Source organism: Oryctolagus cuniculus, chromosome 4, assembly GCF_964237555.1.
Source record: "Oryctolagus cuniculus chromosome 4, mOryCun1.1, whole genome shotgun sequence".
Lineage (NCBI taxonomy): Eukaryota > Metazoa > Chordata > Mammalia > Lagomorpha > Leporidae > Oryctolagus > Oryctolagus cuniculus.
This window is the reverse complement of record NC_091435.1, coordinates 103,172,220-103,244,308: the sequence shown is the minus strand read 5'-3', so window position 1 is coordinate 103,244,308 and position 72,089 is coordinate 103,172,220. Positions and strand designations below refer to the sequence as shown.

General features: G+C 39.5%; 1 long non-coding RNA gene across 1 annotated transcript; it reads right to left on the bottom strand.

The window, feature by feature from the left end:
* Positions 1-21,330: 21,330 nt before the first annotated feature.
* Positions 21,331-66,438, bottom strand: LOC138849335 (uncharacterized). Its single transcript, XR_011388050.1, has 3 exons — positions 66,238-66,438; positions 43,686-43,859; positions 21,331-24,780 (listed from the first exon to the last, which is right to left on the bottom strand). It is a non-coding gene; the product is annotated as an uncharacterized lncRNA (long non-coding RNA).
* Positions 66,439-72,089: the final 5,651 nt, after the last annotated feature.

Here is a 72,089-nt window from a genome sequence, read left to right as displayed (position 1 = left end):
TGACCCTAGGAAGTATATCACTTACCTTGGGAAGTATCTCACTTCTCTGAGATTCCCCACCTGCCTCCCTTACTCTTCTCTGTTAAAATAAAATTGTCTTAGAACGGCATTGTGGCACAGCAGGTTAAGCCATCACCTGAGATGCCAGCATCCCACATGGGTACCCATTTGAGTCCCAGATGCTCTGTTTCCAATCCAACTCCAAGTTACCATGCCTGGGAGAGCAGCAGACGATGGCTCAAGTAGTTGGGCCCCTGTCAATCACGTGGGAGAGTTCGAAAGAGTTCTAGGCTCCTGGCCTTGGCATGCCCCAGCCTGGGCCATTCTAGTCATATGAGGAGTGACCCAAAATGGAAGCTCTTTTTCTCCTCTGTCTCACTCTCTCTGTAACTCTGACTTTCAAATAAATAAATAAATCTCTAAAGAAAAAAAAAATTGTCTCAATTCTTATATAAAAATGCTGAAATTACTCATTTCTACAACCCTCCAAAAGAGTAATCCAGAAATTTAGGAACATATCTCTTTTTTACCTATTTATCTATCTAATCTACCTACCTATCTACCTACCCATCTACATCTTAAATTATACATACTCTCTCACCCAAAAATGCATTTGAAAGGCCAGTTGTAAATTTCCATTATGAACTGAAATATTTAGCAGCAACAAATGGTTCTCATAGCATAGTTTACAAATGCATTAACTAAAAATTTATATACCTTATCACCATCTTCAATGCTCAAATAAAGAACAACTTCAATAAATCTTGTTGCATACTAAAATTGAATAAAGTAGTATCGTTCAAGGTTAAGTTTAGGAAACAGATAACTCTTTATGCATCTGAATTAGACAGCAATGTAATATAGGAATTAGGTGCCCACAAAATTCTTAGGAGGAGGAGAGAAATCAAGGGGCCACGGTGCACCACTAACACCAAAATCATACTGACCCGACTACAAACCAGTAACAAAAACTTCTGTTCTTAGTGCTGCTGCTGCTGCTGCTATGGCTGCTACTTTTAAATCCACAAGGCTGGTAACTACCACAAGAGCATGGAGTTACATATAGTAAACAGACCAACTGACTTACTGCAATTCATCAGAGCAACGAGGAGATGGCCCCTGCCTCCTTCTGTCACCTATATTTCATGAGTATTTTCCTAGTAGACTCTGACGCATACCCAGAGCCCTACAGGCAATGAAGCCTAGTATACGTAGCATTTCACTCATAAGTACCCACAATGCAGGGAAGAACACGGAAGAGTGTTCACAGAAAACTTCCAAATTTGAAGTTCATCAAACTTATTTCTCAATAAATAAGTTTAAGAGATCCCTTACTGACAATTTTTAAATCCAGGTTATGCTGAATTACTAAAATCATATTTCCAAACATAATATATCATCCATCTGTGGCTCCATTTTTTAAAGGAAACTACCAAATCTGCTGTTTGTGACATTCTTAGTATGTAGCAATCACATGCTTTCTTCAATTCAAATTAAAAGAATAATCACAGTAGAAAGGATGAAGAAGAAAGTGCACTCACTTCGTATTCACCATTGCTTTTGATAGTTCCTTTATTAAAAAAAAAAAAAAAAGGAAGGAGTCGACCCTAATGTTCTATCAACTTAGGAACAAGCCAACACACTGTAACTTGGCTCATTAATTTATTTGTTCATTCAACAAATACTTATTGGTAGCACGCCATATGCAAGAGTTTTCAAATGCTTGAAAACTGTGCTTCAGCTAAATTGACTTCCGTTCTTACCCGAAAGACTGCAAGGAGGTAATCCATCAGTTACAGGATAACAGAATAACAGGATAACAGAAACAGGATAACAGTTGGTTGAAATATACATTAATTTGCATATTTTACTCAAAGACTTAGTAGAGACTGTTGCAGATTATTCAAAATGAAATACAAGGAAATTCCATAAATGGTATAATAAACAAACTCAAGAGGGAAGGAAACGTTGGAAGTCAGAAACACTAGGAAAACTAAGATATGGCAAGAAATTATTTTAACATGATCAAACTTTTGCAAAGTTGTGATAATGTGCATTTTATCCTGACTTTTAGAAGTTCAATGGAAAGATTGCATTGTATCCTGGAGCCTTTACAGTCTTGGTGGAGGAAAAGGCCTCAATTATAGGTGGGAGTGGGAAATGAAGGAAAAGATTGGGGAAGGCAGCTTTCCAATAGACAGACTGACTGATCCTACAGCTAGTTTTCTTGGAATATTTCACTTCATACTGCTAGTTCCTTTTATTTTATAAAGTTTCCTAGTTTGGAAGAGAAATTACAGCAACATCCTAATTGGTGACATGAGTAAAGAACTAGGACATAAATAACATTAAATTAATGGCATAGTCAGTGGAACATGCAGGAAGTGAAAACTTTATGGAAGAGGAATCTCAAATTGGGTCAGTTCCCAGAAGGAAGCGTTGTATGCCTACCAAGTGGAATGAAGAACAACAAGTAGTCGAATTGACCAGCACCTTGATCCAGGACTGTGAACAGTGCATATCTATTGGATAAGTCACCTAATTTATAGCATTTTATTATAACACCCCTAGCAGATGAAGGCAGATCATATTTGATGGAACCAAATATGAACCCAAACTGATGCATGTAAATCTGTACTTTAAGTAACTATACAATAGCATCATAGAGGGGAAAAGGTATAATAAAGATTTACCTCGCCCATTTCATGGTCTACAGCTGACATTCTTGAAGTAAAAAAAAAAAAATTAACAAGAAAAAAAGCATAACAGTTATTTAATCAAAATTTTATGTGATACAAGAACCTTCAGAAGTGACCCAGGAAAAACTGTATTTTTATGCTTAAGTTTAGTGAAGAACGCACAGCTGTGCAAAAAATGTAATTGGACAGAGGATGTGCTTCAGTGGTAACACATTGAGGGGAATCAGCAAGGCCTGTCTACTCAGATTCTTCTGTCTTTCTGTGTCACATTCCTTCCTCTAGATACAGGACAGAAGGCCTGCCACACATGGCCTTCTTCACAGCATCTTTCATTATCGGAAATGGGAGATGGGAGAATATTACAGAATGATATTTCTGGGTTTTATGGCTTGCTTTGGGGAAGAGGAATTCTAATTTCCATGACTTCCTTCAGAGAATAATGGTACAGAGAAAAAGGAGGGAGCACAAAAGTCAGAGAGAACCTTTTGTTTCTGTGGTCCTTCTAATCTCTTTCACTTCTTCTTCAGGTCCTTTGTGTCTTAAACTTATTCCTTTGGACAAGTTCTTCTCTGGGTGTCCTGTCTACTTCACCACATATTCATATCCCCTTCATGGCACTTTTCTCAAAGTATAATGCTTTTTTCATTGTTATTTGATGACAATTTGCTTACCTAATAAGTAACAAGTGCTTCTAGGTAATGGGTATACACTAATGGTCAACATAGACATTGTCTCTATTCACAAGGAGATTACAGTCTAGATTAACCTCCTTTTCTGCAATTTAATTTTAATACCAGAATCAAAAGCACCAGTGGAAAATAAATACAAGATGAAGGGTTGCGACCAGATGAAATTGAGGTAAGCCAAGAAAAAATTATAAAAATTAGTAGAAGACTGAGATCTAGAAATGTTGATGCAGCTCATGGAAAGGATGAGGTAGGTCATGGAAAGGATGAGCAGACAAAATAGGAAAGACTGATAATCCATAGTACCTGACAAGAACAGCCCGTCCTCCCTTACAAAGGGGACTCTTATCCTTCAAGTTCTATTCATTTCATGCAGGTTCTGAGGCACACACAATACAGAACAGCACAATCTGATTTTAAAAAAAATCACAGTGAACCATGATGAACCATGATGGAAACTGGGATCTTGCCTCTATCTTTCAAAGACATTACAGCCAGCAGTATTCTACAATATATTGGGCCACAAGTTACTCCCCAGTTTAAGCATTCCAAACAGATGACATTTATCTAACTCTCTGATGTTTTCTAAGGGAGTCAGTTATCAAATTCTACCCAGTTCTGTATGAGGGTCTGCCATTTCTAAAAAGGCAAGAACTCAATTATATTCATTATACAATCTCAGATTTGGGTTCCTGACTATCATATATAAATCACTAGGAATATACAAAAGAGGAAGCAGTATTTATCAGAATCTTGTAAGGTTCAACTTGTGCAAGTACCCAGCCTTGGGTACTTCAAACTCTGGTGAACACCATCTATGTTGCAAGCATTAAAGATGCAGAAATAAGTAGACTAGAATATGTTTCTGCTGTTAGATATATTATGTTATAGAGTTATTAAGTAAACAAATAAATTATTAATTAAAAATTATTTCTGATAATGAAAGGGGTGTGTTGGGGCTGGCACTGTGGCATAGTGGGTAAAGCCACTGCCTAAAGTGCCAGCATCCCATGTGGGTGCTGGTTCGAGTCCCAGCTGCTCCACTTCTGATCCAGCTCTCTGCTATGGCCTGGGAAAGCAGTAGAAGATGGCCCAAGTCTTCGGGACCCTGCACAATGTGAGAGACCCAGAAGAAGCTCCTGGCTTTGGATAGGCTCAGCTCCGGCCCGTTGCGACCTACTGGGGAGTGAACCATCGGATGGAAAACCTCTCTCTCTCTGCCTCTCCTTCTCTCTCTGTGTAACTCTGACTTTCAAATAAATAAATAAATCTTTAAAAAAAATAAAAGAAGCTGTGAAGAATCAAAAACAGGGTCATGCGGTAGACTGTCATCTGAGTGCCGCAGGGACTGCCAGCAGAACGAAAGAATTCATCTCTCCCTTATGTAGATGCAGAATTGCATCGGATACATGGTGTCCAGCCAATTATATTCCCCAGCCTCTCTTTCAAGAAGTATAGCCATATGACTATGTTGTACCAAGGAAATAGCAAAGAAAATGTTGTGTGCCACTTTTGTTTCTGTGAAAACATATTGAGTATGCCTCTCTACGTTCTTTCCCTTCCTCATTGGCTAGGACTGTATGCAATGACAAACAGCATTAACTATTCAGATAACAGTACTCTAGGTTATGAGAGGACAACAAAATTAGGGAGCCGTGAATCCATGAATGATCTCATGGAGCAGTGTTTTCCCATGATCTGAACTAGGTACATTAATACAGTCATCTGAAAAATAAGTAAACATCATCACAGATGCTTTTTTAAGTAGTAGCTAGGCAATGAGGGCTTAGGTCAGAAATATTGAGTAGGGTGGTAACAGGACATGAGGCCTGAACAATGGGAAGTAGTTAACTGTGTGAACATGTGCATGCGGAGAGCAAGGAGGCGCACCTGCACAACTGCACGCTGCATAGAACCTGGCCAAGTCCTATTCAGGACCTTGATCAGACTCCACTAGTAGATGAACAGCAGAACCACGGGAACCAGAAAACCTCCGGCACAGGCTTGGCAAAGATGAAAGTGAACAACTTAAAGGAAGCCTGAGGACAAGCCTGATTTAAGACAATGACTGCAATGGCAATGTGGTGGCCATAGTGTCTTCAATGAGGAGTGTCAAATTGCCACAAGTAGAAAGCCCAAAAGAAAGTCGGAAAGCAGATGTTTGGACAAACAGAAGTAGTAGGAGACATAGCAAGTAACCAGTCAGACAATGAGTGCTCAGACAAAAACTTTTAATAATTTATTCATTTAGAAACAAGTTGTTTTGGTTTTTATTTTCATAGGTTTTTAAAAAGTTAAGATACTGTATTTCTGTATATGTGATGAGGGGTTCCAGAATAAAATGAATTGCAGTATTTTTGTCTTTTTTTTTTTTTTTTGGATAGGCAGAGTTAGACAGTGAGAGAGAGAGAGAGAGAGAGAGAGAGAGAGGAAGGTCTTCCTTCTATTAGTTCACCCCACAAATGGCTGCTACAGCCGGTGCACTGGGCTGATCTGAAGCCAGGAGCCAGGTGCTTCCTCCTGGTCTCCCATGCGGGTGCAGGGCCCAAGCACTTGGGCCATCCTCCACTGCACTCCCGGGCCACAGCAGAGAGCTGGACTGGAAGAGGAGCAACCATAACAGAACTGGTGCCCCAACCAGGACTAGAACCCAGCCCTGAACTAGAACCTGGGGTGCCGGCGCCACAGGTGGAGGATTAGCCTAGTGAGCCGCAGTGCCTGCCTAGTATTTTTGCCTTAACAAGCATTGAGAATTGTTTCAAGTAATTCAAGTAATATCAGTTGGCCTACAAATAGTGGTCTGTATGCGCCCAAGATTTTAAACAAATTCACAAAAACATGCACAGAAATATAGAAGAGAAAGAGCATTTCACTGCCAAGAAAAATGCCTGGGTGTGCATGTGGTGCAGCAGCTAACACATCACTTGTGACCTCAGTATCCCATATCAGCAGGGCCTGGATTTGAGTCCCAGCTCTGCTCTCAACCCCAGCTTCCTCCTGCTGTGCAACCTGGGAGGCAAACCGGTGATGGCTCAAGAAATTGGATCCCTGCCACTTACATGGGAGATCCAGAATGAGTCCCTGGATCCTGGCTTTGGCCTGGCCCAGCTTTAGCTGTTGTGTGCATTTGGGGAGTGAACCAACAAACTGGAGCTAACAATTCTCTCTCCTCCCTCTCCTCCTTTTCTGCCTCATCTTCCTCCTTCCCCCCCCCCTCCACCTTTCAAATAAAAATTTTAAAATCTTCTAAGTGCTGTTTCTCAATATGTCAGATATTGTGGCTTGTAGATCATATCTCATTTCTTTTTTCAGACTTATTTCACACTAGTATTTAAAAGGTAAATCTTTGGCCTCTGAAAAACTAAAGTTTGAATTCTTTATTTATGTATTCTTAGTTAAATAATTCACTGGACACAAGTTTAAACAGAAAATATTCAGGCAAAAACTTTTAACTGTGTTAGGCAGTTTCTAGGAAGATCATAAGAACTTTACAAAAATACCTTAGAATAATTCTGTTGAAGAATAAAGAAATAAGAATTTTCAAGAACATTTGATTCATAAACCATTAACTTCTTTTAATTTAATACCAGTGAATTGGTTGATACAAAGCTCTAAAATTAAATACTCAGGTACCAAAAGTTATGAGTCTAACATACTTCATATTAGATAAATTGCATATTTAAAGAAATTTTCTGTCATAACCTTGAAAAAACCCATGGAAGGAGCCTCAAGCTAAGTTCAGATAGACGAGAGACCATCACAATAATTCCCATCTTACACACTTCCCCAGGAAATAGCTGGCTTATTCAGGTTCTGTCACATAGAGTAGAAAGTACTTCATTTTTAAAAGGAAGAAACAGGTATAAAATGAGAGAACTACTTATAAGTCTCACCAGTCTTAAAAGAAAAGTACTATTTTAGAATAATGTTTTTTTTTTTATGCAGGAGGCTGGGTGCCCTCATTTTTTGCTTTCATTTATTCAATAAGTACTCAGGAAGTACCTTCTCTGCTCATAGCACTGAGTATTCCAGACCACAGGCATGTCCCTGTCCTCAAGATGTTCAGAGAGTCACGCACGTGTTTGGAGAAAGTTACAGTAAGTGGTAAGTATTGGGAAGGAGAATGGCTTTTCTAGTGTCCATGTATGCATGTTTCGGCCTTGAAGAATATACAGCTGTGTATCTGGCCAATATTAATTAAAATATACTTACTCTCCCTCCTGAGTGAGATCTGAATACCTTGCCAGCAAGAAAATTGTCTTAGATGCTTTTATACCATGCATAGCATTATTTTTCTAAATTTACCATGACTCACAGTAATAAATGCATTTTACATTGTAATTCAATACACATACATACACCTAAAACAAAAGTTTCTCAAAAATTATACATCACCATTGCATTAATGCATGCTCATATTGTAAAATTATATTTTGTAATATTCTACTATAGTCCATTTTATTAAAAAAAAATTCTGGTCATTACCCACTAATGAGCCAGAACCCATGGTTTGAAAAAAAAATCTACTTCAAAAGACCTATAAAGTACTAGCAAAATATTAGCAATAGTAACTGGTGAATGAGCATATGGCTAAAAGTAATATAGCATAGGGATTCAAATTTGGGTTATATAGTAGGATAGACCTGAATTTAAATTCATGCTCTACCAATTATTGGCTAAGAAACCCTGAATAAGTTATTCAATCTCCTTAAGCTTCAATGTCCTCATACTAAAAATGGTGAAAAATAATAGTACCTATCTACTGAGAAAGAAGAGATCATGTAACAGTAGTTACTACAAGTCAGAACATATAACAAACACTTATTAAATGACAACTTTTTAAAAATCATCCAAAAAATGAAAATAAAACTAAGCTAAAGAAGTAAATAGCATCTCATTTGTTTAATGTATTTTAGATATGGTCTTTACAAAAGAAGGCAAAGGAAAATGGAATACACAAAATTTTTGAGGTTTCCCCAAGTCATTTGGTCTTTTAATAAACTTTGATGAATAAAAAATGGCTACTTAGGACCAAATGCCTTCAAATACTGCACCCCGGAAGCTGAACCAAGTTCTGACTCATGTAGACTTGTTTTAAAGCTAATCTGAATGTTACAGGTACCACAGTCACACTGGCCTGCATTATGCCCACTGACTACTCTGCCATCTGTGATACCCTGGCTGCAGAGACTCAACCAAAACATAGCCTCGAGCAGTCTCTCCACCTTGACCCCTCCGTGTGGAGTCTGTGACCCTGCGGATAACAAAGGCCCCTTAGCAAACAAGCTGAAAAGTTTCTCTCAACCCTTCCCAGAGCATTGTTCTTATTTCCTCATCCCCTTCACCCAAAATAACTCTACTAGCTCCCGTGTCAGCCAGGGCTGAGAGAGCGTCTGCAAGCTGTCCAAAGGCCTGAGAACTTTGACTTCTACAGGATATCTTTGCCACAGTCCCCAGGAAGCTACAGTGAATCAACTGAACCTTGCATTCTCCAAGCTGAGACAGAGTAGTCGCTGGCATTCCCCGAATCCTAAGGCAGTGAAACAGTGACAAGAAAAAGCTCAGTGTGAAAGCCTGTTGCAAGTTGGCACCACAGCCAGTTACAGAGAAAAGCACTGCTGAGGATGATTGCAATGAGGTGTGACCCATTTACCCACAAGACTCTGATATGCAGGCATTTGCCTAACAGACCTGCCACCAATAGTGAAGAATAAATACATGAATTGAAAGAGTGTAGTTCCTCTGTATCCACTGAATTAAGTAGACAAATGGCAAGGATTCAGCACGGAGCTAGATGACGCATAAGTAATCAGAGACAGCGACTCTATGTCCACTCGGCTGGAAACAGATTCTGGCTGTTATTTAAAATATCAGCGGGAGTGTCAATCTACCATGTCACCAGCAGTTTTTTCAAAGTGCTCAGGAAGCCAGACAGATCACTCTGTGGCTTCCCCCACTACGTGTGGATTGACAGTATTTGTAAACAGCTGTGTTAAGATGCTCAGCGTCCAAGAGAATGTTCTTGATGCATGGCAGAGCTTCGCAAGTTCATACGTGGAGCAAGGGATGAGTGGGGTTTTTGTTGATGTTGCTGTTGTTGTTGTTGTTGTTCAGATGGCTCTGTTTCTAGCATCTGGGTTAAGGAAATAGCCAACAACTAATTCTGTGTAGCCAGTGGTAGCAAGTGGCAGTAATTCTAACCCTGTGACAAGACAAAGGCTCTCCAGATACTAGCTTCTCCAATTGGGGTCTTTGTAATGGTAGAACAAAAACATATAAGTTATCCTGTCTCAAAGGCCCAGTCTTGAGCCCTGACTCCCTTTCCACCAACTAATGTCCTCACCCAGCCATCCTCTCCACATTTCCATTGAAACAGCCAATATACCCTAGATGGACTATGCTCTTCAACTGCCCTTGAACCTGTGCATACACGAGTAAGTTCTTTGCTGCAATGCCATACATTCTTCTCCCATCCACCTGGAGGGCATCTACTGATTTTTGTTCCCTAATTTTAACATAACCCAGTCTCAAAAGTCTTAGGCTTCACTGCAAGCAGAATTCAAAGCCTGTTTAATACGCATTCTAGACTGTAAGTCCTCAGTGGACAGGGGCACACATCCCTGAGATGTGCGTCTAATTTGTATCTGGCACAGTGTCTGGCATGTGGTAGACTCACAGTAAACAATTGTCAGGTAAAATTTCAAGTGAATGCTATTATCTCTTTTTACCAAAACAGGATGGAGGGATTGGGGTGTTTGTAAGAAGGAAAGAGAAAGTCAAGAAATATGACTGAACCAATGGGAATGTCAGGGAAGGTGAGAATTTTTTTCTTTTTGTTGCAGTTGGGTTATGCTTGAAAGTGGCTACCATAAGGCAACATAACATTTTTCCTAACGTAACAGTCCCTAGTTAGGACCCAAGAATGGGTTTTTTTCTCTCCCTATCCTGGCTTTGCATGCAAATGCACAATTTTCATTGTATTTTCAGAAATGTTCAGAGCCCAGAAAAGACTACAGGCCACTATCCAAATTCTGTTTTTATTCATTTGGACTTGCCAGAAAAGCATGGTGCATTCCATCATGTTAAGACATTAAAGATAACCAAAATGACAGGTGGAAAATGTACAGATCATCTTGACTTCAAGATGAAGACTCAACGTAAAGTTACATTCCTTTTGCATGTGTATGTTCTTTTCACCATAACAGCAAAAATAAATAAATAAATGTCCACTAAATGCTCAGTGTGTTCCAAGGATATAATAGCTGTTTGTACCCTGAGAAGTCAATGCATTTAAGAAGCAGAAAATGAGAATTCACAATACTTGCCACATTTGGTGATTCAGATAATGAATGAAGTAGGAGCCAAACATAGAGCTTTGTGCCTGTTGAGAGTAGGAGATTTCTTGGGAAACACTGGGAAGGATTCCTCCTGCAAAAGTGGTTTCCATGGGACAGTAGTGCTTCCTCTAGAAAGCAATGTGATCAATGGGTATTAAATCAGAAAGCCTAATTTTTAGGGTCAATGTTGCTTCTTACTAACTGTGTAACCTTGAACCATTTGTTTTCTGAGTCTCAGTTTCCCTCACTGGTCCCTGAAGGTAATGTTATCTGCCCAGCCTCTGTCTCTGACACATCAGAGAGACACAAATAAGATGGAGTAGGTGCAAGCATTTTCCAAACTATAAACCACTGTGCTATTGGATGGGAAAACACAACTGGAGATGATCAAGTTGGGTACACTTAATATGGTCTGTGGCAAAAACAAACAAACAAAGAAGTTACTTCCCTCAGTCTGGTTTGTTTTGTTGATTTGGCTCTCAGCAATCCAATTCAAGCTCCTTTATGTTCGTTTAATAACATTTCTTGTTAAATGTCTCATACTTCAAGTTTCATAGAGAACCAGCACAAGAACTGCAGGCTGGTTGCTAGGATTATTTCCAGAAAGGGACAAGTGAAAGAACAGTAAGTTTGTTCCAGCCAAAAGCAAGCAGGCTTTCTCGTTACAGAAGCTCCCAGAGGTAGAACATTTCAGCATTCACATCACTTTTCCCTTTCAAAGCCTCCTCCCTGAGCCCTCTGCAGCTTGTCCACGGTACACAATTCAGAATCACTCGACCACTTAGGACACGGCGATCTGGAGGCAGTAGCAAATGTATTTCACATTCAAGAGGAGAAACATTAGCAAGCACAACATTTAATACGCTGTGTGCTGCAAGGATCAGGGGCTTAGACTTTCCATTTCGGCTTCATTGGTTAGACTGTAATCTGAACAAGAGTGTGCAGTGATGCAGCGTGCTTGGCCCTCATCTGTGCCAAGCAGCAGTTTTATCATCAGTAAGGAAGCATTAAGTGAACCCCAGGGATAGCATATGTATTGTATTTAGAGGAAGGGTGAAAATCCATCAGTACCATGTAATTTAAAAGGTTTTCATGCTGTTCACAGGAAGCTATAAGCTTGGACTCCTTTGTCCCAGTTAAAGAGAAAATGGTTCTTGTAAAGAAAGATGGATTTAAAATAGTGGTTACCCATGAAGTGAACTTAAATGATAAAGGAAGACAGATAGGATAATGGACGTCGCCCAGCACGTTAAAGCAGCCATGCGTTATTTTGTATTTGCAGAAGGGCACACTTTGGGAATTCTGAGCCAGACACCCATTCAAATGAATCTTTTTATTGCCTTTGATTACACAATCTTTTAGTCCCTCTTTGTCAGTTCCCAGTTGTCTCCTATTAGAGGAGAATTACAATCAGTCTTTATGCCAGGAACGCATAAACTTGAGGGGAGAGAAAGGACAAAGAGACTGAGGCAGACGATAAGCAGAAGGAGACAGATGAGTCAAGACTTCATCATGCAAGTTAGATTTGCACTCCTGTGCCAGGAATAAATGAGCGTAAATAAAGATCACATACTTTCCCCATATACAAACAATGATAGTTTCATTCAATGGTACAGTCTAGTGGGCTGATCTGCCCTGTGTTTCCTAAATGTGTTCATCAATTCGCTGCCATCAGGCCTTTGTTTCAGCTGTTCCTACTCTCTATACTGTCCTCTTGCCACCGTTGCACCTGCTCAAATCTTAGCCTTCCTTCATGGCCCCACCAAGGGCTGTCTTCTCAAATAGGCTTCTTGGGATTTGCTGCTTGGGATTAATCTCTCCAGTACACTTCTTTTGACTATAGTTTAGCACTTACAACAATGTATGTGATTTAGGATTGTTATTCGTGGAAGTGTTAAATTACCGACCACCTCCAAATTATGAGCTGTAAGGTCAAGTGCATGCCTAGTCATCATCTTGAGTCACAACAGTGCTTGGCACACTGTGCATGGATTATGCAGGGCTACAAACACACAGTGCATGACTTGGAGCCCTGCAATTTCAACCAACCCATACAGGAGACTATCTCAGAAGTTTCCACTCCTCTCTATCTACCCAAGATGGCATCCCTTTTAATAACCTCCTCTAACTCTGACATATTTGAGCTCAATCCTGTGAGCTTTTTCAATAATTTCTTTTAGAGGACTACCTAACCAAAAATTGGTTCAACCATTACAAATATAAATGACACTTATTCTGACTTTTAATTTGTTGTGGATCTACAGTCTTTAAAATTGGGCACGGGGCTCATGTTTTGGGGCAGTGGATTAAGTCACCACTTGCAATATCAGAGTGCTGGTTCAAGTCCTAGCCGTGCCACTTCCAATACAGCTTCCTGTTAACTCACCTACAAAAGCAGCAGGTTATGGTTCTAGTGCTTGGGCCTCTGACACCTACAATTGAGACTAGAATGGAGTTCCTGGCTCCTGATTTCCTCCTGGCACAGCCCTGGCTGTTGTGGGAATCTGGGGAGTAAACAGGTTGATGCAAGATTTCTTTGTGTCTCCCCCTCTCTCTGTCACTCTGCCTTTCAAATAAATAAGTAAATCTTTGTAGATGTTTAGGAAAAATGCTTACTTAAATACTTATAAAATGAATGTTTTATTCTAAGAAATTTGTGTACACTAACTTATTTTACCCTCAGAACAATCCTATGTGGTAGCATTGCTCTTTCCACTTTAAAGGCAATGCAAAGTAAGGCACACAGAGTTTAAGTAACTTGCTAAATTCTCACTACTCCCAAATGGGGAAGACAGGTCTTGAGCCTTGGAAATCTGACTTCAGAATCTGTGCTTTTTCTTTCCTATTATAATCCTTTTTTTCCAATGATTTTTTATTTATATAGGGTGAACAAACTTCATGTGCTTCAAATATATGGATTTAGGAGCAAGCTCTCACAAAACATTAAATAAAATAAATATTCCTAAAATATTCCTGGCTATTTGCTAGATGAGGGGATATCATGAAAAACAAACACACGTATGGCCCCTGCCTTCCTGATTATCAACCAGCAGCAGAAATAAATAACCAGATGATCACATTATATTCCATGGATGTCAAAATAAAGCAGGGATGCCCAGGAGCAAAGGGCTGGACTAGAAAGGAGAATTTGCGGTGATTATTAAATCCCTGCATGTGTGAGAATGAGAACACTGCTGGGGAGCTAAACTTGGTGAAAGTTGAGCCTCTTTCTGAGAGAGAAGGAGAGACAGACAGACAGACAGACAAGGGTGAATTCTCCTTTCTTGTGTTGGATTAACATATTCCAAGTTTTTGCCTTCCTGTTGAGTGCTTTTCATTGGTGGTTTCCAGGGAGTACTCCCTGCAGCTGCTGGCCTTGTCAGCAATGGCAATGGTCAGGACAGGTCTGGATGAGAATTTTTTGCATACTTCACAGGTGGGATCTCAGCTGTGTCTTCAGTGAAATAGTTGTAGTTTCAATTTGCCATTGTCTTCAGAGGACCCCTTATGTACCACCATCCTGGGCCCTCTGGGGCTGCAAGCATGCTCCAGGCTTTCTTTCTTTAAAAACAAAAGCAATGATAATGAAAAAAAAAATCATCACCATTGCCCTCATGTACACTCTGTCTCACATTTTAATACAATATATGCTAATTGACTAGAGAAATACAGAACAATGTAAAAAGTTTCTCAACTAGGGGCAAAAAGAACACAACACTATTATATGGAAAAAGAGTGAATAGTCATGATTATGGGCTTAGGTTTTAAAGTTAGACAAAAGTTTTGGTCTTTACCATAAGAGAACTGGGGAACACAATCAAAGAAATCAAATTTATGCTTCAAGATGTATTATCTGCTGCAGTACAGACAGAGAACGAATGGATGGGTGAGGATGTAGCACACTTGGATGTGGAAAGATTAATTAGAGTCCAAATTCCAGCTCCAAGTGCAGGATACAACTTAACAAGTAATGAACCTAGAAGACAGTAAATAATAAGTCTAAATCTTGAGTTCCCCCAAACCAATGAATGACAATAGTATCTACCTCAAAATGTGTGCGGATAGTATACATAAATCTCTTAGCTAACGCTCTACACATATAAAATATTTAATAAATGACAAGTTCTTATTAGTTTTAGTGTCGTTACCCACATTTTGATAATTAATTGAGAGCAACATACACATAGTTTTACAGTTTTCTCTTTCTAATACTGCCATAATCATTTTTATATGACATTAACAGTTCCTTTAAAGCACGGTTTATGATGGCTGCATAATATTCCATAATACAGATATAACATATATTATTTAAACATATCCTTTACTGTTGGGTGTTTAAATCATTCTCAGTTTCATATAGTAACAATGTGGTAGTGAATAGCATCATATACAAACATTTCCTGTATCTCTGATTAAAATTAGATGTTTTTTAGAGGCATAGGGACAAATAAATGAAGATTTCTGTACTTCCAGATATATATTGCCAAATTGTTGTACACAGAGATTATGAGATGTGACATTTTCACCAGAAATGTTTTAATTTATATCAATATGGTAATATTTTGTTGCTTTACTCTTTCAATAAGTAGCTCCTTGAAGAAATTTGCTATCCCAAATATCTCAAGGAAAATGGGATTTGGCTGAGCACCTATTAAATGTCTGGCTTGGAACATCTATTACATTCCTGTGATAATCCTGTGAGACAAGGTGGCACTTGGCCCTTATGATGCACTTTAATGTAGTGCTGAGCACCACACCCCTGCCTGCCGTCTGCCCTCCTCGTTCTACGCCTGATTACATTCGGATGCATCCTCATGCATCTTAATGCTGACCTTCCAGGGTTCAGTGTAGGAAATAAGATGACTACAAGCACAGATCCTCTTGGAATCTCACCCTGAAATAGGAAAAACTGCACAAACAAATGTACACATAGTTACAAGTTTATAACTATGCTTATAAAGGAAATTATGATTTCTGAGATGGTGCAACAACTGATGCTAATTCTGATTAAGGGACTGGAAAAACTTTGTGAGAAAGCTATTTTTTTCCTGAAAAATATGTATCTAAGAAGATTAAAGCCTCCAAAATTGAGGAATTGAAAGAAAGCCAGTGTATGAATGAGTGAATGAGTCAGTGAGAATGGATATAAGTGGGCTTCAAAGCAAGAAAAGACCATATCTGGAGTAGGTTCCTGTCCTAGTGCTTAAGACACCCCTCACTCCACACTGCAGGGCTTGAGTTTGACTCCTGGCTCTGGTTCCCAATTTCAGCTTTCTGCTAATGCAGACCCTGGGCTGCAGTTGGATCCCTGCCATCCACCTAAGTGGCTAGAATTGAGTTTCTAGCTTCTGATTTTGGCCCAGCTGGGTCCTGGCCATTGCAGCTATCTGAAGAGTTATCAAATAGATGATAGATATCTCTCTCTCTCTCTCTCTTTCTCTCTCTTTCTCTCTCTTTCTCTCTCTCTCTCTCTCTCTCTCCTCTCAACTAAACGAATAAACACTTTTTTCAAGGAAAAAGGTCACACCGGGCCTCATAGATCATATTCTAGAGATTGAACATACTTGTCAAAGACTGTTATCAACTCCAATAGACCCACAGTCTCTAACAATTTATCTAGAGACAGATTCATATTTGTGTCTGAGTGTGGAGTGGGAAGCATAAGAAATTCTGCAACAAAATACTGCCTAAGAAAAACAAAATTTCCCCTCACCTTTACCCAACATAATGGCGCCTGACCTTTGGTGAAACAAAAAACAGGAAGACCTCATGATTTTGCTCAGGTCATCCTACACCAGCTTCTTCCCAGCAATGATTTAAAACAAGTTCATATAAGTTTCTCTAAATGAAAATTTGTTTTGCTCACTGTTCGAGATAATTTTCCAAAGCATAGTTTCTTGGAATTTTTATTAATATCTGCAATAATTTTTAGATGGCACATCCCTTGCTAACAAAACTCTTCTCTAAATTCTGACCCAGAAACAAAGTACATCATTAGTCAGGCAACACTTTCAGAATGCCCACTGTATACAGGGCATGGAATTGGTCTCTTCAACGTAGGTAAATAAGCTGTTTGGTTCACAAATTGCAAAAACTCCGGGCCATATGTGCAGTGAGAGTAACAGTAGGAATTGCCCGCCTTTGACCACACTTGTCTTGAGGGAAAATAAGACTGATTTGCCATTGAGAGTACACTTCATTCTGAGGAGGGCCCTGTGGGTCACAGAAAATGGCTCATCACAAATCCAAGAAATCATTCGGTGGTTCTGATTGCAACAGTGCTGTCTGATATGCGGCAGAACTCCCAGGAGCTTTTCATTTGCAAGGAGCCTTCACAGCAGCCACCGCTCTCATACTGACTCAAGGACAGTCTCAGCGTTGTTCCTTACGGCCACAAACACTTGACATAACCTTTCTACTTCAACTCCGCTCCAACATGTTGACAGATTCATTAGCTGGACATGCCAAATTATCATAAGTTGAGTAGCATGAAATATATGCCTAAATGATGGGAAAGCACACCAAAAATAGCCTCTAATCAGCTTTTAGAGGGGGTACGGGTCAAAGGATCAGAAAACCTGCTAATGATTCACATTTCAACGTTTTGCCAATAAGACACTTTAATTGATTGATTTCCAGCAGCTCTACCCAGCAAACACTGCAAGTAACTCTAAAGAGCAGACCTGAATCTATGCCATGATTCTGCACACTCCCACACAGGATTAGGAGACAGTTCTGTATGCTCCTCTCTCTGGTACCAAACACAAACAATGTAGGCCCCCTACAGAATCATGTATGGAAGGAAGAATTGAAAATAAAAACAAGTTCACAGTCTGACAAGTGGGCAGCAAAACATTGATTTTAGCTTCTTAAAGCAAGTAGAATAGGTGGACTGGGGGAAGAGTGGTGTGTAGGAGGGAATCATGTTGTAAAATGAAAGAAGAGAGAGGAAAAACAAAGTGGGACACCAGCGGCTTCCACACTTCAAGCTCTGAGGCTGTTAGGGGTGGTAATTCAGTTTTCTGAGCGGGGAGTCTCTGGGGAACACTGGCCAGGAATCTTGTTACGCTGAGAGGCCACTGTGCCCATGTACACAGAAAACATAAATGTGTTACCCAGCAGAGCTCCCTGGTGCCTGGAATCACCTGGTGCTCCACGTTCTGCTGGGCTTGGTATTCCCTGTGTCTGAGATCTTATAAAATTCACATATAACTTGTCTGTCTCGTTAGAAATTATCTCAGGAACCCGCGAGAGGCAAACCAGCTCTGATAGAAACTCTCTGCTTTCTTTAAAAGTCTTGGCAGCTGTAGATGGGAGGTGCCTTGGACTTTGTGATGCAGACCTCAGGAGGAGACAAACCGATCACTGAGCCTCTTTGAGTCTCAGAGACCTCACTTTAACCTAGAGGCAACACTGGCTCCTCTCACACCTAATTTGGGCTGCTGTGAAGAACAGAAGGTATAAAAATGCTTCATAGGGGCCGGCGCTGTGGCATAGCAGGTAAAGCCGCTGCCTAAAGTGCTGGCATTCTACATGGGCACCAGTTCCAGTCCCGGCTGCTCCACTTCCAATCTGGCTCTCTGCTATGGCCTGGGAAAGCAGTAAAAGATGGCCTGGCTGGCGCCATGGCTCAATAGGCTAATTCTCCGCCTGCGGCGCTGGCACAGCGGGTTCTAGTCCCGGTCGGGGCCCCAGATTCTGTCCGGGAAGCTCCTCTTCCTGTCCAGCTCTCTGCTGTGGCCCGGGAGTGCAGTGGAGGATGGCCCTGGCTTCGGATCAGTGTGGTGTGCCAGTTGCAGCGCACCGGCCGCAACGGCTATTGAGAGGTGAACTAATGGAAAAGGAAGACCTTTCTCTCTGTCTCTCTCTCACACTGTCCACTCTGCCTGTCAAAAAAAAAAAAAAAAAAAAAAAAAAAAAAAAAAAAAAGATGGCCCAAGTCCTTGGGCCTGTGCACCTGTGCAGGAGAGGGGAAGAAGTTCCTGGCTCCTGGCTTCAGATCGGCACAGTTCTGGCTGTTGCAGCCAGCTGGGGAGTGAACCAGCAGATGGAAGACCTCTCTCTCTCTCTCTCTATGCCTCTCCTTCTCTCTGTGTGTAACTCTGACTTTCAAGTAAATAAATAAATCTTAAAAAAAAATGCTTCATAAATGTGATGTGCCATAAAGGAAAGATGTGATTAATGCAAACCTAACATTGCATGCTTGGTGTTGCCTTAAGAACGGTTGAACCAAGCAATAACAGACCAGTGTGCACACTTCCCTGAGTTGGTTGGTAAATGTTAAATCTAAGAGCTTTTGACATGAACTCTGGCTGCATGGACAACAAAGTATAGAGGGACATACTGCTACTTATGTGCACCCAAAACTTTACCTACAGTCCAAATATCCTATAAAATAGAGGTCACTCCAGGATCCATGAGTCTAAACTTTAAGTGAGGTTTTCTGTTTGTTTATTTGGTTGATGTTTATTGGTTTTCGCCTAAAACAAGGTATCTATAGATGTTCCATGGGGCAGCTTCTCAAGTTGAGTCACCCTGGAACCTTGTTAAAATTTAAAATCTGATTGTACTTCTGGGCAGGGCCTGACACGACATTGCTGAATGGCTGATACACATTCTGCTGGTCCACTAGGACTTGAAGCAGCAGAGACCTAGAAGGATTTAAGATATCTGGCAGATTAGAAGAGAATGGATGAAAATTTAAAGCCCTAAATCTGCATACTAGAACAATAATACCTGGGTTTAGCTGACTGCCCATCACCTCCACAACACAGGTCTTTCTTGTGCCCATGAAATCAGCCTGTACCAGTCTGTCTGTCATGCCCTTGGGTTTTTTTTTTTTTTTTCTTGTTTCTCTTCTGCTCCTTTTGGAAATTAGGGAGGAAGGCAAATACATGACTGTGGTATATATCCAAGCCATGATTCAGAGAATATCATTCCTAAGGGAGATAAGAGAAGAAAAGAGGCTGAGTTTCCAGGGTAGAAAACAGAGTCAACCACTTCCCAGTGAGTATTTAACATCCACAAGGACATTCTTGGTAAAGTGATGAGTTCTTGGTTTCTAGGGGTGACCACTGGTGCCTGGGTGTGCACCAAACATGTATAAGACCATCACAGTTTGCATGATACCTAGGAGGTACGTGTTTATTGCAGCCCCAGATATGTAACTTGCTCTTTATCATTAGGATCCTCAGTAGAAAAAATAATCTCTAAATTCAAGGAGAGGGAATGTTTTTCAAATAAAAAAATTGGAACGAGGGCTCCAGCACTGTGATGTAATGGGTTAAGCCACAGCAGGCATCGCTGGCATCCCATATGGGTGCCCTTTCAAGTCCTGGCTGCTCCACTTCTGATCCAGCTCCCTGCTCATGGCCTGGGAAAGCAGTGAAGGGTGGCAGAAGTGCTTGGGCCTCTGCACCCAGAGAAAGCTCCTGGCTCCTGGCTTCGGCCTGGCCCTGTCCAGCAGTTGCAGCCATTTAGGGAGTGAAATAGCAGATGGAAGATCAATCGCTTTCTCTCTGTAGCTCTGCTTTCCAAATAGATAAATCTTTAGGGGAAAAAAAAATTGAAACTGAAGATAGTCCACAACAGAATTTCTATTCTTGGGCTTTCTTTCAAAAGTAAAAGAGAAGAAGGTCAATGTGTGTTGAATGAACTTCCGGTCTGCTTCCAATCGCACACATCCTTGAAAGCTGCATTCAAACAGCTGTGCAGAAGCTTCGTTTCTTTGGCTGCCAGTTCTCCAAGCACAGCATTAAAGTGGGCGTTGTTTCTTTGCCTCAACTTTCTGTCTCACAGTTACACCTAAGGATAAGAACTAACCAGAGAAGAGGCCTGAAGAGGTAAAAAGAACTGCCCTTGACAAAACTGTGGAAATTCAGAAAATACACTTAAATATATTCAAAAGTTGCCCTCTCAGAGAATTACTGCATTTTTCACCTACAAATTTGATCACAAGCAAAGTGTTTGAAGTAAAGTCTGGCTCTCAGTCAAACTTAACACGTAAGGAATATGTGATCCCTGGAGCATCCATGACGCCAGCAAGTGTTCAGCAGCAGTGGGTACGCTCCCCACGCTCCCCACTGTGAGGTTCGCACTTCAGTCAGCACTGTCCATGCCTTTCCCAGTTTCAGCACTAACGCGTCACAAGAATATTTACGTACCACAGCCATGCTGCTGGAACTTCATGGGACTCTCCTTGGATTATTTGGGCTTCGTTATGAACATGTACTTTTAAATGCCCTTGTTAAAAATCAAAGCCCTAGAGAAATTAAGATTAAAATATTCTAGCTCTCTGCAGGCTCAGTTACTTTTCACTGGGGATTTCTGATCCAGGGTAATTAATGTAACAGATTTTAAGGGTTCAGAAAGCTTTTGCTGAGATTTTTTGTTTCTTTGTTTTCAGATATGAAGTTTGCAAACTTCAGTCCTTGTTTATTTAAATGCTTTTTAAATACTGCTCTATTTTTTCTTTTCTTTTTCATTTTGTATTTTTAATTATAATTTTAATTTGTTTTAACAGATTTGATGTGATTTGTAGATACAATTCTAAGAATATAATAATATTCCCTTCTTTCCTACCTCCCTCCCTCCCTCCACTTTCTCCCCACATTCCCTCTTTCTTTTTCCCTTTTTTTAGTTTTTGAGATAACAGATTTTAAATTTATATGACAGTTAAATGGCTTAATACCTTACCAATTAAGAAGTTTAACAAGCAAAAAGCAAAAAGACCATAGAGGGAACACAGACAATGGCTATAAACAATAATTCAATGGCAAAATGACCATTTCACCCATATATAATAAGTTTTAAGGTAATCTCAGATAATTAAACTATAGTATTTTCTTAACATTCTTGACTATTGGCTTGACAATGGTATAAAACAAAGTTTTACAAAACTATATTTGTAGCAATACTGGTACACAAAGACTTTTTCTTTTTTCTTTCCTTTTTTTTTTTTAACTTTTAGCTCCCACATATAAGGCAGAACATGAGGCATTTGTCTTTCCAGGTCTGGCTTTTTGCACTCAACATTATGTCCTCAAGTTACATCCATTGTGCTGCAGAGGGCAGAATTTCATTCTTTGTATAGCTGAATAATATTCCATATTTCATCCATTCATCTGAAGATGGACACCTTGGTTGATTCCAAATTTTGGCTATTGTGAACAGTGCTGCTATAGACATGATGGTCCAGATATCTCTTGGAAACAAAAACTAAGTTGGAGGCATCACAATACCTGACCTCAAAGCATAACACAAAGCTATAGTAATTGGAGCAGCATGGCACTGACATAACAGATACATGGATCAATGCAACAGAATTAAGAGCCCAGAAATTAATCCACATATATACAGCCAACTGATTTTTGTAAGTGCTCAGACCATACAGTGGAGTAAGGATAATTTCTTCAACAAATGATGCTAAAAAAAACTGGATGTATATATTTAGAATCATGAAATTAGATCCATATCTCTCACTGTATACAAAAATAGACCCAGTATGAACAAAATACCTAGATTTAAGACCTGAGACAGAAAAGGAAATGATCAATAGAGTGAGGAAACATCCAACAGAATGGGAAAAAAATATTTGTAAACCACCTATCTGACAAAAGATTAATATCCTGAACATATCAACAACTTTAAAAACTCAACAAAAAATCAGCCAATCCAGTTTAGAAATGGGCAAAGGACTGTAAGAGACAGTTCTCAAAAGATGAAATACAAATGACCAAACAAATATATGAAAAAGTACTCAGAATCGCTAGCCATCAAGGAAATGCAAATCAAAACCACAATGAGATATCACCTTGCCCTTGTCAGGATGGCTAAAATCCAAAGCACAGAGAGGAACAAATGCTGGCAAGGATGTGGAGAAAGGGTAACACTTATACACTGTTGTTTGGAATATAGATTGCTGTAGTCACTGTGGAAAATAGTATGAAGATTTCTTAAAAATAAAAAAAAGAACTAGAAATAAACTGGCCACGTGATCCAGCAATCACACTACTGGATATATACACAAAAGACTTTTGCTGAGATTTTAATAATTTCTTTCAGCTTGCTGTAGTGCCTGCCACTGACTAAATAACCCCTTATAGGAACATATATGATAATTAAGACCTATAGTATTAATGTCATCATAAGGATATACCTCCCACAAAGCTGAATTTACTACTTATTAGGTCTTATAGTAAATTAAATGGTGCACTGACCATTTAACTCTACTTGGGATATTACAGAAAGATATTAAGTCACTTAGGTAGAGTGAACGCAAAAGAAATGTGCTTTCATATTTGCAAAACAGATATACGATCTTTAAGTCTTTGTTTCTTTATGGAATCGTAGGCACCCTGCGAGACTGAAGAGATGGGTGACAAGGAGTGAGAGGTGTGGGAAGAGCCCCGAGGTAAAAATGACTCAGACTGTGAAGCCAAATGAACCTTCCTGGCAGCAGTCACTAACATAGAGCCCATCAACCAAAATTGTTGGTGCCACTTCCCCCATACATCCAAGTGATCTGGACATGCTCCTTTCTCTCCACCTCTCTTCTCTCTAGTCATCTCCCTCTCTAGGCAGAACTGAACAAACATATCTAAATCCCCCAACAATCTGGAGAGGTGAGACAGGGCTTTCCCGTTGGTAGTTACAACAAGCAAAAAGGTGAAGTAATCTTAGGATATTTCCTGTATGTACAGGGCTGTAATAAATAGAATCAAGAATGACAGGAATTTTCCAAAACTGCTAGCAGCCATGTTCCAAAAACAAGAACAGGGTAAAACTTCTTTCTGAATTGGGAAACTAGGACAAGCAAAGTACTAAAGTGGTAAGAAGTCTTCTAAGACTGAGTGACTGCCACAAAAAAAGAAACCTAACTAGCCAAGTATGGTCCTGAATAAGCAAACAGAAAAGTCACCACATCTGTGAAAATTTAGAACAGGTTAATAGATAAAGATGCACCGTAGTCAAGATCCCAACAGTTGAAGAAAGAAAGATAAAATGTTTTAAAGATATCAGTTCTTCTCAAATGGAGCTAGTTTGGATTTCAGTCAAAGTACCAACAGGGTTCCTAATGGACTACTATAGAATATTCTAAGGTGTAAACAGAAATACAGCAATTTAAGAACAGCTGTGAGTCCCCTAAAGAAGGAAGTGGCCTATCTGACAGCTGGCCAATCTCTTCAATCATGTGAGTAATCACCTTGACAGCAGGGCCTCCATCACCAATCTTGGCTTCAGATGACTAAAGCAATTATGTCAGCAAAGTTCTAATAAAGTTGCTGACACTTTGCAGGCACTGAAAATTAGAAACTCCACTAATGTTCTCATTGTACAATATTGGAGACTCAGCATCAGAGAGACATATTCTATGCCCAGGATAGTGTCTATTTTATTTTTGAGTTCTGATAGCCCAGTATGGATTCAATAAAATATGTGTTTATTGAGAGCCAAGCAGGTGCCAAGCACTGTTGTAAGTACTAAATAAATAAATGCCTAAAAACTTCTTCAGCTATTCCATCACAGCTATGCAAAGTATGGTGAATAAAATCCTTGAACAGAAAACAGGGAAAAATCAGGAACTTAGATAAATGCCCTCTTGATAATAGAATCTGCTCATCCACTCTGACAGAGCCCTTTGTCTTTGTAATTTCACCATTCAAATACTCAGAGGAGAGAAACATCATGAGAAGAGGATTAGAATAGCACAAACCGGGGCTAGAGCTATGGCATAGGCATAGTGGGTAAAAAGCTGCTGCCTGCAGCACTGGCATCCCATATGAGCACCAGTTCAAGTCCCAGCTGCTGCACTTCCAATCTGGCTCTCTGCTATGGCCTGGAAAGCAGTAGAAGATGGCCCAAGTCCTTGGTCCCCTGCACCACGTGGGAGGACCCGGAGGAAGATCCTGGCTCCTGGCTCCTGGCTCCTGGCTCCTGGCTCCTGGCTCCTGGCTCCCAGCTTCAGATCGGTGCAGCTCCAGCTGTTGGGGAGTGAACCAACAGATAAGACTTCTCTCTCTCTCGTTGCCTCTCCTTCTCTCTCTGTAATAAATAAGTCTTTAAAAAAAAGAATAGCACAAATTTAAATGATAAGAATTCAATATAGTCCTTGTACAAGAGATCTTCAAAAAGTTCATGGAGAACGAATATTATGAAAAAAGTATACATGGAATTCATTTCTTTGCACTGAAATAAGCTTATCTTTTAATTGCATTTTTCCAAAAGTTCTTTTACATACCCTTATGTATTCCATCCAACTTTTAAACATTTTATCACTACATGTCAATTTAAGTTACATTGAATTTTTAAAAAAAAAGACAGTTTATGGATCTTTATCATATATATATGTGTATGTGTGTGTATATACCTCTATCATATATATATATATATATATATGGACATGCAGCCTAGTTCTTAACATACAGTAGCGGTAGTGCAAATGATTGAGTTCCTGTCATTCATACATGAGACCTGAATGGAACTGAATTCCTGGCTTTCAGTTTCAGCCTTTCCTCAGCCATGGCTATTGCAGCCATTTGCGACAGTGAACCAGTAGGTGGGAATTCTGGCTCTGCGTATCTATTTCTCTCTCTCTCTCTCTCTCTCTCTCTCTCTCTCTCGTCCCCCTAATAAATAAAAACAAAATTTTAGGAAATATACATATAATATATCAACACACACATAAAACCCATGTCTATCTTTGGTGTTCTTAATTTAAGCAGTCCATCTGGAAGCAAAAGAAAGAAAATTGTTTCAATAAACAACTTAGAGATAATTTTGGACATTATTTTGAGAATAGAACTGGGCTTTGAAATTATGATAATATTTTTTAGCCTGACATGGAGATAAACTTTTTCTAGTTATAGGTAATCCTTATGGTTTCAACACACACAAGATTTATTTTCCATGGTTTAGTTAAATAGTAGCAAACTTCCAATAACATGGTTCAAAATTCAAACAAAATTCACTGTGAGAACAATAAATACATAAAGTACAAACTTCACAGTTAACTTTCATTCCACACATCACTACATAAAAACCAGTATACATCATGGCCAATGACTTCCCACATCACTTCTTTACCATTTGTCAGTCATTCATCAAGCTCCATTTGCTTTTCAGTTCATACACAGACAGGAAACTGGGTAGTTGTGTTACCTTCTTGTCTGCAAGCAATGAATCCCCATGACGTTTTACTAAAATGAATACCAAAAGAAGAAATTGAATGACAGAGGTGAAAGTGCTGCAAAGAAGCAAATGATGAAGTAAGATTGTGATTGGAAGACTTGAACGTGTTGGCAAAGGTCAGACAAGACCTAGGCTGCAAGAAGGCTTGGATAGTGAATACAAAACCAAGGTTAAGAATTTTCAACGTGTGATTGCTTAAATTGCACAGGGAACAGAAAGCTACTGATGGCTACAATAAAGCATTTGCTTCTGTTGTAAATTGAAGACTATAATCTAAAACAAATGCCAATCAGTTTGGCTAACATTCAGGCCAAAGCAATGAAGTTAGTTGTCACATTGAAAGAAAACTGCAATTACAAGAATACTGAAGAAGGACCTTTTACTTCCAGTAAAGGCTGTCTCCCTTGTTGTATAAGTCAACATGAATTGATTAGTGTTAAGCTATCTGGTCAAGCCATAGTTCTGAAAAAGATGCTGCTGGCCTCAGAATCAGCCCTTAAGGCATTCAGATCTGGCTGAAGAGCCCATGAGAGTATTTTAGGCATGGAAAGCCAAGACACCCTGGGAAAAAAAAAAAAAAAAAAAGACCTAAATGGAAGATCTCCATGAGTGAGATCCCGGTGGAAAGAACGGGGCCATCAAAGAAGGAGGTACCTTTCTCTGAAGGGAGGAAAGAACTTCCACTTTGACTATGACCCTGTCGGAATAAGATCAAAGTCGGCGAACTCAAAAGGCTTCCATAGCCTTGGCAACTCATGACTAGAGCCTAGGGAGATTACTGACGCCATAAACAAGAGTGTCAAATTGTTAAGTCAACAACAGGAGTCACTGTGTACTTACTCCTCATGTGGGATCTGTCCTTAATGTGTTGTCCAATGTGAAGTAATGCTATAACTAGTACTGAAACAGTATTTTACACTTTGTGTTTCTGTGTGGGTGCAAACTGATGAAATCTTAACTTAATATATACTGATTTGATCTTCTGTATATAAAGATAATTGAAAATGAATCTTGATGTGAATGGAATGGGAGAGGGAGCGGGAGATGGGAGGGGTATGAGTGGGAAGGAAATTATGGGGGGGGGAGCCATTGTAATCCATTAACTGTACTTTAAAAATTTATATTTACTAAATTAAAAATAAATTAAAAAAAAAGAAATTTGCAGTTCATACACAGATTCCAAAGAGATATAAAAGAAATAGCTGTCCATGGGAATGTTGACTCTGCTACCATTCAAGAGACTTCAAGATGCAGCCAGAGAAACTAATTTATCAACATAAATGATAAATTTAAATGAAAATTATAAATTTAGATGAAAAGAATGGGCATTTCCCAAAGGAAGTGATGCCAGAACAAACCTCACATTGAAAGTACTAACAGATATTTTACAGCATTGAAAATGTAAAGGAAAAAACATTGGAAACTAATCCAAACCTTGAAAGGATTATGACAATTTTCCAAGGCATAGAAAAGATGCTTATTTTGTCATAATTTATATGATAATCAGAGGGCAAGTGCTATTAAAATTGTGCTTGATAGGTTTTTTACAAAGAAACAAAACCCTTTAATTCCCAGTGCTTCTAATGTTCTGAATTAAATGTACAAAATGAACATTGGCTTGATTTTTTCTTTTCTCAATACGTTTATAACCAGCCATGAGACTTTAATGGTGTGATGAAATGTTTTCAAAAAGTGATGAAACTTTTCCCATTGATGTTTAAGATCATTTTCCATGGTTTTATTTTGCACAATCATTCTGACTGTCCTGAGAAACAAAGTGAGTATGGCCTGCATTTAGTAAAGCAGTCACAGTGAAGGAGAAAAGAATAAAAGGATGAGACACAGCTGATGTGTTGTACTTCAGTGGTTCACATATCATTCAAAAGACATTTTAATCATGTTGGCTAGCTAGTTTTTTAAATCCAGAATTTCAAGATAAAGCAGAAAAAGACTACTTTTACATTTTCCCAAGTGTGAGAGCAAATTTGCTTTTTGATTTGTAGACCCAAGAGGAAAAAAAAAAAAGCACTAGACCAAGATTTAAGGAGTCCAGGTTCAAAACTGGGCTCCACCACAAACTCCCTATGTGACTTAGAGCAAATCCTTTTATTCATTCTGCAAACATTTATTGCAAAGACACCCTGCTATGTGTTGAGGATACAAAATTGAATATGATATGGAATGGCCTCAAAGAACTCACAGCCTATTAGGGGAGAAAAACCAGAAGCAGTTACAGTACAGTTCTCATCTATAAATCAGAACTAATAATGCCTACCTCCCAGGGTTACTGGGAAGATAAAATGAAACTATATGGGAAAGCATTTTTTGCTATCAAGTATTATATGAGTAGAGCTAGCACTGCTATAATTGCAGCTCCTGACAAAATCTAGACTGACTCGCTCTTTTCCTATGGTTCTCACAGTGTGCTATCCAAACCAGTAACACCACATCACTTAAAATATATTCAGAATGCACATTGTCAGGCCCTAGACCTACTGAATCAGACACTACGGAGACTGGTGCCAGAAACCTGTGTCTAAATGAGATGAGCTTTCCAGATGATGCTGGTGCAACCCTGCTACAGTTTACGTACAGTAGAAGACTAAACACAAGCAACATGAATCCTTGGATGTACGAGGCACTCATTTCCCAAGTATCAATGATGACATTAAAGCAGAATAGTGCTGGTTGTTTTAATTGGATTTGATAATGCACGAAAGCCCTAACTGAGTCATTGTATTAGCTCACAGTTTCCCTGCTCCTCAAGTCTTTCTAAAAGGCCAAAAAGCAGAAATGAGTCCCTGTCCATAATAACTGCACTGAGGGTATGTCTATGCTTTGAGTCTGAGTTTTAACTAAACAACACAAATTATAGAAATTCAAATTTTTTTGAAAATAGCAAGACACACTATTTCATCAAGGGGACTATGACTAATGCAACTGAGAATTTATCATGGAGAATTCCTTAGGACCCAAGGCACATTCAGATCAAACTCCTCAGTGTTAATAAAACTGAGTTCTTTGAAGACAAAAAGTATTTCCTACCCTTAACACAGTCATTTGGAATATCCAAATTTTGATATTTGCCAGGCTTTAGATTTCACCAATTTCTGCGGCTTAAAAACCCATATCTTCCAGTAATAACGATGAAAATTTTCAGAGTCATCTTCATTTTCACACATGTCCATTGACTATCACATAAGGAATACACTATATATATATAAAATACACTATATATAATACACTATATATATATATAACACACTATATATATATATACACACAATATAATGCTATCACAAGGGGAGTACATGTGACTATAACAGTGACACTCAGAACCTACACAAGGCCTAAAATATAATAAGCAGCACTCAAAAATCTTTATGAATGAACAAATGCCATGGCAGTATTTCCATAATGCAGATGAGGAAGCTGAGGCTTAAATAAGTTTGAATAAGAATCAGTATTCTTCACTTGAACAGAGATACTTCTGAGACGAAAGTCTTTACATGAGGATACTCTGAAGGAGAGGCTGTTGTCATCTTCTTTATCCCTGAAAGACAGTACATTATATACACACACGTAACTTCTCTAACAATCTAAATAGGGAAATCCAAGCTGGCCTTAGAGAATGCCTACTATTGGTTTAAATGACTGCATGGGAATCTGGCAGCTTCCTTTGCTTCTGAGTTATTTATCTTTGTAATTTCCATTGAGGTATTCATGGCTCTGTTAACAGGATTTTCCCTTGTTATTGATTAGTTTATTTAGAATAGCAGGATTCCTGGAACACATGAAGGCAACACTGAAAATTACCTGGCCCAGGACTTCATCTTGCTTTCTTTATTTTTAACAGAACTACAGGTGCTAATTAGGTGCTCTTTCAAGCTGCCAAAGTAAGATTCTGTGGTCCCCAACAACTGCCAGCCTCATCATCATTAGCCCTGAAGTGCTCCAATATGAGGAACATTCCACACTTGACACGTCCCTGCTCTTTGCAAATTATTTTAAATGACTTTTTAATTAGAAGTACTGTGTTGTCCATTGCTAATGAAGCAGGCAGGGGCTGCAGAGTGGTCAGGAAATGGTGATGGTTCTGATTCCCCTTATTTCTCTCTGAGGACCTGGGTTTCTAACTAACGTCATTGTGTCTGCTCTTCAGCCAGGGCTGTATCCCTTCACAATAAAAGGTGAATCCTTTACCTCTGGGTTACAGATTTCTGCAGGCATCACAAAGCCTAGATCTAGTTAACCTTATATTCATGTTTTTCTTCCTCCAACAATTACTTCACAAAGACCTAAAGAGATGATCACTTCTTTCTGGGAAAACTGGAGTCTGTGTCTCTAACTCAAGTGGTGAGTCTAGCAGTTTTGCAAAGGTATTGAGTCTCTACCGAAAGCAGCGCTCTCTCATTGGGAAGGGCACTGCCCAGTGACAGAGGACCAGCAAAGCCAAAGAAATGCTTCTCCCACCGTACCGGTCAGGAAAATATATTAAATATGCAATAACTATCAGAAAGGGTTAAGAGTTTTGCTTTTTCATACTCACAAAGCATTTTAAATTTTGATGAACAATTTCTTAAACAAATGAAGAGAGAGGGATCATTCTTCAAATTTTTATGCCTTTTAAAATTTTATTTCAAAGGTTGACAGGCAGAGAGAGATCTTTCCTCAGTGTTTCACTCCCTAAATGCCCACAGCAGCCAGAGCTGAGCCAATCCAAAGCTAGAAGCCAGGAACTCAATACAGATCTCCCGCATAGGCAGCAGAGATCCACGTACTGGAGCCCCCATCTGCTGGAAGGGTGCACCTTAGCAGGAAGTTGATGCTGGGGGCAGAGGCTGGACTCACACCCAGGCATTTCATATGGAATGGCCACTTCATAAGCAGTGTCTTAACCACTGATCCAATTTCAATTTATTTTAAAAAACATTTTGTGGATTATGCAACCATTTGACAGGAAAGTATAAACAGATTATGTTACCATACCTTGGCAAGTTGTAGGTGAACTACTGAAAGCTCCCCAGAGGCCCTCCTTACAACCCTGGACCAGGTGTTCAGACCGGAGAGGATTCATCAGTTTGGAATTAAGGCTGGACTCACAGAATCAGGCCATGCTGAATGTTAACTGCTCTTCCCACCGCTTCCACATGTCGTGGTTAACATCTGTCCACCACAACCAGCCTGAAGACCCCTTGTAATTCAAAATAAAACCTTATTCATTTTGAGATTTACTTCTTCTGTTCATGTAACCAAGTCTCACCACATCAGAGTGCTTTGTTCATGGCAGACAAATATGTCATAGGTATTTGAAGAATGAATTAAAAATGTAAGGGTAAATTGTACTAAAAAATAGATCATGGGGATGGCGCTGTGGCACAGCGTGTTAAAGCTCTGGCCTGCAGCGCCAGCATCCCAGCGCTGGTTCGAGTCCCAGCTGCTCCACTTCCGATCCAGCTCTCTGCTATGGCCTGGGAAAGCAGTAGAAGTTGGCCCAAGTGTTTGGGCCCCTGCACCCATGTGGGAGACCCAAAAGAATCTCCTGGCAAAGATTGGCATAGCTCCGGCCATTGTGACTGGGGAGTAAGCCAGCTGATGGAGGACCTCTCTTTCTCTCTTCCTCTCTCTCTCTCCAACTCTGCCTTCAAATAAATAAATAAATCTTAAAAAAATCACTAAGTCAAATGTGTCTTACCTGTTGCCTTCAATAAAAGTAACTTATATTCAGTATTGCTATATTCTAAGCAATCTACTTTGTATGCATGATCTTACATATTTATCATCATGAAACTATAAAAACTGTATTGGGGATGGCACTGTGGCACAGCAGGTAAAGCTGCATCCAATATGAGTTCAAGTCACAGCTGCTCCTCTTCCAATCCAGTTCCCTGCTCATGCACCTGGGAAAGCAGCAGAAGACAGCCCAAGAACTGCATCCATCAAAAAGCTCCTGGCTCTTGGCTTCAGACCAATCCAGCTCCAGCCATTGTGGCCATTTGGGGAGTGAACTAGCACATGGAAGATTCTCTCTTTCTCTCTCTAAGTCTGCCTTTCATATAAAACAAACAAATCTTTAAAAAAAAAAAACTGTATTAAACCACGTCCATTTTAGAATTAAAAAAGAGAAGCATCCATGAGAAGACAGCTTGCTCACATCACCTGTAAGCAGTATCAGAGCCAGAGAGAATCAGACCCCTCACCTTTCTCCAGAGATGATACAACACGGCTCCTTGAGAGGTACCCTCTGCCTGGCTCTAAACTTCATCCAAAAGCGCACTCACCAGAAATAAAACCAATCATTGGCTAAGCTCAGAATTGATGGAGCTTCAACAAACTTGTGGGGAAACATTGGCACTTATCAATGAATAGCTTATGGTTGCTGATCCTGTGCCGCCCACAGTGGGCAGTGATTCCCAAAGTCTGGTCCAGGATTATCTATGTCAGACCCATCTGGGCACTGACCGAATAGGCAGATTGCTAACCATCACGCCAGACTTCATGGATCAGTATTTCTGCAGTGAGTAGCAGGAGTAGGTAATATTAATAAGTTGCCCAGGAAAGAAATCATTGTACACACCAAGATTTTGGAACTATTGTTTCAGGGCCTCAGTGCTGCGGTTTCTCTTAGACACAAAGTCACCTTGTCTCTTTCTTTCAAGTACAGATGGGAAGACATGCATCACATCTCCAGGGCCGCTGGCCCCACCCACACCCTGTAGAAAACAATTTGGTTTGTTACGTTTAGGTTCAAGCCCCTTACTTTGTAGATGAGGAAACAAAAGTTGAGACAAATTGTTTCCCCAAAACAAGAGTTGAAGGCAAGCATTTTGATCTTCGATCTTAACTCTTCTCAAGCTGAATTAACATCATTAGAAGTAAATAGCACACCATCGTTAGGTCGCTCTTTGCAAAGTATCTGGGAAAATGTGTAATAGACTAGCTTATCAGATAGGACAGGTCCTGAGAAACAAAAGGGAAACCAAATCTAAAGTGATGTTGCACTCATGCTATGAGATTTCCACTTTGTACCCACAAATTTATTAAAACAATCGAAAGTAGAATTATGCCATCTTTTATTGAAAAGCCTTATATTTATGGTTTTGTGGTGCTGTATGGAGACAACACAAGTTATTTTAGGGCTTCTCATGTTATTTATTTATTTATTTATTTATTTATTGACAGGCAGAGTGGACAGTGAGAGAGACAGAGAGACAGAGAGAAAGGTCTTCCTTTGCTGTTGGTTCACCATCCAATGGCCGCCGCGGCCAGCGCGCTGCTCTGATCCGATGGCAGGAGCCAGGTGCTTCTCCTGGTCTCCCATGGGGTGCAGGGCCCAAGCACTTGGGCCATCCTCCACTGCACTCCCTGGCCACAGCAGAGAGCTGGCCTGGAAGAGGGGCAACCGGGACAGAATCCGGCGCCCCGACCGGGACTAGAACCCGGTGTGCTGGCGCCGCAAGGCGGAGGATTAGCCTAGTGAGCAGCGGCGCCGGCCGGCTTCTCATGTTTTAACAACAACATATAAAAATTTTTGCTGCTATTTTGTTTTTGTTTTTATTTTTATGAAAGAATGCACTACAAATAACCCTACTTCTGCTACTCATTGGGTCATGCTTCTGACTTCACCATTGGTGATCAAATACTAGATTTTACATTTCTAAATTCTTTAAAATATTTTCATTTACAATACAGAAAATACTCTTAAAACATCTGGCCACAAAAAAAATTCTGACCATAATTTATTCCTCCTCATGTTTCATAAAATATCAGCAAATTACATTCACTGGGGGCTGGCACTGTGTATAGCAGGTTAAGACACGGCCTGCAATGCCAGCATCCTATATATGGAGCCTAGCTACTCCACTTCCAATCCAGCTCTCTGCTAATGAACCTGGGAAAGCAGTGCAGAAAAGCCCAAGTGCTTCGGCCCCTGTACCCATGTGGGAGACCCAGAAGAAGCTCCTGGCTCCTGGCTTCAGCCTGGCCCAGCCCCAACTATTGCAGCAATTTGGGGAGTGAAACAGAAGATGGAAGACCTCTCTCTCTCTCTCTCTCTCTCTCTCACTCTATCTATCTTTGTGTGTGTGTGTGTGTGTGTGTGTGTGTATAACTTTGCCTTTCAAATACATAAAAAGAAATCAAAAAGTTATATTCACTGAAGTAAGAGCTGTCCGTACTAAGGAAAATTTAGAACATCAACAAACTGAAAGTTTAGAAAAAGAAATGCTTAAAAATACCCAGATATAGTCACTTATATACACAAAAAATAATGTAACTCTAAAATATTCCTCTCATTCCTAGTCTACAACATGAATTCCTCCTTATCGGGTAGGTAGTTTGAAGGAAATGGAAAACATTTTTGACCACCTGAGATCTTTCTTCTATGCATCCACATTCCCACCATGGCAATATTGCTAGAAGTGGCCATTCCAAAAAACCCTACAATCGCCCGGAAAACCTCCTTTTTGGCCACAGTCAGGTACTTAAGCTGCTCCTCCAGTGGAAAAACAAAGTGCAACACAGACAGCCTTCTCAAAGGTGGATACAGAAAGTCCCCAGCGAATCCAGGGTTAGCATCGGAGTACCAGGAACCCTGACTAGGGAAACAGGGAAGTGAGGAATTCAATTCTGACTATGAAGAAACTAAGGATCCTCCCTGAAGACTGAATTCCAGCCAGCTGACATTAGAGAAAAAGACCTATTACATTTTGTACTTAGGAAGTTATTGACATATAGAAATGAAAAAGTAGTCATCTTCTAATTCTTGTTTGAAAGGTAGTTCACATGACCAAAACAGTGGATCAAGAGTATACGTGGTAAGATTTGATAAGAATTGTGTTGTGGGGCCCGGCGCTGTGGCACAGTGGGTTAAAGTCCCAGCCTATAGCACATGCATCCCATATGGCCTCTCTCTCTCTCTCTCTCTCTCTCTCTCTCAACCTCTCTCTGTAACTCTATCTTTAAAATGAACAAAATAAATCTTAAAAAAAAAAGAACTGTGTTGTAGTAAATATCATGCATTTTCTGTTACCTTCAGAATCTAATATATTAATAAATTCCTTTACAATTTTTATAAAAGAGACATCAACAGAAAAGGGGCAAATAATAAGATCCTAGAACTGTATACTTAAAAAAAAAGAATATATTTGGGTACTAATTTTTAAACAAACAAAAATGCCTGCAAGTAACAATACTGCTGCAAATGTAGTTTTGTCAAACTTTGACTTATATTTTTGTCAAACAAATTGTTAATGATATGCTGGAGCTGGCTCTGTGGTGTAGCGCATAAAGCCATTGCCTGCAGTGCCAGCATTCCATATGGGTGCCAGTTCGAGTCCCAGCTGCTCCTCTTCTGATCCAGCTCTCTGCTATGGCCTGGGAGAGCAGTAGAAGATGGCCCAAGTCCTTGGGTCCCTGCACCCAAATGGGAGACCTGGAGGAAGCTCCTGGCTCCTGGCTTCAGATTGACCCAGCTCCAGCCATTGCAGCCAACTGGGGAATGAATGAGCAAATAGAAAACCCCTCTCTCTCTCTCCTCTCTCTCTCTCTCCTCTCTCTCTCCTCTCTCTCTCTCTCTTTCCCTCCCTCTGCCTCTCTGTAACTCTGCCTTTCAAATAAATAAGTAAATATTTAAAAAAAAGAATGATATAGGCCAGCGCCGCGGCTCACTAGGCTAATCCTCAGCCTAGCGGCGCCGGCACACCGGGTTCTAGTCCCAGTCGGGGCGCCGGATTCTGTCCTGGTTGCCCCTCTTCCAGGCCAGCCCTCTGCTGTGGCCAGGGAGTGCAGTGGAGGATGGCCCAGGTGCTCGGGCCCTGCACCCCATGGGAGACTAGGAAAAGCACCTGGCTCCTGGCTCCTGCCATCGGATCAGCGCAGTGCGCCGGCCGCAGCGCGCTGGCCGCGGCGGCCATTGGAGGGTGAACCAACGGCAAAGGAAGACCTTTCTCTCTGTCTCTCTCACTGTCCACTCTGCCTGTCAAAAAAATAAATAAATAAATAAATAAAAGAATGATATACTACTGCAGTTTTAACGATCTGTAATTATTCTAAAATTGACTGTATATGAGTAAAAATGATATCTTTTCATTTAATTATTATTTAATTAATTATATAATTAATTATTTAATTATAGCCTTTGCTTATAGACCATCTGAACTATAGTCTTTCTACTTTTTACTTGTTGAACTCTTAATCTACTGGAGCATTAAGCCCTTGACTATAATGTAAATCAAAATATGTTGTCTCAAAAAAGTTTTTTTAAAAAAAGAAGAAACAAAAAAGAATAAAAGTCTAGTCATTTGATTTAAGGCTACAAACAAAAATTAAATAGTTCGTACTTCTCAAAGTTTTTAGCATGGTAGCAAATTACTCTTAGAATCTTAAGATATCATACCAAAAAAGACCAAGAAGATCCAAAGCAAAGCCAAGTTCATGTTAAGTGTTCAGCAGCAAACATTCTGGAGTAGTTTCAGTAATAGTATTAGCAAAGTAATCCTCATGGTGTTTGAAATAGAATTTGCCTAGCTCCATAAATCTGGCTAAGTTTGATTTCTTGAAAGGTAAAAATAAATGGACCCAAAGGAAAAGAACAAACTCCCTTTTCCTCTTCACTATATTTCAATGGAAAAATCTTGTATTGAACAAAATAACTGCACAAATTATAGCATTCCAGTGCAAAAGGGTGGTCAACTAAGTATCCAAATATGTATTATAAATATCTATGACTATGCTGATGTATGCTATACCCACGTCTAATCCATATCTCCTGATAATGGACAGGCTTTCTAATAGACTACAGGATGACAACGTAGAATTCCTAAACCAAACAGAAATGGAATAAATGATAAAGAGTGCAGAGACAAGGTACTACAGTAAGAAACAGCAGGACAACAGAGGCTCTGGGCATGGTAAAAGATGCTAACAGAAATGAAGGGCAGAAAAATGAAACTTAGCATGGATACCTCAGTCTACCAGAATTAGAATTCTCTTCTATAAAATGGACTTCACATAGAAAACAAAAAGTAAAGCAATGTAAAGCATTCAGCAAACAATAATTCGGAAAAAAAATTCAGCTACTAGACTAAATGTTGTTTCAACTTTCATAGAAAATGTCCATGTAAGGAACATTCAATTTTACAAACACCCTGTCCTCAAAATGCCAACACTAGATTCATAGTCAAATATGACTTGCTTTTGCTGCTTTTACTATGATTAACATGTAGTTATAACTTATGACTGATTTCCTTGTCTGTATAAATGGGAATCACTGCCCCTTGCTCTTACCACACTGTATTGTTTTGCAGATGAAATTATATCTTCCCATGGACAAGCACTTTATAAAGCACAGAACACAAGATCCATAGAAAGCATTGTTCTTGACATTGATGAACATTTCACAAAAACTAAGGAGGTGCTTCAGTGAATGGAAACATATGATGGAGAAGAGCTCATAGTGATTGTTCGAAGAGTTAGTCCTCTGTCCCACTTTGGTTTCGGTTTTTGCTTACTATTCCTGCACAATCTATTTTCTAAACTACCACTCCCTTCAGGGGCAGCCTAGCGCTAAACTAATGATGTGTCACAATAAATTCTGTTTTTTTCTTAATTAGTGTGCTCACAAAGCATGGGTCTTTCAAAAATCAGAAGTAAATTGTGACTTGGCCCATGGACTGAGAACACAAACTTTCAACACCCGAAAATGATTTCAATTTTCTATTGCCTTCCAAAAATTGCATGGCAGTAAGAGGCTATAGACTACTAGGCTATGCACAATATTTTTAATTAAAATTAAATTCCAATGATCTGTCAGGCAATCCAAGTGAAATGTACAGTATAATAAATTCCAGAACACATTCTCTCTGTGTGTGTTAGAAAATTGCACTAAATTCCCCCATACCACATTTCCATAGCAGAAATGTTTTTGCAAATCTCTTTTCCAAACCATCATCCTGAGATATACAAACATATTTAAATATGTATGTATTTTCAAATTGACTCACAGACCGAGAGTACAAAGCATCTTTGCAGTTCTCTGGGAATTGTGTATATGCTAATGAGCATAATTGAGAATCACCTGTGTAATTCAGGGAATATTGCTTTTTTCACTAATAGTGGTGAGCCTATACAGTTGATACGATACAAGAGATAAAGCATAGACCTGGGGATCAGGAGAACTGACCTCTAGAATGTACTGTGCCACCAACATGTGTGTAACATTTGTTAATTTATATCATCTCTCTGGACCTTGAAATCTTCACTAAAATGAGGCAAATAGCAGATTCCATTATGTAAAGTCCCTGTATTTATTTCTAATAACTATACCCATACTATACCCATACTTTTCTTTTCCATAATGATAAGCTTGCCTGGTTTTACCTAGTTTCATGGCTATTCAGAATGAAAGCTTAATTTCCCACATTCCTTGGCAACTGGACATGAACCATATGGGTAAGTTCAAGTCAATGGCTTATGAGTAAAAGTGATTGTGCCTTTACAGGGAAGTGACATGACCTCCATGCCTCCATTTCTCTGCCTGCTTTCCATGCACTGGAAGGAGACACGGTGATGAGCCCTCTTGATCCCTACATACCCCAGTGAAAGCAGAGCCACATGACAGAAACTGAGTCCCCAGTACAATGCAGCTGCCATACAGATACTGACATTTCAATCTGGTCTATGACAAGAAAAGCAAATCCACTTTAACTCACTACTGTTTGGGGTGTTTGGGAACTTTATTATGTTCTCTCTCCATTAAGAGGGTGGTATGATATAGTGAAACATGAGACTGAAAAAAGATAGCCCTGAGTTTAATCCTCACTCTACTGCATGACTTTGGGAAAATTCCTAAGAGTTTTCAAACCTCTGTTTTCTCATTTCTAGATAATGTAAAGAAAGTGAGCCTATTAAATTGCTCAGTAGTTGGTAAGTATGCTGTCAATGATAGTGGTTTATTATGAGTGTCTTTTAAATGGTATAACATAGTCATTGTTCTGGGAACCTAATGTGCTCAGTTTTGACATTGTGTTGGGATGATTTATAGCCCTGAAGACACTAAATTATTTCCACATAGTGGACTGGATATTTAATCAGCCTAAACACTGAGACCTCTGAGTATGTTTTAAATAAAACCGTTTGCCTATATTCCAGACTCTAATCTCACATCAGAGGGAAGTATTGTAGCCAGGGAAGATTGGGAGATCAGAGTTTTTGAGTCTTGATCCCCTTTCTGCTCATAACTTGTGAGTAGACATTAGGTTTGCACATTGCCTGGATTTCTGGAATGAGGCTAGATATTTTGGCCAAATTGGATACTTAAAACAGAATAATATAATTTGAAGAACAACATCATGGTTGCTGAATAAATATGTCCTATGTGAAGAATTCTTTTTGAATATACAGTCCTGGAATCACATTGAACCTAACAATGAACAGCTGAAGCCAGATTGCTCTGCCACATGCCATTCTCTATTGTCACAAACTCAGCCAAGTCAGGAAGCGAGAAAGGTAATCTAAAGCTTCCCTCTAGAGAAACCACCTTTCATTCCCCATGGGCAAATTTTAAAACTAATTTACTGAACATCATGGAGATATTTTTCACCTTTCCCCTGAAATTCTAGACATTGGCTTAGAATAGAATTAAATTACAGCACTGGTTGCTTTTACCTGGGAAAGAATTTCTACATCTGCTGTGAGAGGCTTTCCTTCCCTAGCAGGAACAGGGCTTTGTCATCATTACAAGCCTGCATCAAGAGCAGTCATGGCACACAAATGTTTCCCCAGAAAGTCTCCAGCTATAGATCTCTTCTATATTATGACTAGAAGGGATGGAAATTTGCAATCTTTTTTTCATTTTAAAATAAATACCTGCCTTAACCTTCAGCAGATTGATAGAGGGTTTTGAATTATACTTCAAATAAAAAATATTAATGGATAAATATTGTAATCATTAAGCAGTTTTTACCAAGAGATAAATAGAAAATGACTCATCCCAGGCCATTGTTATATAATATATTATTTTTGGTAATTTTTTCTTCGACTAGCAGGCTTAATTCTTTCCTGTCTACCTGCTTGTCATCTTTCTGTCAAAAGATTTCACCCATCATATTCTTTTTACTTCTCAAAACACTTCACTTTAAAATTTTATCACAGGATTTTCTAAGGTTTTTTTTAAGGTTGTGTCACATAGCACAAAATTTAAAAAGCTCCGATTTTAAAAAGTCAACCTTAATAATAAGAAAAAAGGTCTAACAGACTATCCAGAGTACCTTTTCTGAATTGAATGTATAACCATTCTCCTTAAAATTTCTCATATAGTTCTAAAGCTTGATAGACATTTGGCCTCATTAAAGTTAATGCGACATAACTATAAAAACAGAGAGGATAAAATGGCATATAAGGTCTTCTTTTTCTGTCTTAAATCCTTCGCCTGAGGCACTCTTGCTTTGTACCAAGAGACTTTCTGCTGGAAGAATCAGTTTATACCAGAGTTAAAAGTTCATTCACTTAGACATACTTGTTCCACTGTAGAAAAGAATCACATTCTCACAGTAAGTCCTATCTTTCTCTTTAAAGCTCTTTACTGTTTTTAGTTGGTTTTTTTTTTTTGTTAGGTTGGTTGGTTTTTTACAATCTAAATGGTGAAATACAACCATGAATCCTGCATAGAATTTTTCTGTCTTCATTCAAGTCCCTCAGCAGTCTCTCCTTCAGGTCTAACAGCACTGCTGTTCAGAAATAAAAATCAGCAGATCAGGTTATCTGCATGGAACTTCAGAGACTGCTAAGGGAGTAAAGGGTTTCAATCTAGAGATGGCTTCCCACAACCCAGGCCAACATTTTAGGGGAAGGAAGGAATTAGGAGAAAAAAGCATCTGATTATTTTACTTCCATGACCTGCAATAACTAGAAATTAGATCTGCATCACACCCTACAAATTGGATAAGGAAGGAATCCTTTCTCTTCCTTTTGTAAGAACTGCTTCTCACATTTTTCACTATAGGCATACTTTCCCCTTTGAATCACTGATTTTACCCTATCCCTGAACACTTGCTCAATGTTCAGTGGAAATGGAATGGATAACAGTGTTATATTTAAAAAGAATTATCCAGCTCTGAAATTAGAATTGTTTTTCAGAGTATAAGTAACTAGAGTGTGAGTATGTTTTAACAAATTCCTCAGAGAAAGTTGAGATTTACTCCCCATGTCACGCCTCTGCTTTACAGTTTCATCAGGCCCAAGGTAGAGCGTATTATATATCCAGCTCAGCTGGGATCATCAAGCACTTGAAAACTTACATTTTTAAAAATGTCATCAACCTCTTAAGCCTAAAGAGTCAAAAACAGTGATGTGGATGGCTTGGATAGGAGCTTGCTAATGAGTTAGTCGCTCTGTGTTTCATGTTCACCAATTAACTTTAATTCAACCCTAGAACCCTAGTAGTCAGAGAATATAACTGTAATTAAGATATATAGATAGTCCAGCTCAGTGCAGAATTATTCACCCCCTGACAGATCTGTACTAATTCGGGGCCCTGGGCTTTCCTTCCTTCTTTCATAACCAATGATGGTTTTATTTGACTGTCTTCAGTTTATATGAGCTAAGCATGAGAAAACCAAAAAAGCTTGGTAATAAGGGGAGAAGCTTAATGTGGTTTGAATTCAGAATTTGAATTAATGTGTAGAGATGCTTGCTATCTGTGTAGAAATGCCTTTGTATCCATGAGGCATTGGCTCCAGAAACCCTCACAGATACCAAAATACAGATTCTTACTGCCCCTATATAAAATGGATTGTTATTTACATATAATCTAAACACAAACTTCTGTATACCTCAGCTCGTCTCTAGACTATTTATATTACTTAATACAATATAAAGGGTGTACAGGTAGTTGTTATATTGTATTGTTTAGGGAAAAATAACCAGAAATCTTACACCTGTTAAGTATAGATGTAATTTTTTTCTGAATATGTTTGACTTGTCCTTAGTTAAATCTGCATACGCAGAACCCATGGGTGTAGAGAGCCAACTGTACTTCGCTTGTGTTAATCCATCATACCTGTGTTAATACAATTTCACAGAAAAGGCAACTGAGGGTCAGCTAGGCTCCATAACCAGCCATAATTGAATAATTAGTAAATGTCAGAGTGAAGATTGGAATGCATGTCTTTCTAAGTCTAAAATCCATGCTCCTTTCATTATACGAGGTTTCTTCTCAGAAGGCTATATTTGACTACTGTCTAGTTTAAGACATAAATCCGACATTTAACTGGCTCTGAACACAACTGAAGGCCATTTCAATGTCCTTCACCAAAATGTTGAAATAAAATTTATTTTTTTCATAAGAACCACAGATTCTTCTTTACGGCTCTGAAAAATTGGTTAAGGAATAGGGCACAGTTTCACTATAAAATGACTTATTAGTGAGGAAAAAAAAAAAAAACAAACAAACTGAAAACATGCAAACCAACTCGAGGATAAATTGGCAACTAGATAAGAATCCGAAACTTGCAAAGACCTATGACCTACCTCTTCCCATGAATATTTAAAACAATAACTATATGGAAAATGTTGTTACTGCTAGATCAGAATACTTCAAAAAAACATGACAACATTTTTTAGTTCAGAATCTATTATTAGACAAATTTTCTAATCTGTACATCTTAACACCTGATTAAAAAGTCACTTCTTTCTCCCTACCTCTGAAACTCTTGAAATGTCTTTATTTTACAATGTTAATTCAATGTTTGTCAAATAGAAATGAAAAATAATTTGCCTTAAGGGACAGATCTTTCTTGATTATTCCCCCAGGACCCGTAGTATCTATGTTTTTGTGGCACTTTAGAATGGACGTATCACTCATCAAGTGGACAATGTGAGAGTTCAAAGAAGGCTGTGACCAGGTGCATCCTCACATTGCAAGGAATTATACACACCTGGCCCTGTGGTCCCTCAACTTTCCAAGTAATACCCTATCTATTAAGACTTCAGCTTCTGTAAAAAACAGATAAATTGTCCTTAAAATACAGCTTTCATAAATTTGTACCATCTCAACACTAGGAAACCAGCAGACAAACTTTAAACCACTTGATTCTGCTTCTTTAACTGGAAGATCTGTGCTCTTTTAAAATGTAAACAAATAGGAATAACCTGTTTGGGTTTACCTCAACGATAACTTGAGCTATTTCATCATCAGACAATAGTGATTTCGATAACAAGAAAGTGGAGGCTGTAAACATTTTTTGTAATTCATAGTTGACAGCATCATGAAAGGGGGGAGGTGGACAACTAAGATCAATGGATTGTTATTTCTTATGGTCAGCTACTGATCAACAGTGACATTTTCATTTCATCACCAATTTGTTTTCTCTGGCCTCATTATTTCTTCCATATCTACTCTTCTTCAAAGTTTGATGCAGTAATATAACATCACTAATGCTAGCCTAACAAATGTGGAAATAAATGGGCTACAACCACAAAACAACTGCATATTTCAAAGACAAATGTAAACAAATTTGGGGTCATTTATACTTGGACAGTATAGTAAGAATTTATTTATCTATGTTATCTTTAATTCAGCACATATGCCTTCTTTATACAAGATATATTGGGGAAGAAAAAGGATGACCTTTTCATAATCCCTGCTGGAAGAAAACTCACAATCTAATGGTGAAAACAGAGGAGGTATCAATTATTTATTTCCATAAAAAATATATGTGTATGTCACATAACCATAAAAACTCAATGATGTAAGGCAGTAAGTGTAAATGACTTACTGTGGACCTCTGATGTAATCTGGACCTCTTACAAATCAGTTCTTCTCTACTTGGCTGGGCTTGCTCACATGTCTGGTGCCAGTTGGATGTTGGTTGATCTAATCTGACTTTAGACAGTATAATTTGGGCGAATTAGCTGTGCTCCTCATATCTCTCATTCTCCAAGAGGTTAACCTAGGAACATAGTGAAAGCAATGGAAGAAACACAAGAACAAAACCAGAAATACTCAAGCACTTTTTCCAGACTCAGTATCAGGACAGCTAACATCCAATTGGCCAAACATGTCACACAGCCATATTCAAGATCAAAGAAAAAGGAAATAAATTATCCTCTTTGGTGGGAGGATCCCTTAAAGTAAAAGACACAGATATAGATCATGTAAACAACTGAACCCATAATTATACACTAAATAATGGGAGAAAAAAATCACAAATCGATAATACCATGAAGGTGAACTAGGGATGTACAAAGACATGTACAAACAAGTCCAAATCCACAACCTGTTATTTGTCCATATCAAGTTTCAAAACTTTCAAAGCTTACCTACTAATATCCTTAAGTAGGTTTTTGGACTTAATAAATTCAAACTTCATTAAGAACCAAGAGGCTTTGTTTTTAATAATTTTACATCTTCCTCGCAACTTAGTAGCAAGAAAGAGATTATATCCAGGTAGAATCATCTCTAATTTGATGATGATGGCTTTTGTGATTTGGGTTTATTTTACAACCTCTGATAGAATAAAATTTTAGAAGAGAATAAAATAGGAAGCATATTTTAGTCTAAGGTACTGTCCTTCCTAAACCATTTCAAAGACCAGTTAAGGAAAAAAACTAAACTCCCCATCAGTAATTACAGGAAGGTACTGAAAATTCAATACTAGCTAGCTTGGGGGGAGAGGCATTACAAAGGCCACAGCAGGACTTCCCTAATATATGATAATCTCTTTGGCTGAACTGGACAGATACATCAACATTTTACCATAAATTTAGAGCTTAAGGCCATGGGCTAGGAGAAACTGGAGAGTATTAAATTCAGATCTTTTTCCTTCTGAAAATTCCATGGGGCTACTACAACTGATGCAATACTGTAGGCTTCAGTCTTTATTGTCTCATTGGTAGGCCACTGAATTCGATGAAAATGAGCTAAACAATTTTAAAAATTTCCAGTTTGAGGGCTGGTATTGTAATGTGGCAGATGAGGCAGTCATCAGCATTCAATATCAAAGTGCTGGTCAAGTCTGTCTGCTCCCCTTCCAATCCAGTAGATGGGAAGGTAGTGGATGTTTGTCCAAATACATGGATCCCTGCAAGCCATGTAGGAGACCCAGTTGGAAATCCAGGCTACTGGCTTCAGCCTGGCCCAGCCCCATCCATTTTGACCATTGGGGAGTGTACCAGCAGATGGAAGATATCTCTGTGTACATGTATGTTTGTGTGTGTGTGTGTGCGCACACACACATACACGTGCATGTGTCTCTGTCACTCTACCTTTCAAATAGATAGATAAATAAATTTTTTTTTTTTTTTTTTTTTTTTTTTTTGACAGGCAGAGTGGACAGTGAGAGAGAGACAGAGAGAGAAAGGTCTTCCTTTGCCGCTGGTTCACCCTCCAATGGCCGCCGCTGCAGCGGGCGCACCGCGCTGATCCTGGCAGGAGCCAGGAGCCAGGTGCTTTTCCTGGTCTCCCATGGGGTGCAGGGCCCAAGCACCTGGGCCATCCTCCACTGCACTCCCTGGCCATAGCAGAGAGCTGGCCTGGAAGAGGGGCAACCGGGACAGAATCCGGCGCCCCAACCGGGACTAGAACCCGGTGTGCCGGCGCCGCAAGGTGGAGGATTAGCCTATTGAGCCACGGCGCCGGCTTGATAAATAAATATTTTTTAAAAAGTTTCAAGTTTGGGCTGGCACCGCGGCTCACTAGGCTAATCCTCCGCCTGCAGCACCGGCACCCTGGGTTCTAGTCCTGGTTGGGACGCCAGATTCTGTCCCAGTTGCTCCTCTTCCTGTCCAGCTCTCTGCTGTGGCCCAGGAGTGCAGTGGAGGATGGGCCCTGCACCTGTATGGGAGACCAGGAAGAAGCACCTGGCTCCTGGCTTCGGATTGGTGCAGTGCTCCGGCCACAACCTGCCGGCACAGCAGCCACTTGGGGGGTGAACCAACGGAAAAGGAAGACCTTTCTCTCTGTCTCTCTCTCTCTCACTGTCTAACCCTGCCTGTAAAAAAAAATAAATAAAAATAAATAAAAAAATTTTTTAAAGTTTCAAGTTTGGGCTCAAAATGCATGACTGGTTAAATAATAGCATTTCTAAGTTTGTCTGCTCTGCTAACCCAAACTCAGAGTGAGTTGCCCAAAAGTCTAGACTTAAAAGTGATACTATTAGCAAATCGATTTGTACATGTTCTCCAATAAGCTTTATCAGTAATAAAGCTACTGTTTTGATTAAAATACTTGTATCTTATTTTAAATTGGTTCCAAGGATAAACAAATAAAGGGGTGTTATTTTTGTTCTTCTAACTGCAAAAGCCGATAATCTGACTTATCCACCTCAGCATTCCCCACAGTGCAACAATGGTGTTAGACACATAATGAATGCTCAAAAAATGAATAAAAAAGAATAGGAATTATTAAGATCAAAATCTAGCCTGTTCTTTCATATTAGATCTATTGGGTTTCTTTAGAAAAATGTAGAATTCCTCTTTAGGTCAGTAGTCAACATTTCTCTTCTCTAAACATTTGTTCAGTTTCTACAGTGCTAATGGTCCATGCAACTCTTTAATCTCCCTATTGGATGCTCTGCAGCATGGCAACCTCAAATATAGTTAAGTTCTTTGTCATCCTTTGTACTGACAAGGTCTGTATGGATTTAAAGTACCACCATCTGTGCTCAGTTAGGGGATTTCACAGAAATAACTAAGGTCCATTTCAATGAAATACTAAACCTTTACCACTCTAACTGGTAGTCTCTAGTGGCTCAATGGAAGCTTCCTAAATACTATGCTTTTGTCCAAAAGAAAATGATTTTGTAGGCCTGTGATATCTCCAACTCTCCCTAGAATTTCAGGTTGTTCTCAGTTACGGAAATGATAACTTCAAAGTAATCAAGTAGTTCTCGGGTCTTTGCCAGAATTTTCCTACTGAATCTTCAGGAGAAAATGTATTGTGTTGGAAAGAAGTCTCTTCAGTAAACATTGAACCTGTTTTCATTTAAAATGAAAAGCTGAGATTAGACAGATAAGACTATATCAAACTAAGAAGCATCTGCAAAGCAAAAGAAGCAATCAATAGGGGCCCCCGGCACTGTGGCACAGCAGGTAAAGTTGCTGCCTGCAGTGCTGGAATCCCATGTGGGCACCAGTTTGAGATCCACCTGCTCCATTTCCAATCCAGCTTTCTCCTATGGCCTGGAAAGGCAGTAGAAGATGGCCCAATTCTTGGGCCCCCGCACTGGCGTTGGAAACCCAGAAGAAGACTCTTGCCTCCTGGCTTCGGATTGGCACAGCTCTGGCCACTGCAGCCATTTGGGGAGCTGAGAAATGGGCAAAGGATCTGAACAGATATTTCTCAAAAGAAGACATATAAATGGCTAACCAATATATGCAAAAATGTTCAATATCATTAGCCATTAGCAAAATGCAAATAAAAGGTATCAATCTCTCTCCAGTTAGAATGGTTATTATCCAAAAGACAAAAACTACCATATGGTGATAAACATGTTGAGAAAAGGAAATCTAATATACTATTGGTAGGTATAAAAATTAGTATGATCATAATGGAGGACAGTTCCTCAAAAAAATGAAAATAGATCTATCATATGACTCAGATAGTGCATTTCCAGGTAAATATCTGAAGGAAATGAAATCAGCATGTGAAAGAGATTCCTGCTCCCCCATGTTCACTGTAACATGATTCAAAATACCCAAGATGTGAAATCAACCTACATGTCCACTGATGGATGAACAGATAAAAAAAGTGACATATGTGTGTGTGTGTGTGTGTGTATATATATATATATATTCAATGAAATATTTATTCACCACAAAAAATGAAATCTTGATCTTTGGAGCTAGAAGAATGGAACTAAAGAGCATTATCTTAAGTGAAATAGGTAGATACAGAAATGCAAATACTACATATAATATATATATATATATAAATATAGATTACAGAGATAATAGATGGTAGATAGGTAGATAGATCTGAAGTTAAAAATTTTAAGTAGTACTTAATAGAGGTTTTGAACAGTGGAAGAAGAGTGGAGGAAGAAGTTGGATAATGGGTACCAACATACAATAGGGCGAATGTAATGGGTTCTTCTGTTTTGCAATGCTATAGCTCATGAAAAAGTATTGTATTTTGTATAAAGAACTGGAACATAGGACTAAGGGTGCTGCAAGCACAAACAAAAGATATTCTAATAGAAGGACCAATTGCCTGATATGGTTAGTTTATGCTGTGTGTGTGTGTGTGTGTGTGTGTGTGGAGAGAGAGAGAGACAGAGAGAGAGAGAGAGAGAGAAATATCCCTTTAGAATGTTAAATGTTAATCTAAAATTTAAAAATAAAATTTAAAAAATCCAAGTGATACTTAGCTTTGATTCAGGACTAAAGAGGAAAATATTGAAGGATTTAGAGTCAATAGAAGATAAGTAGAAGGGAATATAGACATATAAGCAAGAGATCTTACCCACTAGGGTATAAATTCAAGTTGGCTCTTGCTAAGAAATTCCAAATGAAAGGCATATATATGTTCTGTGTGGCCATTCACCATTGCTAATCTATTGAAGTAATTGGAAAGTTGATCCAAGACATGTACATTAGAGTTAACAGAAGTATAAACATTTAAAGAATGCAAAAAATAAATAAACCTGTGTTCTTTATCAATCCAAGTAAATTCACAGCTCCAATAACACTTCAGGTACAGTAATCCTTTCCTAAAATGTCATAAGCATTTCAGATTTTGGAGTTTTTTAAATTTTGGAATATTTTCATATATGTGAGATAGCTTAGGGATGGGACCCAGGTCTAAACATGAAATTCATTTATGTTTCATATATCCTTTAAACAAATTACCTGAAGGGATTAACAGTAAACTGTAACAGAATTGTCAGCATCATTGCTATTGAGTTAGAAAGAATTACTAAATAAAATAAAGTTTACTGGAACACAGCACTGTCAGTGTCATAGCACTCAATCTAGTAACCAAGATGACCACCACATGACCAGTAGATGAGTAGAACATACAGCATGGATACACCAGACAAAGGGAAGATTCATAACCTGGGTGGAATGGACCAGAATGGTGAGAGATCTCATCACGCTACTTAAAACAGCCTGCCACCTGCAATTTAAAACTTTTGGATTGTTTATTTCTGAATTTTCCATGTAATATTTGGGGCCACAATTGACTACAGGTTACTAAAACTGCAGAATGGGAAACTACCATGTAAGGAGGTATGACTATAAATCTAGTTCTCCCTGGTGTCTGAAAAAGGAAATCTCAACATTTAAATCAAAACATAAAAGGCTACTTTACCTACCCATGGGAGTAAGAAACTAGATTTCTTTTTGAATGTCTCATTTGATCTTCGTAAAAGGTTCTTTCCTTCAGGCTGTTGAAACAAGTGGTGCCTGCAGGACTGGAGCACTCGAAGGCTAGGAGCAGACCGATGAAGTGGAGTGTCTTTGTAAACACTGCACTTCGATTTATTTTGCAAAGGCTATAAAAGGAGGCTTTTATCACCGTGCTTCTGTGAGAAAACTAGGCAAAAACACAGGTGTGGTCTGCGGTGGTGAGTCAAATGGATAGCGCCTGGACCTGGCTGGGCCCAGACACTGTACCTGCAATGCAGCTTCTCTGCCTGAGCCACCACATCAGACATCTGCTGATGTGCTATTGTTCCTGCAGGAGGTTACTGCAGCCAGTCTGCCAATGGACCATGCGACCCCTGAATTCTTCTAAGAGACAGAACAGTAGTCTTCTCAACTACAAGGACCTAAGAAGCAAAAACTTAAATTCAAATCTGAAATCTTTTTCTTATCAAGTGCCTTATGGCCAAATACATAACTTTATCCTCAAATTCCATATCTGTGAAAAAGAAATAATGGCACCTTTATCAATATATTGTTTTAAGAATTAGGGGCAGGCACTATGGCATAGCAGGTAATGCTACCACCTGCAGTGCCAGCATCCCATATGGGCACTGGTTCAAGTTCCAGTTGCTCCACTTCAGATGCAGCTCTCTGCTATGAGCTGGGAAAGCAGTAGAGGATGGCCCAAGTGCTTGGGCCCCTGCACTTGCCTGGGAGACCCAGAAGAAGCTCCTGCCTCCTAGCTTCAGATCAGTCCAGCTCTGGCCATTGCAACTATTTGAGGAGTGAACCAGAGAATAGAAAACTTCTCTTTCTCTCTGCCTCTGCCTCTCTGTAACTCTGTCTTTCAAATAAATAAATAAAGCTTTTTTAAAAAACGAATTATATGCAGTGTATATAAACTACCTTAGCACACAGAAATAAACATGGACAGGAAGCTTGGGCATAGGAAAGCTTTTGCTTTTTTTCTTTTCCATTCACTCTAGTAAATAGCAAAATGGAATTTCAGAACAATCACTTGTTACAACTGGAATTCACAAAGGGCAGCCTTTCACACTCATTATAATATATAATATTAATATTGTATGAGCTCCTTTGGATGACTTCATAAAGTAGGCAGGACAGCTGTGGCAACATCCCTATTTTGTGACCTAAAGTCACAAAAGAATAAGTGACACAACCAGGATTTGATTTGGTATTCTCTTTCCTGGATTACAGTTCATATCTTTGAACTGTGCCAACGTGACATGTGTTCAGATGGAACTCAAATCAGTATTACATTTTACTGTAAGCAAATATGAATCAATAATTAGCCAGTTTAGTCTGAATATTCAAAGAAATAGTGTTTCCTCTTCAGGATGTCTCAATGTCACAGTCCTTATTAACAAAGCAAGTAACTATATAGTTGTCTCTTTTGTAAATAGTTTTGAGCCTTTAGGACTAAATGTCTTAGAGGAAAATTTTCCTTATTACTAAAGGGAAAGACAGACTTTCTCATGAACCCACTAATTTTATTGTTTATTGATAATGTTAAATAACACACTTGATTTTGTAGTCTTAGGCTACCTCATCAATAGTAAGAAACTTTAAGATGACCTAGAGAGACTTTTGAATTAGGAGCCAAATGTCAGGGTTCCTGCACTGGTTTTGTCTCTAATCAACTATCTGGCCTTGGCCAAATTGCTTCACCCTACCAGTCCAGGACCACGTTCTTCATCTAATGTGAGAAAGTGGTAAATGATTTTTCTCTATGACTGTGTTCTCAGATTCCCAACTATCCTCTTTGGATCATATGAAATATCCTCTGAAGGATAATGACCAAATATGCCTAAATTCTGATAAAGCACCAAATACCAAGACTATTGTCTCCCCACGTTGACCAGCAATGTGCTTTACTTTAATTTGCAGGCCTATGTGGTAGAAAAAGAGTGGATTTAAAATCAGACTTCCTAATTTCCAGGCATTGATAGGCAGTTTTTACCTGTGTGATCCTGGAGAAGTCACTTGACTTTTCTGAGTTTCTCTTTTTTCGAACTTAAAATAGGGATACTATCTGATCCCTTGAAAGTTTGTGAGACACTATTGTGATTATCAAATATGTAAATGTTCTTAGTAAATTGATTTGTGCCAGAGATTCCAAGATGCCTGAATAGGGAAAAGATGTACTACTTTAAACAAGGAGAAAACAACAGAGAAAAAAGCAGAGAAAGATCATTCACAGGGGAGAGTTGGGGAGAAATTTGAAGGGGAAACTTTACAGAAGGATTAGGGTCATGGTGGATCAATGCAGCAATGTACGTGGACACCACACACATATCCCTCACAACCAACAGCTGTGAGGATATGCCAGCTTTGGAGAGCAGGGCAACAGGAGACTGGCAGTTTATGCCACTGGTGATATTGCCATGGGGAGAGCTTTATGGATCACACTGTCTTGGAGTCCATCCTGGAGCACTAATGTGGCACAAGGCACCCACCTAATCCAGTGAAAGAAAAGCATGCTTCTTTCTCTCCATTCCTCCCTGAGGGCACCTGGCAACAGGCTGTGGTGGCTCTTGAGCACATGTTATCAGGGGGTTTTACCAAAGGGAAAAATCAGCATCCCACACTGACTTTGGGTCTGGTTGGGAGGGTTAACAGGGGGCTGGGCATACACGTAGGATGTGCCCCATCCTCTCAACATATCACAGGATCTGGGGCTCAGACTTCAAGGTGGAACATCCATAGGTAGTTGGCATGGGACCATCTCATCTCTCTATGTGGATGGGACAGGCTAGGGGTGCAAAACAGATCTGCAACCTGTGACTACAAGAACCTTGTATGCTGCGACTGTGGGAACTCTATGACTGCATGTTAAGTCAGAGTGTAGCTGGGTCATCGTGTAATCATTATGTCCAACAACAGAGATCCAAAGCTCTCTGATTGCCTGTGGTGGGTCACTCCAAAGATACCCATGCTTACACTGAGAGCTGCAAAGATATTTTATGCAGTTCATACACAGCATGGGTGTACACAGTGTTGCACCCACTGTGAACTAACAGCCGGGTAATAATCACCTTGGAAGATATAAGGTGAAGCTGTGATTACACACAGAGAAGTGATCATACCCTCCCCCTTGCTGACAATAGAAGAGATCTACCACATCCAAAGTGACTGTCACACAGGATACTCGTCCAACCTGAAGCACTGGTCAGAGCTCCCTGGCCACACCCAGAACACACCTCTAGGTATTCACTGAAAAAGCAGACACTCCTCTAAGCCACAGAGTAATAGTACAAAGATGAGATACATCAGAGAAGAAAAACAACAAATATTTCCACAAATGCTTAAAAATACAGAAATTCAAGAAATAAATACTAAATACTAAATAATAATAAATACATAAATTCGCATCCCATGCAGGCATGGTGGGAAGAATCGCTAAATTCCTAAAGCTGTACTTATGAAATCTTTGAGGGGAAAAAACATATAGGATGGATGAATGAATTAAAAAACAATATCTATCTATTTGCTGCCTACAAGAAACACATATCACCAACAAAGATAAATGCAGACTGAAGATGAAAGAATGGACAAAAGATATTCATGCCAATGGAAAGCAAAAATGAGCTGCTGTACTCATCCTAATATCAGACAGAATAGACTTTAACACAAAAACTTTAAAAGAGACAAAGAAGGGCACTATGTAACAATCAATTCAACAGGACCCAATACCAGGACAACAAGGTATTTTAAAAAAATGTTCATGGATCTAAAAGGAGACATAGACTCCATTACAGTACTACTGGGGGGTTTCATAAATGATCAACTTGACAGAAAATCAACAAACAGAACCAATCTACAACTATTGACCAATGGACCTAACTGATATCAACAGTACCTTTTATCCCGCAGTTAGTATTCCAAATACTAACTTCTTGAGATAAGTGTCCAAAATGGACAGAAAGATTCCTATACTGCCTTCTCAACCCGCAGCTCAGACTTAACAGATTTTACAGAGTCGTTGTCACTCTTTAGGTTGTACAGAGATTAAACTTCATATGGTTGAGATGCAGAAAAATGCATACCTGGTTAACTGCATTGACTCTTGGATGGATACCCAAGTATTCAGGCTGCTGATCCATCTTTCTTGTCTGTTCCGCTACAGCTCCAACCCCTGAGATGGGGGTCACTCCATGGCATATTTGAAGTAAGAAATAGCTCTTCTCTACAAAAGGTAAGGATGATTTCCAGAGGAGAATGTGGGATGGAAGATGGGCAAGGGCACATAGTAACAGTTTGGGACATTTCAATGACTTCAAGAGAAAAATGGCACACAGGTCATAGAGGAAGAAGTTCACAGAACGTTTTGAAGACCAAAACTACCACCAGCCTAAAGTCCCTGGATTCAAGACTACCAGTGTAGCATGAACTCTCCCACATGGTAAAGACTAGATTATACCAAGTGGATCCCTCTCCTCACTTATAGGCCAATTTGCTCCATTACCTCCATATTATGACCAAGGCAATTGAAAATTATCTCAGAAAATCTGAAAATTAATACAACCCATGTGTATTCAGACTGCATTGTAAACAACCACAGGCAGTTGCTAAGTACAGATTACAAACAGGATCCATAACATGTTTATTGGTAGCATCCAAAGTCAAAAATGACCAAAGTGTCAGAAGACACTAAATTTGGATTCTCTTTAAATATTTTCTGAAAACTGGAATATTTATAAGTGAGAAAAAGCAATCAGTCAGTAGCTATGTGTGACTTATTTACTATTTAAAAGTCATGGTGGCTGGCGCCGCAGCTCACTAGGCTAATCCTCCGCTTGGGTCGCCAGCACACCAGATTCTAGTCCCAGTCGGGGCGCCGGATTCTGTCCCAGTTTCTCCTCTTCCATTCCAGCTCTCTGCTGTGGCCCAGGAGTGCAGTGGAGGATGGCCCAAGTCCTTGGGCCCTGCACCCACATGGGAGACCAGAAGCACCTGGTTCCTGGCTTCAGATCAGCACAGTGTACCGGCTGCAGCGGCCGCTGAGGGGTGAACCAACAGAAAAGGAAGACCTTTCTCTCTGTCTCTCTCTCTCTCACTGTCCACTCTGCCTTTAAAAAAAATAAAATAAATAAATAAATAAAAGTCATGGTGGTAACTTTGGAAATTTGGGGGGGTTTATAAACTTCACTCACCTACTTACAAAACTTCAAGGTCACCTCATTGTGTGAGAAACAGTCAAGTTGTTCAAGTCCCTTCATGATTTGGTACAAACCACCTTTCTAAATTTATCACTCACCACTCCTGACACACTACAAGTAAGTGGCACTGTTTATTTCCCATTTCTGTCACTCTGGTATTCAGACACATCTTAAGTTGACAAACTTCACTCCCCAAATGAGCCGCTTCACATTACCCATGGATAAGCAGTGTTCAACTTTTCCAAGGTCAGAAACATGTTGAAAAAACAAAGGCTGGGTTAGATTCAGGAAGATTATAACCGAGTCATTTGGGTTGGGACTAGGAACTGGCATTTATAAGTGTACCAAGTGTCCAGGTCCAAGGATGCCCAAGAAACACATCTTGAGAAACATTGGTTTGGACAAGTGTCCATGATCTTTCCTCTCTCTGAAATGCCAATCCTTCTCTTGCCGCCCACAAAATTCCCTTTTACCCCCCTAGGCAGATCAAATATAATCTCCTCCCTCTTCTAGTCAGAATAAATTGCTGCTTTCTCTGCACTTCCATTGCCCTTACTACATACTACTCTTACCAAATTTATCACATTTCATGGGTTTTGTTAGATAAATGTCTATCTTCTCAAATAAATTACAAATTTGTTGTGGACTGTAACTATGTACTCTAAGTGGCCAATAAATGTTTGCTTACCAAATGAACAAATGATCTTTGATAATAAGGTTTGCCCTGCCCTGAATTGCCTCCACTTTGATTTCTAACTACCTAAGCTCTAAAGATTCTCAAGTTTCAGGTCTCCTTTTTCATAAATCCTTCCCCGATAAGCACAAGAATAAATATCCTCTCTTCAGGGTGACAGCAGGTCTTGTTTAGTCCTTCTCTCAAAGCATTAGTCATGTTGTCTTGCATTAGGTTATCTGTACACATTCTTTATTTCCCTGTCTTGTCCATCTTGGCATTCCCCCAGAGAACACAACAGAGTGTCTTGCCCATAAGAGGTTCCCACAAGAAATTGAACCTTACATTCTACATGGTCTATTTGTACAAATGTGACAGGTAAGCCGCTAGCACAACCAAAATACATCATTTTCTTCTCCTAGTTACAGTAGACCAAAATAAGAATATAAAAATTGTGGAGACACCAGGAACAATGAAGAATATTTCTTTGGGTATATCCTAAGAAAGAATCGTGAAGTTTGCAGCAGATGAGGAAGTGACAGCTTTGGCTTTCTAAATGTAGGAATTTGCAGCTCTGAAAAATGAAATGTTCTCTTATACAGAACTCTGGCTTGTAATATTGTTTCTACATTTATTATTGGCATTTCTATTACTACTATTATTATCATTTCTTATGCTGTAGATGGAAGTTGCTACCATCCTATGTAGGAGTTCTGATCTGCTCATCCAAAAGTAGCACGCCAACATTTCTCCTCTCTGAATATTCAAACTACCAATTACCAGAAAGATCAAGTGGAAAAGTCATTCATTTATTCATCCATTTATTCCAGTAAAATGAGATAGACTACATTCAAGATCCATGCATCCAAATTCTTTGTGGACTGGGTAAAACAATTCCTGCCTAGTGTATTAACACTTGGAACTTGCTGACTGATAATGAATGAATGAACAAATGACTATATAAATAATGAGGAAGCAGCTGTTATCCTTCCCTAAACAAATGAAAATACTGGCAAAGCCTTCTCAGGCTGATAAGCTAAATTAAAGCAGTGAGTTATTATCAATTATGTGAGCAAGGTAAGTCATTTTCCTTAAACTGAATCTATTCCTGCCATTCTATTTAACTTTCAAGAAGAAGGAATATACTTTCATAGTCAAGGAATCATTCTTCTATATAAACGACACATTTCATGTTTAACTTTATTTCTGTGCATGATCTTCTATTGGGAAAACCATTCATATGTATCATATACCATCAACAACCATGAGATTTTCAAATAAAGTAGGATTAGTTAAATAGATTTCTGAAGTTGTATCTGAAATAAGCCGTTATCATTGATGATCACCTTACTGTAGGTTGGCAATGAAGCGTAGTCACAATTTTAGCAAAAGGAAGGCACAGAAACCAAATGAATAACGAACAATTCACCCACTGTCAGAACAGTGTTGAGTATACTACATTGAAGGCACAATAGGCAGGTGTCCATCAGCACAGCAGCCACTGGAAGCAGCAGCAAAAGCAACAATGCCATTGTGTTCAACGATTGCAGATTCCTTGGGGTAAAAGCTTCACGTAGTCCTCTAAACAGCTGAGATCCAAAGAGTGAAACTGTGTTAGCTACGGGCACCATGGACACCGCAGCTAACCAGAGGGCTTTGTCACTGCAGGAAGCCTAGGTACTGTTTGAAAAGACTTCCTGATCCACTATGGCCTGCTCTCACCTATAGAAAGAGAGACTCCCCCAGTTACAGGTCTATATTCATGTCCTGTGACAAAGAACTCTCCATGAACCAGCTACACCACGACTGGTGAGTTACTTCCTCTTGAGATTTTATTCTAATGCTGTGACCACAGGAAATTAAGCATGCAGGTGAACATTTACAATAGCTGTTCAAAGCCCTGTTTTATGCTGTAAAGGGAGTCTGAATTATCACCCCATTCTTGAAAGCAAAGAAAAACAGATCACAGTTAATCAGGAATCATCAAGATCAGGTAATTGTCAGGAATTCAATGGTGGTGCAGAATACAAGTCATAACTGAAATGTGCAAAAGCCTCTAAAGCAGTGTTAAAAATTTCATGACATTGCAGAGGCTCCCTGAGTCCCCTATACAGCAGCAGGAGAGGAGAGATTGCACTAGTCAAAATGTCAGCCACAGAGTCAGTCTTGTACTTCATTATGGGAAATGCCATTGAAGTTTTTTACACTCTTAAGAATAACTATTTATGGCCTCACACCCTGACCTTGAACATTACTGTTACATAAATACAAACCATTCAGAGGAACAAGAATACCAATATTAAGTTGGAATAAGCATGAAATGTATTGAGATTTCGAGAAAGAAATACATGTGGAAAACTGCTGGTATGTTTTAAAACTGAAGTTGGGCTGTTTATCCACATTAAACAGAGACAGCAATAATGGTTTTGGTATCTCCTAATCTTTCCTAAGATCTCTATTCCACACCTTAGTGAGTTCTAGAAAGCATGGCAGCATGGTATATTAAAGAGATGCACCAAAACTCCAAGGAAATATGCAAAGTCACTACTGAAAACATATCAGAGTTCAATAAAAAGCAAAACTCTGCAGAACTAATGAAGAAATATGAGGTGCACAGACCAAGAAAAGACTGTGAACAAAAGAAGGAGGTCAAAGGACAAGTACGTTCTTGAAATATCTGAGGTTACCTGAGGGACAAGAAAATGTTTTCTGGAAGAAAACCACTGACGGAAGAAACACGAGCTTTGGATATTTCAATTGAAATCCCACCTTAATACTTGCAACTTTTGCCAAATTTTAGCCTGTCTGTACCTCACTTTCCTCATCTGTATAAGGAGCTATAGACTAAATATTTTCACATTTGTACAGAGTTTTGGGGTTTTTGAGCAAATGTATTGAACCTGGAACCTGAGATAAAGCAAGCACTTTGCTGGATCCAGTAGACTGATTAGATAGAAACCCAAGGAGCTCTACCTCTGGGAGACTGTAACTTTTCATTTCAAGGAGGGCTGAGACCTAGAGCCAGAAGGATGTCCCTGTTCCAAAAAATGGAACCAATAGTTACCTTTTGCTAGAGAGATTTATTTACATTACAAAGAGTCAGAATAAGAACCCAGAATCATTCTCAGGAGTGAAGGTTTTTCTGTATCCTTTCAGAAGGCCAGGGAGACCCCACAGGTGTCTCTGCAATGTCACACAGAGAGTCATTTTTTTCAGGACTCCTCACCTACAATGTAAGCCCTGGTGTGGAGGTGTGTCCTCTAGTTGTCATCACATGCCTCTGGGGTAAGAACTGGAGCACAAGGGAACTTCGGGACCCACACCCACAGTAACTTGAGCTAGAAGAGGCCGGAATGTATCCTCTCTCTTGTCCAACTCTCTCATGCACTTCCAGGGCAGCAGACTGCACCTCCTTTATCTGAGGTGCTCCAAATGAAGTGGAGACTCCGAGATGGCAAAATGGAGGTGCCCAGCATTTAACTCCTCCTTCAGAGAAGAATGAAGATAACCTGTGAATAACTGCATTTCAACATGTGTGCCTGAGGGAGAACACTGGAGCTCAGCCAGGTAACCATGAGAACCCCGTAGAACACAGAGACCTGGATGGCAGTAAAAAGAGGGGAACAACACCCTTGCAACCATGACCCCAGCCCCACAGCCAAGAACAATCTCCATTGCAAAGTAAACAGGAGCCCATTTCCAAAGATGCCAGACACTGGCAATGCTAGCTACGGGAGGGATCCAGAGTTGTCACAAGTTTGCACCCACACGGGGGAGCCACCTGGAATAAGCTAGTTAGCTTGCTCCAGAGTAGGAACTCACATTGTCTCCCCCACCCCTAGCCCCCAGAGCACAGGCTACAGCAGTGAAAAGTACCCTTGTGACCCAGCACCCTAGCACAAGCAGTGCTGTGCATTATTAGCAGGCAGGTGAAGTTAGGGGAGGAACTTTGCCCTAAACCTTATAAATGAGAGCACTTGCTCCCCATAGATTAGGGGCCTATCCCAAAACTAGACTAAAAGAATCCGAATACCCAATGAAATTGTGAACATAAAGAACAAAGCTGGAGGAAACACAATACCAGACTTCAAAATATACAACAGAATTATAGTAACCACAACAGCATGGCTCTGGCAATAAAACAAGCACACAGAATAGAAAGCCCAGAAATGAATCCATGCATCTATAGCAAGCTGAGTCTATACAAATGGGCCAACGTATACTATGGAGAAAGGACAGTTTGTTCAATAAATGGTTCTGGGAAAACTGGCTACCTATAGGCAGAAGATAAAAATTTCCTCTCCACCTGTCACCCTATAAAAAACTCAACTCAAAATGGATCAAAGTACTAAATGCAAGACTTGAAGCAATAAAATTACTGGAAGAAAACATTTGGAAATAATTGGAGACATATTTATAGAGTGGTTCTTTTTTTATAAAACCCTAAAATTACAGGCAACAAATGCAAAACTAGACAAATGGTATTATTTCAAACTGAGAAAGTTTGCACAGCAATGGAAACAACTGACAGTGTAAAGAAACAACCAATGTAATGTGAAAATATTTGCGAATTATTCATCTGACAATGATTGATATCCAGAATATATTAAAAACACAAAAAATTGACCACAAAATAAAGAATCCATTTTAAAAATGTACAAAGGATTGAAACAAACACTTCTTTTTTTAATGAATAAGTCTTTTTTTAAAGATTTATTTATATATTTGAAAGTCAGAGTTACAGAGAGAGGGAGGCACAGAGAGGAGATCTTCCATCAGACAGTTCATTCCCCAAATGATCACAACGGCTAGGGCTGAAGCTACGAGCCAGGAGGTTCAACATTAGGGTCTCCCATATGGATGCAAGGGCCCAAGGACTTGGGCCATGCTTTCCCAGGTGCATTGCAGGAAGCTGGATGGGAAGTAGAGCAGCCAGGACACAAACCAGTGCCCATATAGAGTGAAGGTATCACAGGCAGCAGTGCCAGGAACAAATATTTCTTAGAAAACTAAATATGTTACCACAAAACCTATGACAAATGCTCACTTGCCATCAGGGAAATGCCAATTACAACCACAATTGGAGGAGATGGCTTTGTGGCAGGGTGGGTTAAGCTGCCATTATATGTACCATTGAATGATGTAACAAAACTACATTTCAACATTGTGATCCAAAATCCATAACCCTAGTCCAATGATGAGAAAAACAACAGTTAAATTCTAATAGAGGAACACCCAATAATGTACCAGATAATTACAACTTCAAAATTGAAGCATTCTGCCATTTTTTTTAAAGATTTATTTATTTGTTTAAAAGGCAGAATTACAGAGCTGGAGAGACAGAGAGATCTTGCATACTATTACACCACTAACATCACTGTGAGAAACATACATACTGTATTTGTAACTGCAATCAGTACAAAAATATTAGGCCATCATATATTGTATCATTCAGTGACCATTTACTAAATTCCTTAGGTAGTGTCTTTGTATTTTTATTAAATTATCTTGGTGTTAGTAAAAAAAATTTTTCCCTGAATACATGAAAATGCTTAAAACGTTCCAATAACAAAAGCTCTATCAACTTCCTGTCTAGCAGGAAGCTCAGAGACAAATAAGAAGACTTGCTATATTTGCGAAATAATATTATTCTATTTTCCCTGATGCTGATTTTCTATCTCTCTTCTACTTTTCGTCATTTCATAGCAAGTGCATTTGTTCTAAGTCTCCACAGATTCTTTGCAGAATGAGGCAGAGAGTGAATAAACAAATTAATATATTATGAGTAACTAAAGCCTTAATTGGCATTTTTCTAGGATTATATATCCATCCAGTGGAAACTAATTTTTTCTTCTGAAATTTTTTTACCAGTAGCAAGATATCCAGGGTCTTGCCTGATTATTTCATGTCCTAAAGCATTTTCCTCCTACATTTACATTGACATCTGCAAATGCTAATGGAGTTTCTCTCTGGGATGGGGATCATTAAGTCAAAGAACTGAAGCAAAATGGGCAATGAAAGATAGAATTTGTTCATGGCCATAACAATAGGCAGTGATGCTAATGAGCATGGCAATTTTTATTGAATTTATGCAGCACATTGCAGCATCTGGAAACTCTTTGCTTGATTTTGGGATGCAATCAGTTCAAAACCTTAAATACACTCTTCAGGGTTTATTCTCCTATTGATTAGAATTAAAAGCAGTGCCTATGTGAAAGCCTTGGGCACCTATAGGAAGTTAGGGACCTTGTAGTATTTTACTCAGTGATGAAAATAAAAAGCAATTACATTGAAGCTCACTTCCCATGAGAAAGTAAAAGCAAAACCCCTAACTTGCTCCCTTGCAGCACAATTTCATGAAATTGGAAGATGGGACTTTTCTAGAAAATGAGTCTAATGTCAGCACAGGTAGGAATTGATGGAATAGTATTTATTGCCTCTTCTGAGACGCTCACTCCACAGAGGATCCTATTCTCCAGGGCTGGATCCCGGTGGCAACCTTATGAGCAACCTTATGAGCACCTTGTGCCACCTGGTAGCACAATAAATAAGCCAGCCATTCTGTGTTGCCAGCGTTGCTGTCCTGCCTCCAGGTCAGCCCTGCACCTGCTTTCCAACCAACTCACTCTGCCCTCCATTCTCTTTAGCAGACAGCCACCAGAAAGGAGATTGACCAACAATCCATGCATGCCCATCTTGTCCTCGCATCTCTCTGTTTCCTCACCGAAGCACATGCTCATTCTCGTTAGCTGCCATGGCTCTCCTTACTCTGAAGAATGGATGCAGAAATCGTATCCAGCCAAGTCCTGACAAGCTCCCTGCATCCAAGTCTCCTCAACAGCTCTGAGATCTCTCAGCATTGCCACATTGTCAGCCATCCCCATCATCACATGCCACACTGGGGATCACTGCCAGAATAAAGCAAAATCCGCAGAGTAGGTGAGTCTACAAAGGAAGAACCTATGAGTGTAGACCAATTAGTTAGTAGAAGATTAAGTCTCACATCAGGCAACCCAAACCCCAAAGCCCTATGCACTCTTTTCTGTTGTGATTGGAAACAGCCATCAATTGTCAGTGTCTTACACTCAGTTTAGGAGTCATTTCATTTCTTCCTTATGTGGCTTCCTTCCAGAACCCAAATAATAGAGCAACCTCAAAATAAAAATGAGTCTAGATTTCACAGTGGTGAACTGGAAGGAATTCCAAAGCTCTTCGAATCAAAAATTCTTATTTTTCCCCATAGTTGTAGACCCTGAGGCCCTTAGAGGTCATCTAACCAAATACAGGAATTCAGACCCAAGATGGCCATTTCATAGCTACAGTTTTTCTGAGAGACCATTCTGCTGCTTTTCTAAACCAAAAATATGCTCCCATAAAGATCCTTACTACTGACTTCCTCTATTGCTATAAATATTATCAGTTTCCCTGATAGATTGAATAACTTTCCTTTTCTTGTTTCTCCTTTAAGATCATTCTCAATTCTATCCACAAAGCCTTTCACATTGCTAGCTTCCTTTACCTTCTTTGCTTCTTCTGCCCTAATTCTGGCCATTTTTATGCCCTGTCATGACTCCATTTTACCTGCAAAGTGCTGACACTAGCATTTCTAAATTACACTCCTGTAATTTCACTTCCTTACACAAATTATTTGTGTAAATTCCTCATTCCATTCTTAACTAAGTACAAGTTCAAGATTCTCCCCAACATGACCCTGTCTTTCTTGATAGTCTTGTCTCCCAGTACTCTCCCTCACATCATCAGACAAAAAAATTGTTTTCTTAGATAACTAAATAATGAACCACATATCAAAGATTTAATAGTCAATTTACCATAAATCAAGGAACTTAGTGTCTTCAATTAGAGTTCTGAGGCAAAAATGACCATAGGCAAAATTAATGTTTTTTCTAATGCAACTTTAAATATCCAAAATATCACCAGGTACTCTACCAAATACTGTTAATAACAGGTGATTGGGGCCAGTGTTATGGCACAGTAGGTTAAGCTGCTGCCTGTGACACCAGCATCCCATATAGGAGTACCAGTTCAAGTCCTGGCTGCTCTGCTCCCTGCTAATGTGCCTGGGAAAGCAGTAAAGATGGCTGAAGTGCTTGAGCCCCTGCCAACTACATGGGATATCTGGAAGCAGCTCTGGCTCCTGAACCAGCCCTGGTTGTTGTAGCCAGCTGGGGACTGAGCCAGCAGGTGGAAAATCTCTCTCTCTCACTCTGTGTGTGTGTGTGTGTGTGTGTGTTCAACGCTGACTTTCAAAATAAATAAATAAATCTTTAAGAAAAAAATAAAGTCTTTTAACCCACAGTAGACTTGAAAAGTTAGATACAAACTCTCTGTAACATGAGCATCAACTGGGATCCAATAAAAAGACGAGGGGAGAAATTTCTCATTTGCAGATGGATGCCAGAATTTGGGAGGTAATGGAATATATAATTCAGTGCAAACAGGCATTCATTGCTAAAATGTTCTGCTTGATGAGTACAAATAAAGTTGGGCATAAAAAAGATTTTTAAAACAACAGAGGGGGATGGGTCTTTAGGTGATGGGAAACTAAGAATCAGGAGGTTGAATCTGATACAAAAAAGAAAAAAAAAGAACCAAAAGAAAGCAATAGGGTTTAAATGAGTCAAATTTAAACATGTACTCTAAGAGAAAAGACTCAAACAGAATTTTTAAATTTTTTATTTATTTTAAATATTTATTTTATTTATTTGAAAGGCTGAGTTACATAGAGAGGAAAAAACAGAGAGAGATCTTCCATCAGCTGGTTCACTCACCAGATGGCCAGCGACCCGGCACCCATATGGGATGTCAGTATTACAAATGGCAGCTTAAGCCACCACACCACAACATCAGCCCCTATTTATTTGTTTTAATGGTGGAAAGACAGTGACAAACAGACAGACAGAGATCCCCCATGTGCTGGTTTTCTCCACAAATGCCCCGGATGACTCAGGCTGCGCCAGACCAAAGCCAGGAGCCAGGAATCCATTCCAGATTTCCCATCTGTAAGGCAGGGACCCAGACACTCAAACCCTCACCAGCAAACTCTCAAGATGCAAATTAACAGGATACTGGAATGGTGAGCAGAGCTAGAACTTAACCCCAAGCACTCCATTATAGGATGTGGACATTCCTATCAGCAGCTCAATTGCTGCACCAGGTGCCCACCCCAGGACACAGAATTTTAAAGTCAGTTCGGTTAACTGAAAGAAGTAGATCAGGTTGAAATGAGAGGGCAGTAAGAGAATAATGACAGGACAACAAATAGACTTACTGAAAACTTTCATGTTACGTACTCATTTAATCAACACAGCAACCCTGCTCTGTGACGCTGACTCTATTATTAACTCCATTTTCTAGAGGAGGAAACTGAGACTCAAGAAGCATAGGTACTTGTTCATCTCTAACAAATTGTGCATCCACATTTCCATACTGGAACAATGGTCCTCACCAAGCCTCCTGTTTAACTCCAGGCTCGACTGTGGACTCTCCAAAATGTTCCCATTGCAGTTGGGGATGGGAGACCTACAGGTCCTCACTCTGCTTTCTGGAGAACCTGCTGCAGGAAGCATGGCTGATGGACAGACTCCAACTTCCACTCATGTGGAACCACCCTATCACACTCCAACTTCTCAGGCTGCTCCCAACCAAGGAATGAACACAGTGCTACAAGAACAGCAATGCCTACCGAGATGGGACTCCTCTGACAGATGCCATTGGCCTGCTTGAAACTTTCACAAGCATCTGTTGCTCTTAGCCAGTCCTCCTCTTTTCACAGGCAGTGGACCAGCACTGCAGTCTGACTCCTCCTCTTCCCTTCTCCTGACCCTTCGCCTTTATCCTCACCAGGTGTTCACCGGATAAACCTCTGGAACAATGATCTAATCCCACCTTGGTGTTTATGCTCTGAGGACCTGAACTGACACAGATGCACGTTCACAGTCACAGTGAGACCCCAGGTAGATGCCAACTTTTAGAGTCAGGCTGCAGTAGAGATGAACAAGGAAACCTCGACTCCAGACAGAATTATAGGCACACTGGACTCTTCTTGGGATGAGGTAGGACCAGGAAGAGGTGGAGAAAATGAGTTTATTCCAGCCAGTTCAGTTCAGAGGTTCAGAATGTAAGAATAAACTGCTTAAGAGGCAATTCTGCAAAGCTACACCTCCTTACCCCGGCACATACATTTTTAGAGGATCACTGTTGCTTCGAAGTCTCTTTAAAAGATCAGGTGTGGGTGTAGGAAGCACATTAAGCCACTGTTATGTTGTTATAGCACAGCACATTAAGCCACTGTTTATGATGCTGGCATCCCATATGGGAAAGCCAGCTGAAGTTGAAAATTCTGCTTCCTGCTAGCATGCCTGAGAAGGGAAAGGATGATGGCCCCTGCTACCCCAGTGGGAAACCCAGATGAAGTTTCTGGTTCCTGGCTGCATCCTGGCCCAGACTTGGCTGTTGTGGCCATTTGGGGAGTGATCTAGCTAAAGGAAGATCTCTCTCTCTCTCTCACTCTCGCTCTCACACTCTCTCTCCCCCGTCCCCACTTTCACTCTGCCTTTCACATAAATAAATCTTTTTTCAAAAAGATTCTGGGACTTTTCCCTACACTTCTGAGAAGGAAGAGGCATTGTCCAGACTTATGAGTCTTCAGCAGCCCACTTCAGGGCACAGGTACCCTCTCACGCCTTCCCTTTGATGGCTGCAGATTTTCCCCCAACCATCAATGTCTCACTCAGGCTTTCTCATCGTCCAGGATAAATACATCATGAATCAGGGAAAGAAAGGGAGAGCAAGTTGTAGCACCCTGTCTAATAATTGTCAGTGAATTAACAACTCTTCACATTTTCATATATAATATAGCTATATAATTATATATATATCATATATACACATATAATATTGATGTAAGTGACATTCTAGGCATGAGAAGGAAAGAAACACATTACAATGGAGTATCCACACTTTACATTATAATGTTAATCAAATATTGTACACAGTAAACACAGAAAAGCTACTGATTAGAACTTTTCCTTTTCTGACAAATCAGATACTGACCACAGATTTATGAGGATTGATCAGATTATTGCATACCTCAGTTATTATTACCTCCTCGTAGAGGTCTCCACTTCCAGGCAAAGAATTCTTCTACTTTCCTCCCAAAGTGTCACCGTCCAGAAAAGGCTATTGTCAGGCACACCACATTCCTCCTCATATGCCCCCACCCCCTTGTCTGCGTCCCTCATGCCCACAGGGCTCCTGGCACTCATTGTTGTTATCACGTTCCTCCAGTCTCTGGACATTCTTACTAGGCCAACTGTCTCTGCCCTCATCCGGTTCATTACAAACAGTGGAAGGGTGGGGTCAGGCAACAAAGTGTAACCAGGAAGGTGGCAGAGTGTCAGGGAGTCGTCCTCCTCCTTTCAAAACCCCGTGGACACTCTGAAGACTGGTGATGAGGAGGCAGCACTTGGAGCCACAGAAAAGAAAGCATGGGAGCAACTTATCTGAACCCACTAACACTTGAAGTTTCTATGACATAGGAATAGGAGAGGTACCCTAATTTAGAAATTAGGAAGTGTACGCACTGCGATTAAATGCCCTATTCCACACAGTAAGTGAGAAGAATTTAAAGGAAGTGGGGTCTTAATTTTTAATTCTACGGTTGTTATTTGATGATAGCATCTTTAAATCCTCTATGTCAAAGACAAACAAATAATCAGCTCAAATCTGAAATGCAAAATATTAGTTGGAATGTTATTTAGCATTTCATGCTGAAAATAAATTATGTAGAATTAATACATAAGTATTATAATAAAAATAATTCTATCATATAAAAGTGAAAATATGGTATCATAAAATATAGAATGGAGCTACTATTCTGTTAATATTTTGACAAACTGAATTTAAGCCAAAATCTTAAATAACAACAATCATCTTTTTGTAATACTAACTGTGGATCTTCTTCTTAAAAATAAACATTTTTAAAATGCAGAAATGGATTTTATGTGGCTGAAATTACTTCACTCTGTTGAAGTTCTTGAATGAATCTGAAGGACTGAAATAAATCACTTTTAACATTCAGCCTAGCATTTTCTACTTATTGCTTTGAGCTTTAAACATTGTTCTTATTACTAATAATAACACTGAGCTCCAAAAACATTAATGTATGGATATTGCTTATAAAAGCTGTGGCCCACTGTAAGAAAACCTAATATATTAAAATGTTATTTATAAATAATTGAGATTGCTTATTATATCATAGAAGAATTCTGAGCCTTCAGAAAGTATTGACTCAGAGCATTTTAGATTATATTATGCAACCTATTTAATATTAAGCAATAAATCTTTGAGTGATGATCTTTGAGCTATTCTTACCTGGAGGATGTTTAATAGGTTTGGTTAAGATGTGTCTCAATGTTGGCCAGTGCCACGCTCACTAGGCTAATCCTCCGCCTGCGGCGCCGGCACCCCAGGTTCTAGTCCCAGTTGGGGTGCCAGTTCTGTCCCGGTTGCTCCTCTTCCAGTCCAGCTCTCTGCTGTGGCCCGGGAAGGCAGTGGAGGATGGCCCAAGTGCTTGGGCCCTGCACCCACATGGGAGACCAGGAGGAAGTGCCTGGCTCCTGGCTTCGGATCGGCGCAGCGCCAGCCGTGGCAAGGGTTATCCTGTGAAATGCCCAGGAGAATTTACTATCCTAGACAGATAGTAAATCACAAGGAGAATATTTACTTTTGTAAGCTACATTTCTGAACGTTCCATACTATCTAAAATATATATCTATTATATTGTTTATAAAAAATTCACAACAAATGCTATTCTTAGAGAAAAAATTTATCGTCACCACATGTAAAAAATGTTTTTAGCTTCAAAATAGAAAAGGTCACATCACCAAGAACAACTATTAATTCTAATACTTAAAATAGGGTAAACTTAAAGAAAATACAAGTTTCGACATTGTCTAAGTGATCCTGGAGTTTGAAGTCAAGATTGGTTAGTACAAAAAACATAAGTAAGTGGTAGCACTAGCAATACAGCCCTTGAAACTGTGTTAGAATAAGTCTTTTCAGTCCAGGCAAAGTTATTTATTAAAGGCTGTCATCCTGTGAGAAAGAATGTGAGAATGGTATGAGAATAGACTCTGTAGTCACCATAGCCAAATGTTCATAGTGAATTCCAGCTTTTGGTCATTACAGAATGTGGTCAAATGATAATTATTAGTTAATTATTTTGTTGTCTACTCATTTATCCAACATTTATGCCATACCTAACTATAAGCAAGACAGCATTATAGATCTTGGAACAGAGTAATTAACAAAACAGATGTCCTCTTGCTCTTGGTGGAGTTTACTTTCCAAAGTGAGGAAAAGATAATAAACAGATCAATAGAATATTTCAAGATGGTAATAAGTGCACGCTGTTATGCAAACTAATGGAATAGAAATGTACAGGGCATGGTGCTTGAAACAGTAGTCAGGTAAGATGTCTATGATGAAGTGGCATTGTAACAGAAACCTGAAGAAACTGAGAGAAGAAGCCATGCAAGTATCTGAGGAAAGACTATTCCAGGGTGAGAAAACAGCAGGTGCAAAGGTCCACAGGCTGGAGCAGAACATGTGTTCAGAGAGCAGCAAGGAGCTGGTGAAGCTGGACAGAGTGAGAAGGAAAGGGTTGTAAGGAAAGAGATTCAGGATACAGGCAGGGGTAAGATGACATTGCTCTTTTAGATCATGGTATGAAAAGAATGAATTTTATTCTTTAAAGAAAACCATTGACAAGTTTTGATGAGAGAAATGACATAATCTTATTTTCATTTTAAATGGATTACTCTGGTTACTGTGTAGAAAAGATATCCAAGCCATAAGCAAGCAGACTTGTCAGGAGACTATTGGAATAGTCTAGCTTAGACAGCTTGAAGCACAGCAAGAATGGTGGAACTGATGAAAAGATCAAATGCAGTCAACAGTATTTGCTGATGCATTGGATTTGGAGAGTGAGAGAGGAGTCAAGTATATTATTTCCAGTGTCATTTTATAAAGCATAGAGTGTAAGAACCATCTTCTATGACTTATTATATAATACATAGAATGAATGAACTCTAATGACTTTACCCCTACTTCATAGGGAATTCTCTTTTTTAACAAAGCATATTTCTGTCCAACTGGACTACATGTTATAATTTAAATATGAGATCTAATTAAACATTTAAAAACCTAATGCTCACTCAACTTTTCATATCTACTAAATTCAGATAATAGACTACTGCTAAGTGGTTATTATATAGAATCTTTAAAAAGTCTTATCTGACTTTTCTGTGAATTTAAGGGGCAGGTCTTGGAGAGCAGTGTAACTAAAATAAGAGCAAGGGGCCAGTTCCATGGCGCACTAGGTTGATCCTCCACCTGCAGTGCCAGCATCCCAAATGGGTGCAGGTTCTAGTCCCGGTTGGGGCGCCAGTATTAGTCCTGGTTACTCCTCTTCCAGTCCAGCTCCTTGCTGTGGCCTGGGAAGGCAGTGGAGGATGGCCCAAGTGTTTGGGCCCCTGCACCCGTGTGGGAGACAAGGAGGAAGAACCTGGCTCCTGGCTTTGGATTGGCGTGTCTCTGGCCATTGTGGCCACTTGGGGAGTGAACCAACGGAAGGAAGACCTTTCTCTCTGTCTCTCTGTCTCTCACTGTCTGTAACTTTGCCTGTCAAATAAATAAAATAAAGACTTTTTAAAAAAGACTCAATTCTTTAAAAAAATAAAATAAAATAAAAAATAAAACAAGAGCAGAATGGAGCACAATAGTATTAGAGCCCTCTCTCAAAAGAAGCCTTAATTGTTCTAGGTTCTTCCCAACATTTTATTTAATATGAAGAATAGAGTCAACTTTTTTCTTCAGTGATTCATTATATCATCTGAAGAATTCTCCTATACTAAAGCTCTACTGAAAACATTTCCAAACTACCTAATGGAACCAATTTGTATAAACCCTGCTTCAATCTTTCATTTCACCAGCATAATTGTGTCCCAGTGGGCATAAAATTGTTCCTTCTGTATAAAAATAAGTCTATAGAAGGTCAAGAGAAAGTACTATAAAATGACAGAATTGAGTGGGACAGAAAGCAAATAGTCCATAATATTGACTTATTTGCATATTTAAAGATAAATAAGTATTTACTAGTTGATTAACAAATACTGGCTTCCATTTCCTCATTTGCCTTTTTAAGAAAGAAAATTATCTAGATGACTGGTTTCCTACTTCTAATTGGGGTAGGAGGAAGGATAAAGGAACTTATGAGTAGAATACTTAGGGGTATAATTCGAAACCTTTCCGTGGGTGAATGGACCTCTTCTCTTTATCTCTTCACCACCACTTAAAACCTACTCAATTATACATGAGTTGTTTTGAAGTTTAAAAATCCTATCCTGGGACTAATGTTGTGGCGCAGCAGGCTAACGCCCTGGCCTGAAACGCCGGCATCCCATATGGGCACCGGTTCTAGTCGCGTCTGCTCCTCTTCTCATCCAGCTCTCTGCTATGGCCTGGGATAGTGGTAGAAGACGGCCCAAGTTCTTGGACCCCTGCACCCACGTGGGAGACCAGGAAGAAGCTCCTGGCTCCTAGCTCCTGGCTTCAGATAGGCACATCTCCAGCTGTTACAGCTGGGAAGTGAACCAGCTGATGGAAGACCTTTCTCTCCGTCTGTACTTCTCTCTGTAACTCTTTCAAAAAAAATAATTTTTTTAACAAATAGTGTTCATTTCACTTCAACAGGTTTCCTTTCTGGTGCTCGGTTAGTTGTCACCGATCAGGGAGAACATATGATATTTGTCCCTTTGGGACTGGCTTATTTCACTCAGCATGTTTTCCAAATTCCTCCATCTTGTTGCAAATAACCGGATTTCATTGTTTTTGACTGCTGTATAGTATTCTATAGAGTACATATCCCATAATTTCTTTATCCAGTCTACCGTTGATGGGCATGCAGGTTGGTTCCAGGTCTTAGCTATTGTGAATTGAGCTGCAGTAGACATTGAAGTGCAGACAGCTCCTTTATTTGCCAATTTAATTTCCTTTGAGTAAATTCCAAGGAGTGGGATGGCTGGGTCGAACGGTAGGGTTATCTTCAGGTTTCTGAGGAATCTCCAGACTGACTTCCATAGTGGCTTGACCAGTTTGCATTCCCACCAACAGTGGGTTAGTGTCCCTTTTTCCCCACATCCTCTCCAGCATCTATTGTTGGTAGATTATTGTATGTGAGCCATTCTAACCGGGGTGAGGTGAAACATTGTGGTTTTGATTTGCATTTCCCTGATGGCTAGTGATCCTGAACATTTTTTTTCATGTGTCTGTTGGCCATTTGGATTTCCTCTTTTGAAAAATGTCTGTTGAGGTTCTTGGCCCATCTCTTAAGTGGGTTGTTTGTTTTGTTGTTGTGGAGTTTCTTGATCTCCTTGTAGATTCTGGTTATCAACCCTTTATCTGTTGCATAGTTTGCAAATATTTTTCCCATTCTGTTGGTTGCCTCTTCACTTTCCTTACTGCTTCTTTTACCATACAGAAGCTTCTCAATTTGATGCAATCCAAATGTTAATTTTGGCTTTGACTGCCTGTGCTTTTGGGGTCTTTTCCAAGAAGTCTTTGCCGGTGCCTATATCTTGCAGGGTTTCTCCCTTTTTCTAAGTATTCCACACTCAAGACAGAAAATATCCTTATTTTCAGTCAAGTGCAACTGCTTAAAGCCTAGCCTAATGTAGAATATCAACATAGCTAAATTGGGTCAGATGAGATGTTTTCCTATTGTTACCTATTGATTCCCCCAAAGACCACCAGAAAACCTGTAGATCAAAGAATGCTGCTGCTTAGATCTACTTTATTAGTAACACCTTGACAGAGTCTTGATGCTGTCTCAGGATGCCATGGTCTAGGATATTCATAGACTCGGGGTTCTGGGTTGAAAT